The following is a 72,089-nucleotide window of genomic DNA, read 5'->3' on the forward strand; positions in this document are numbered from 1 at the left end:
AGTCAGCTGATAAAGGGGGTGCGGTGGTGGTCCTTAACACTCAGGATTACGAGACAGAAGTGCTCCGTCTATTGAATGTCCGTTCCAACTACAAACCTCTGAGTAAAGATCCGGTGGATCAATTGCTCGTAACCATAAGAGAAATGGTTAATAGAGCTAAAACCAATAAATGGATCTCGGTAAAGGAAGCGGAGTTCCTGGTAAATAACACCCCCAGGACTCCAGCTTTCTACATCTTACCAAAGATTCACAAGCCGACCCGCCCCCCGCCCGGCAGACCCATCGTGTCGGGGATACAATCTGTGTTGGAGCCTCTTTCACAGTTTGCAGATTACTTCTTGCGGGAGTCGGTGATTAACCAACTGTCCTTTATTAAGGACACCACCGATGTATTGAACATCATAGAAAAGACCCCGTATGACGTTAACAACCAGTTCCTTGTAACCATCGACATCGAGTCCTTGTACACGAGTATCCCCCAGGACGCGACGCTGGTGGCAGCAGCACGCGCACTGGGGGACCTCGAGTGGCCTTATGATGCGCCCCAATCATTCGTCATGGAATGTGTTGAGTTGGCACTCACAAGGAACTATTTTGGATACAAGGACCAGATCTACCTGCAAACCTCTGGAACATCGATGGGGGCGACAATGGCCCCCAGTCTGGCATGTATTTATGTAGGTAGATTTGAGGAGCACATCGTCTATCCTGATACCAACCCCTTCCAGCGGCATATTTGCCTCTGGAAGCGTTATATAGACGATGTGCTCTGTATCTGGGAGGGCACTGAAGAAGCCCTAGGGGAGTTTCTGAGTTGGCTCAATTCGCAGGACGAGAGCCTAAAATTCACATGGACCTACAGCCGCACTAGTGCGGTGTATTTGGACCTAGTCATTGAGACAGGGGTGGAGGGTGGTCTGAACACTAGAGTACATCAAAAGCCAACAGACAGGAATTCCCTTCTCCTGTACAATTCATATCACCCCAGAGCCCTCCGCGACAACCTCCCTGTGGGTCAATTCCTGAGGTATAGGAGGAACTGCTCCAGCACGAGTGGCTTCCTGGAGCAAGCACAAGATCTTACGACTAAACTCGTGCAGCGTAACTACCCCAGGAAAGTAGTGAAGAACGCTAGAAAAAGGGCTCTTAATACACCAAGGAGTGCCCTATTGGAACACGCAAGCAAAGAGAAAAGAGACTGCCTCCCGGTAGTGATGACGTTCGACCCCATGGCAACAAAAATCAGGCAGTCGATTAGGAAACACTGGGACCTACTATCCACAAAAGACTTCCACATGCCACCACCCAGATTTGCCTTTAAGAGAGCGACCAACCTTAAGGACAAACTAGTCCATACTCGTACTCCGGCACCACAGAAGAGAGAGTCTACTAATTTGCCCAAGGGACACTATCCCTGTGGGACATGTTCGGTTTGCCCTCTCACTAAAAAAAGCAATAGTGTGACCTTGAGTACGGGTAAAGTGTGGTTCTTCAACCACTTTAGCAACTGCAACACCACGAATGTGGTCTATAGACTGCTGTGTAGTTGTGGCCTCCAATACATTGGCCTCACCACGAGAAAAATCAAGGTGCGCATTCAGGAACACCTGAGTACGATCAAGGCGGGCAAACTGACCACGAAGTTGGTACAACACTGCCATAAAGAAAAACATGATTTCACATGGACTGTGCTAGAGGTAATAAAAGGCAACCCACAAAACATGGAAACAGTGTTGCTTAGCAAGGAAGCGAGATGGATTTACAGAGAACACACTGATAGCATAGGCCTGAACGAAATCCTCGAGTGGAATCGAGTGAAATAGGTCTCTGAGGGTTAGTTGAGAAGAAATACTGCTCCGTGCTCCTTGTTGACCAACTGTCACCTCCAAGGTAGCTGGTGTCTGCCCTAAATAACGTCTGGTTGGCTCTGTCATGAGGATACCTGCATGCTGATGGGCTATGGTAGGGGGTAATGATAGAGAACGGGACATCATCTATATCCTAACATTTATATCCTGTCTATGGCCATCCCATTTGTGGTGCAATTGTTATAACATATAAACAAGCCTTGGGGCGACCGGCGGTGTCCTTGACACAGCTCTCTGTATCGACTGGTAGTAACCAGGGAAGAATCCTGATTCAGTTGGTTTTGGAGAGATATCCCTGCCTGTGCCTGGCTCCCAGTTGAATTTTATGATGTTGGGCGCAGTTTATCTAATAATATTATTATTAATATCTGCTGAGGCAGTCAGAGTAATATGGACCATTTAATGTGCTTAGTAATGTGATAGGGCTGTGTCACTGTTGGTACAATAAATGGAAGCGGTGAACGGCCCCACTCTAAGATGGCGCTTCAGATTGTTGATTACTGCATGGAAACCTGGGAATCAAGTCATGTATACAGCTTTATGGGCAGATGCGTGCCGCGAGGGTCTACATAGATTTAAATAGCAATATGAACGTAATAACTAGTAAATAGTGCGCCCGAGGAGAGGGGCGGGCAGATAGTAAGGCAACCCGCGCTAGATTAAATCATTTCATAATGGCGCTAGCCTTCCACACGGTAGCGGCCTCGTGTGCGCATGCGTAGTTGAGCGCGTGACCGGACCTTGCCGGTAACCTTTAAAAACAGATGCAGGACATTACGCGGGGTTCCTGGGATGATATACGGTCCTGTTACCATTACGTACGGTGAGGAGTGGGTACTGGGTAATGGTTGATGGCGTTTGGAATAAACGAGCAGTCAGTTCGTGCAGCGGTATTGCACAGCTAGGGCTGAAGCTACATAGCAAGGCGCTTCATGTTTCCCTCGTGTGTGTGTTTTGATGCACTGTTCCCTATGAGCTGTGAAAGGATGATGATTGTGGCACGTTGCATGAGACTATGAAACTCCAAGCGAATTGCGCTTGGTGGGCATATTGCGCTGGCATGGTTACCATGGGCCCTCATTTAACTAATTCATTTTTCATTTTTTTCAAGGTGTTGATGTAAAACAAGTGTGAAATTAGTGCTGCTATGCATTTTCAGTGTAGAGGGTCTAAGTGTTTTACACTATTCTAATTGGCCTGCGCTTGGTGGCCACAACGCATAGTGTAGGCTGCCACGGGCCCCCAGTCCTCCAAAGCTTTTATACTAAAGATGAGGGAAATCAGCGCTGCTGTGCAGTTTCAGTGTATAGGGTCTGCGTGTTTCTTACCATCCTTTCTCATTTCCTATAGATTGACAGTGCAATCGATTTTACACGAGTCCAACTGTGACTTGGTCAGCCGGTATGAGTTGCCCATGCTGGCCTGGGGTAATTATAATGATTACAGTACAACTATATCATTATAAGGATATTTGCAACCATTACTCAAATGTGGAAACCTATGAATCCATATTGACCCTTGGGTATGTCTCTGGTTTTCATTTGTGTCTCGATCCAACAGTGTCCAGAAAGAATGTTCAAAAAATTGGTGCAGTGACCGAGTGTTGAATACCCTGATGAATCTGCCGAAATGTTTGGGGCAGTGAAACATGTCGGTATCAGGTACTGGTAGGCGATATTAAACTACCAACCTTTGTTTTAACTCTTCAGCTCACATTGAATCTAAGAATAAAGTTATTGAGTGGGTGTGGCTGTCGATTTTATGTCACTCTGTCTGTTATGAGTTAATGTTGTGATACTCTTTATTTTGCACCTGCACTTGCATTTCAGTTTATGTGTTGCATTCATTTTGTTTTTCGTTTGGATTGAAAGGCAACCGATGATGAGAAAGGGGCTTTGAGTTGGTAACATCTGCCAACATCCCCGAGGGTTGTTCGCCCGTGAGGTGCCTTTCTCTCCACCACACATTTTTTCCTTGTTAGGTTTATGCACATGTGGTGAAGTGTGGAATGATGTACTGCCAGTAAAGAAGGCAGACGTCCTTTGGACATTACTCTGGACACTGGTTGTATTGAGGCCTTAGTATTAAAAAATTTTTTGGAACAATAGATTAAGTGGGGAGAATTAGACATTAGAGGATTGACCACACTGCGACAGATAGCAGGGGTCCACTTCGGGATGTTAAAAATAAAATCCGAAGTGATGTTTTCTCATGTCTGCGAAATGTATTAATCACCCCAGGTATAGGGATCTTGTTGTTGTTTAACTGTTTTGAGTGGAGGGCGATCCCTTATATACCTTTCCAGATCCCTCTTGGCTCCTTTGTGTTATTGCTTGCTGAACATGAACATGCTGAGACGGAGAACATTAGTTGTTGAACAACCACGTCTTTGGCTCTTTCCTGAAGGTGAGCAGGGGGGAGATGGCTCTAAGATGTAGAGGGAGAGTATTTCAGAGCCTAGCCATGCTATTAACAAAGCTCCTTCCTCCCCAGTTCACTTTCCTAATTTTAGTAGTGGCAACCATTCTAACACCAGCCGAACTGAAGTTCCAGTTGGGGTGTACCAGTTAAAATGCTTCCATACAAATTCCGGTCCTGCCTTATGCAGTGCTTTGTGCACCATACAGAGCACTTTAAAATTGATTCGCTTCTGGACCGGGGCCAGTTTTCGAATACCTGAGGACATCAATTGGAATTTAGGAAGATTCAAAATCAATCTGGGTGCCGCTTTTAGACTTATTGAAGCTTTCTAATCAGTTTTTCTTGATGGTTCATTCTACAAGCCATTGCAGTAGTCAAGTTTTGAGAGGACTTATGCTGAGACCACAGTTTTCCTATCTATTGTTCCCTCTTTTTTCAAATCTGATAAATCTGGTTTTCAGGTAGGATTGCTGCTGATAATGCAAGGTGGTTTCTAATATTATTTGTGAAGCTGAATGACTAAAATATCCTCTTCCAGCTGCTTCTCTAGTTGTGGATAAGGCTTTTCATCATATACATTGGCAATATATGTTTCGCACTGGTTTGCTTTTGGCCAAAATGTATCTCCTTACTGAAATGACTATACTCCAAACCCTGAGCCAGCGTATTTGTCAATGTTTGTGAATCCTCTTACTTTGATTGACATTGAGGCACTGGATAAAGTTGTCCCCTCTCTGCTTTACTTTTTGTTTTATGCTTAGAACTATTCCTGGAAAGAATTTCCTGTAATCAAAAGATATCCGATTTTAAGCATGGTTCACAAGAAATTATGTTGCCAGCATAGGAGGATGACAATTTGATGTATTTATCCAAACCACCTACTTCTTTGCCCCCTGTTCAAAAGGACATGTGTTTGTATTCTAGCACTTCGGGATATAAACTTAATTTTACTAAAACTGAAATTGTGCCTATAAATTCTTTCTTTTATCTGCGTTTGTTTGCTACCTCCAATTTTGCATGGCGTCCCTCTACAACTAAACATCTTGGTGCCTGTTTTTTTCCCAATATTACAACAATGATCAATTATAATTCTGCAGTGTTGAAATCAAAGATACAAGTCTCATTTTCTGCTTGGTCTCCTTTATTTTTATTCTGGTGGGGTAGATTCAATAAGATCAAAATTATTATTCTGATATCTATTTTATGTGGTATTTCCATGTTACCTTTTAAAATTCTGAACTACTACAACTTGAGTACATTTTTATGACATTTTTATGGAAAAATAAATCCCCTTCTTGCTCTTACTAGGCTCAAATGTCCAGATATTGAAGATGGTGTTTGCTTACCTACTTTTACACTATAACACTTATCTTTTTGCATCAACACATGTATGCATTTGAATCATGATTTTCATGATAATTCAACACCCACTTGGATTGTTTTTTAAAGTTCACTTACTAATGATTTTTCTCTAAAATACTTTATTTTTTATGTATTATTGTACTTTTATTTTGAAATATCACAATTTAAAATGTTCACACTTTTTATTAAATAGAGTACTCTTTGATAAATTACATCCCTACCACTGTTTTAGATTTCATCTATATGGTATGGTAAGTTCATTAAGATTCATATTAAGGGCCTGATTACGATGTCAATCGGAAGGCCTCCAGATCAAATTTTAATTTCCTGGATCCGATTTGTAGCCCTTGTTTCTGACCGAATCGTAGACAGTTCCGAACGACCAAGTACTATGCGAAGATCGCGTACGTGTTGACCGAATCGTTTCTGGTACCCGATTCTATCTGCACGACTCATTCGTAGCCAAATCATGCCGCATAATGGAGCCGGATTCTGACCAAGTGGGTACGATAATCGATTCGGACAGCCGCATCAACTCTGTCTCAGCAAGATGAAAAGGCTGTCGGAATCATACTTCGGGGGGGCGTAGCAGGCCCTCTGTCACACGGGGCCCTCCAAATCTGTCATGGGAGGGATGCCCATGGGTCCCCCCGATCCAAGCATGCACAGTGTTGCGGGAACCATGGGGTGCCCACCACAGGGTGTACACTTTTGCCCGCCCACCCCATTTTGCTGTGGGAGCCTGTCCAGTATACAGGCTCCCATACAGTTCAATGGGAGTCCAAGCTAACCAAGTCTGTAATCATATGGATACATCCTAATCGCTCGTTCAGACTCCCAGAGTATGAATTACCCGGAAAGCCCTCCGGATCAGAGTAGTACGGAGGGTTTTTTCTAGCGAGATCGTAATCGGCCCCTAAGTTGTTTTATTTTCAGGCTTGGAAAAAAAGAGGTATTACATATATTCATCAATTAATGAATGAGAACAGCATTGCAACTTTAAATAGTTTACAGTCACAATGTCAATTGCCTGATTCCTTCTTTGATGATTATCATTTAATTTCTACCCCTCTCAAACAATTTTTCTCCAAGTCCCTTATGAATATTGATTCATTGTTACCACTAACCATTGTGCAACTTACAATACCATTTTGACTAGATTACTTTTCAAAGCTGCTTTTATCTACAGGGCTAAATTCATCTACACCTAAGAGTGCTTTGGAGCTTTATTGGGAAGAACATTTTATGTCTAATTTTTTAATCAAATTTGAGATAAAATATGGGTTAAACTATTTACAACTTCTAAAGTAGCACACATTACATAGTCACTATTTTCATTTATAATACATCTGTTGCTCTCCCAATAATGGTCCTAGATTCGATTCCTCTGCGTCTCCCCTGTGCTGGCCGTGTTCTAAACATAATGGTACATTAGTTCGCATGTTATACAATTGTTGTCAATTTAAAGCTGTTTTGACTACTGTTTGGTCTAAATGTTTTACAATTCTACGATTTAGGGGTCCATTAGGATGGCGGACGGACAAAGTCCATCCGCCATCCTTTCGGGGGCAGGTACCATCCTCCACAAGGGCGGAGGCACCGTGCCCCCAATTAGAATGCACCGCCACAGTGGCGGGTGCATCCCGCATTTTTAACATTGCGGCGGACGGTGCTTAAAGCACCGGCCGCCGCAATGTGAAAAATGCATGTTGTGCGTTTCACACCACAACATGACAGGCACCGCGCGGTGCCTGCCATGTTGTGCTGTGAAATGCAGGGGGGTACCATAGGTACCCCCCACACCCCGCTTCACCCTGCAGGCGCCCAAAGCAGGAACCGTATGCCTTTTCGTGACGGCATTGCTGCCATGGAAAGGCATTCCCATCAGGCCATCCAAATATGGCTGGCGGTGTCTGATAGACACCGCCACCATATCAGGTCTTCCCCTCCTCCATGGTCCCGCTGCCATTGTAATATGGTGGCGGGAAAAAAGGTGGCGGACGGGCAAGGATGGCGGACGGATCACCACCGCCATCATACGCCATCCTACTGGACCCCTTAATTTTATTCTCTCACTTGTTAATATTCTCTTAAATTCCTTATCAACTGATATTTTCTTCAAATATGTTCTTAGATCTTTTTATAGCACTTGCTTGCTTTTATAATCATACTTTCACACTGGAATGATTTCTCTAAATGTTCAATTCTTACTTAGTGGAATTTTGTATGTGATGAACATAGAATATATACTGTGTCTTCTTTTACTCTACAACAAAAGGTTAAATCTGACATTTTGTTTACCTTTCACTAACTGCACACAACAAGGTCTTAATCTGTTTCTCCTGTATGTCTATTCTCTTTCCTTTGTTTCCCATTATCACTATCTTGTTTATTTTCTTTATTTCAATTCTGTTTTCTTTTCTCATTTTCGTTTTTTGCATTTCTTCCAATATTTTACTCTTCTTTTTGTCTGCAATCTTTTGAATATGTATTCAATTATTTGATTGTAACTCTGTTTATCACGTAACTCTGGATTATATCAGCTTCAAAAAGCTCATTAAAATAGCTTCCACTGTAATCCAGTTCTAAAGATTACTGCATGATTACTGCATCTTTGAGTTCTACAACTAAGGGGCTGATACATATTTTGGCAAGCTACATATTTCTCTGACAGGGAGATGGAATAAATTAGTCTGTTGCCCTAACGAAGGTGCTGCCTACCAAATTTAAAAATGACAACCAAACTTGTGGTCATTTCTAATTCATTATTTTTGATGGCAGAATCTGTCAGTGCAGTTTACAGTTTGATGCACAGCTGCAGCAACATGACGAAGCCATGCACAAAACCATTTGTTTAAAAAAAACAAAATCCTGATGCAAGCTGAGCATTTCGCAGTTTTCACTGCTCCTTACCACCAGGGTTTTCCTGGTGTTGACGGGGAGTGAAAACAGACCTCTAATTCTGCTCATCTAAATTACGTGGGCTGAATTAGAGGTCTGCCTCTGAAAGCCCTTACTCCATGGGGCCATCAGAAGGTTGTAATCATGGTGGAAATGAAGTAGTCTTGCCATGATTAAACCCAATTCCCTCCTGCATATACATTTGGCAGTCATACTACAGTCTTGGTGGTATAGATACTTTGTTGCCATTGTGACTTAGCATCTATACCACCAAGATTTAAATCAGGCCTTAAGTCCTTACCAAGATAATCAACACAATTTTCTATATGTGCCTCACACCTTTCAATAGCTTCCTTCAAACAAACTGATTCAGTGTCCAACATTATTGACTTCAGTTTCTACTAAGACATTCAAACCTTGTCTTCTGTCATGAACATTGATACCCTCTTCTAATATCTAAAGAATAAAGAATAAAACAATCCTAGCCCAAATGATACTGTCTGCTACAGGCCTGAAGCAAGCATGACGATTCCAAACAATATCTTGAAAGAATGTATCTTCATTCAATCCAATCTTTAGCATAGAAGTCATATCATCATTATTGACAACCAAGATAGTTCACAGCCCTACAGAGGCACTGAATAACCCCAAATTTGAGTCTATGATCACTTCATGACAGTTTGCGAATTCGGTAATTATAGCTTTTGGGTGTGTTAAGCATCAAATCCTACTTGTCAGGCTCTCTAACATGTCTGGAAGCAAAAAAAATGCCCGGTGATTATTTCCAGTTCTATTGACAGACACTCAATACCACCAGATTGGGATGTTTATTTTCTTGTTTCCCTCAGCAATATCAACCTCAAAAAGATTTTGTGGTTGCACAGCTATTGCTACATGTTTACCTCTGACGGACTTAACTAGATGTGTTCAGTTTGATTAAACGTATGCACACAATACATGATGAATTGCCTCAACTCTGTTAATGTTTGGATCCTACATAATTAGCTTTTCTCATGCAGATATTTGATTTCTCATGAAAGACATTGCCCATCTGCTTCCCAACCAAGGCATTACTGTTTGAAAGTCTGAAATGTCATTACAAAATGTAGGAGTACATTTTTGAGGAGCGCCTCTGACCAACAAATCAAAAGGGTAGAGATCATGATCCCCAAGCATTATGGGCGCGATCCACAAATTTAAACTGAGACAAAAGTCTAACTTTATGGCTTTTGGTATTCACAAAGAGCATTTACTACTCATGAATGCCCTTTGTGAATACCAAAAGTTGAAGTTTATGACTTTTGGTATTCACAAAGGGCATTTACGAGTAGTAAATGCCCTTTGTGCATACCGAAAGGCAAAAAGTTAGACTTCGTTCTGATTTTACCTTTGTCAATCGGGCCCAATATCTTTAAGGTTTGCAAATACTTAAAGTAAAAAAAAAACGTTTTTTTCTCTACTTTCCTAGGTTCATTTCTGTCATTTAATCAGATGTTCCCCAGTCATACTTATTTTGCGCATTTTTGTCAACAATTGTTTACTTGTTCTGTCTGCTTCAGTTCCTATGGAAAACATAAACCTTCTCAAACTTGCTCATGCTCGGCCTAACACATATTGAGCCTCAAATCAATCTCAATCCACACAAAATTATTTTGAGATGACCTTTTGATACCTAACTCTGTATGAGAAGTGCAGAATCTTCCTTTCCAGTCAGCTGATCATGTGACTCTCTCACACAGGCCAGTGCATTTGATGTCAGGATAGAATGAAGGGGCAGGCTGTAGCTAGTTTTTTACTGTCAAAAGAAATGTGGTTTGAAATTGGGGATTGCATTTCTCTCAGATTCTCCTTAAAGGTCTTCATTGATGACAAAGATCAGTTCAAAGTGATGTTTTATAGAGAGCCAAACGTTTCCTAACACCAACTATAGGACATTCGGTCAGTGACATTCTGAGACTAGCAACAAAGTTCATGATATTTGAATTTCATGCAACACAGTGGAGAAAGCAAATTTACAGTGCAGTGTTACACTGATGGAGAAACAGTCCAATGTCATATGTACAAAGAGTCGCCTGCTGCTGGTGTCATATCCTGCACTAGTGCAAAAAGAGGCTCCATGGCGAGTAGAAAGCCACACATCATGAGATAGAGGGCCGGGTGCCCTGTACAGCATTGGATTTGTACTATATTATAGAAACTAACATTAGTTGTGTACTGTACACTGTAGCACAAATGCAATGTGTCGTTTTTTTTGTGTGAAATAAACACATGCCTTTTTTGGTAACACTTGCTTCAAGGAGACATTAGTTTTATCATCATTTTCTCTTCCTCATCTTGTTGCAGCACTTCCACCTGAGCAGTTGGTTGTCTTTTGACCGCTCATTTATTTTGTGCTTCTGCACTCGCTATGGTGTTAAGGTCAATAGGCCTTCATGTGCGTCCATGTTCCAGGGGTTCCCATCAAATACTGACCAGCCTTTCCTATGTGTAGCACCTTTTGACAGAAAGTTCATGTTACTGCCAGTGCACTTATTTTTTTTTATTCCACCTGCTTACAGCAAGCCTTTTTTCTTCTGTTGCTGCAAAAGTGCTTGGGAGCATAACAGCATCAAAATCTTCTGATGGTGAACCTTGCATAGGTGTGGCGGAGGATGCACTTGGTTTTTGTCTGTGGCCATGATGGCTTTGGATGCTTTCCTCTGCAAACTGTATCAATTAAACACCAACTTTTGTTAACAAAAATATTTGAGGTTGTTTGTAAAGGGTGTGTTTTTTTTTTAGTAGAGTCTGCTGAGTGACAAATCAAATGACTGACCTCTTTTTGATTTTTTGGAACCTCCCATAGGTACCTGGATACTCTAGCGGGACCCGTAGATTCAATAAGAAAGTCCAGCAGGAATGCATGGGTGATATTTCCTGTTCCAGGTCCCATGGAGTACAGCAGCAATTTATATTTTGGCATTTTAGTAGGCCTGGGAGGAGAAATTCACAGAGCCCAGATTTCGCAGAATTTGGGTACTCCGCGCTCCTTTTGTAATGCAGAATTCCAACTAAATTCCGCCAAAAGGCGCAGAGTGTCATTTTGTTTCTGATGGTATGTGCAAGAGTTCTTTTGCTGCATGCTGGTGACACTACAAGATTTACCAGCATCTAACGAATGCACATGAGATTTTGGCAACTGCTAATGCTACTTCTGGCCACGACGAAATCTACTCGAGAAGCAGCTAAATCTAATCGAAAAGGCATTTCATGTTCTACTCCAATGTTCTGTTCACGTTGTGTTTTAGTGCGAAAGTCTTTTTTAAATATTACATTTTTTTTTCAACAGGAAGGAAGTGCCACAGAGACTCCAACTTCCTGTTCCTGCCCAGCAGGCTCCTCCCAGTGCTTTGTCCAGCTCCTGGCAACTTTTCATTTGGTATTCACAAAGTGAAAGGGTTTTGTGCCTTCAGAATTTCACTTGAAATCTCAGGGTTGAGATAATCCCAGAAATGAGGGTGGTATTTTGTAAGACAGGGACCAAAAGTTGTTTGGGATAAATCCTTTTTATTTTATTTTATCAAACTGTAAATGAGAAGTGAGAACAGAGATAGCCGACACGTGTTTCGCCCTAAGGCTTGCTGGGCAAGGCTTTTACAAGGATAGAATCAAAAGATAGTTATGGGTAAGTGAAAGTGAGAGGTAACAAGAGCAGGGCAGAAGGAGGGGGGAGGGGAAGGGAGGAAGGAGGGGGAGGCCTGTGAGGATAGGTAGGTTAGAGTGATAATGACCAGGTGCCCGAAGGTGTAATATGTACAGAGAGGTGGTTGAAGTCCAATATGAATCCAAGACATATCAGCACCAGGTAGAGTGATAGTAGATGTGCCCATCAGCCAAGGGAAAGGTAAGTATAAAATTGGGAGAAACAAAGCAAAACAACATAGGTTCAACAGTAATCATGAACGGTGGTACAGATATGTATATAATGTCAGGTAGACCATATAAAAATACATACTGAGTCATATCCATATCTAAAGTAATCGGTAGATAAAAAACCTCTTAGGCATACAACTCATGATGAATCAAAGATGATCTAAAGCTAGTTACCGAATTCCAATATTCATGAGAGTCGCAATGGAGAAAGGGCAGGGCAACAGCAGAAATGATAAAGATAATCATATTAATAACGATTACCTATGTGACATCGGTTCTGGCTCAACAGTAAACAACCACTAAGTATTGTGCACAAGTCACTTTTCCAACTGCTGTATAGCCAAATAAAGCTCACATATTGCACATGTCATGGTACCGTTTCATAGCATTGTCCATACGATAATGCTCAACAATCACATATCACAAACCAGAAAAAATGCATAGGGAATTCGCTCACCAAATAAGTCACAGTAATATTATTCAGCTAGTTGTCCAGAGTTACAGGCTATTCGTCTGAGAAAGGAGAACCATGTGAAAAAGGAAGGATAAAAGAGCGACATAAGTTAAGGACACAGCATGCGTAAGGAAAAGATAACAGAGTTAAACGTCAGTAGGAAGGGTCTCCATTGGGGTAGAAGAGAGCGCAACTTCAAACACAAGGTAGGCAATTAGAGAGAACGAAAAGTGCAAAGTAAATGCCAAGTCAGATAAAACGTTCCGAAAATCAGGCAGAACATGGAAAAGCAGCATAAAATTAAATGTGGATACTGAGTCAACAAGCAGCCGCCAAAAATAGGGGGGGTCACAGGGCAATAAACCAGAGCATAGCGAGGGAATGCTAAAATGGAAAATAGCACGGTGATTAGGATTTGGGGAGACCGCCGGGGTTTGTGGGAGCCCAGATCAACATAATAGACACATGTTTAAGTGCTCAATAATCAGGAACTCGTCTGATGGTAGGGAGTAAAACCATTAAGGAGACGTTTCAGTCCAAGTTAGAAAAAGCATGCGGGCACAGCGGAGGGATCAGTAGGGAAAACATAATGAGCTGGCATAAAACAAAACAGGGCTTGAAAACTCACCACTAGAAGCCCAAGGATAAATCATACATCCGCAGTCTGACACAATTTTATGCAGCAGCTGTATGAAGTAGCCTCATAGGCAGTGACGGTCACATAACGTCAGTCATCAGGGAGGCTGTGGACGGACGAGGAGCGTCCGTAACCATGGTAACCACCTGAAAATGCAGGAAGAGAAGAAATACAGTCGTAGCTAGGATGTGTTAAAGAGGAAATAAATTCAAGAAATAGAAGGGGAAGACAAGAATTGGTACAAAGTGAAAATAGTTCTAATGAGAGAAAATGGACAAAGTAAAAACTAGCAGTGGGTCAGGACAAATCAACTGGGCCGTGAGCCAGGAGCTCGAGGAATTTGCATGACAGGTAGGATGAGGGAGATATGAGAACACAAAATACGGTATTAAAAATAAAACAAATATTGTACTCGATCTGATCCCAGGCTAAGTGGAATGAGATGTGGAGATTTAAGAGCACAGACAGGGGTACTGGAGACATGGCAAATCGTAATCTAATTCATAACCCAGGTACAGTAGAATGAGATAAGGCTGCCCTAGGACTGGGGTAGAGACACCCCTGGGTGGGCTGAGACAAGGAGAGAACTCATAAGGTATCGGTGCCTATAATAAAGTTCACTTTTCTTACAAAAAGCAAGCAAATGACCAGGTGAGAGGCATCGTAGGTGGAACTCGTTGATTGCACAACATGCCTTCACCGGAGGGACTTGAGAAGTCATGGTCCACGAAGAGAAAAGAGGTGTAAGTGAAATAGGCATAGCAAGAGGAAATTTAAAAAAAGGCAGTTGATAACGAATAGAGGTTTCTTCAGGAGCAAACAGACTCATATGAGTTCACAAAGCGGTAAGTCATGAATAGGTTTTTCGCTGCAAAAGGAAATGCAGAGTGAAAATGTCTCCTGGCTAGTTTTCTGCTAGATCATTTCAACAGCCAGTAATGCATTTCTGCATCATTGTTGAGTTTCATTTTGGATTAGGAGCTGGAAGGTTTACTCTCTTTGTCTGCTGCATATGTACCATTGGATTTAAGGAGTTTGTTTTTGAGATATCACAAGTAAGTTCAAAAACCCGTGTGAGACTTATATAAGAATGTTTTTATATTTTTATAAAGGGCATGCATCAGTATTTATTTGTACTTTTATTAAATTTTTTAAATGTATTGTGGTGGGCGTTCTACACTTTTAAGAAGGGGCCTAGTTATTTTTTGCATTTATTTTTCCTCCTTTGTGAAGGAAAAATATTGCACAGTTCAGTACATGTTTGTTAAGTTTGCAATGCTCATTTATTTTACTATGTGGCCTAGTCTGCCAATGGACTATACAGCCAGTAGGCCCAGTCCAGTAATAGTCATGGGTGCATGAAACAGCTGTTTATGTGGCATATGTTGTTTTAAAACTTCATATAGGGCTCGGATGGCACTGGACTGAATTAAAAATGTAGCGTTTTTTATTTCACTTTTTTCCTGCAAAAAGTGCACAGGTGCAGTAATATTTGATGCCTTGGGGGTATGTGTGCTGCAAAATTTGTATAGCTCAGTTCATTGTCGTTTTTGACATTGCTGAAGTGACGGTAATGTAGTGTTGTCTTCAGTGTTATCAATGCCTCCTTTGTCTGGCCAGTGTGTGTGTGTGTGTGTGTGTGTGTGTGTGTGTGTTTGCCATAGGCCACAATTTGTTTTTGTACTCAATGCCATGTGGCCAGGGGCCATTTTGTGCAGTAAGTGTCAATAAGCCTGCATGTGTTCTTTGTTTTCCATGCCTTCTTGCTTGTTGTTGTTTGACCATGTAGCTGGTAACCATTTTGTATAGCCTGCATGTGTTCTTTGTTGTGGCCATGCCTCCCTGCTTACTGTTGTTGTTTGACCATGTGGTTGGTGGCCATTTTGTGTAGTCAGCCAGCGTGCTTTTGCCATAGTCCTGCATGTGGTTTTTGATGTAGCCATGCCTCCTTGTTTGTTGTTGTTGTTTCACCATGTGACAAGTGGCCAGTTTGTGTAGCTGAGCCAGCCAGAAATGTCTGCATGTGTTCTTTGTTGCGCCATACTTTCTTGCTTACTGTTGTTGTTTGACCATGTGGTAGGTGGTCATTTTGAGTAGCCTGCCAGTGTGCATTTGTCATACACCTGCATGTGTTCTTAGTTGTGGCCATGCCTCCTTGCTCACTGTTTTTGGTTGATGGCCATTTTGTGCAGCAACCCCTTTTTTCCAGTTTTGAAAGCCATTTTCTAGGGTGATTGGTAGGAGAGGGCCAAGACTTTCTGTATTTGTTCATTTTTTAAAAAACTTTTCCTTGATATCAGTTTATTATTATGCTTGAGGATCATTGTAGTATTTGTATATTAATAGTGTTTTATATTATATGCAACTTTTGAATTTTTCACCCACACCTCCTTGCCTCCCACTGTTACACACCTAGTCAGGACATATAGTCACAGCATGGCTAATGTTCTTAAACAGGAGTGAACGACAACTGAACCGCCATGTGAACTCAACAGGGTGGTTTCACTGTTCCTTCAACTGCGCGACACATGGATTACAGATGAAGGGCAGTATACATGGGAATGATGACTACATTTCCCATGATTCCGCTGTTCACTTCGAACCCGGAAGAGGGACCTCATTGCGGGTTAGTGGCGCAAACAGAAAGTATTTAATTTGTAGTGTAGTTCCTATCTTCCCAATAGGCTCTGCGCATTGGAATAGTACCTACAGCAGTAAAGGCCTAGGCCAGACGTTAACTAGGTCTACTACTGTCGATACTAGACTTAATTTTTGGGTTTGCCAGCTAAGCTCAGAGTTCGCTAGAAACTTTCTCGAATGTTCAAGGAAGGATTAACTTCCCTGATTAGACAAGAAGGGATTTAGTTTCTGACAACCATAGAACATGACAACTTTGCTCTCCCCTAATCAAGAGTCAATCTCGAGAGTCGTGTGAGCACAAGGCAATTATTTTACTCAGTCAGTACGTGCATTCTTAGTCTCATCAGAATGTAGAGAAAAGGAAGAGACGGGCGTGTTCAATAAAAGGTGTTATTTATTGATCAGTCTCTTTTCTCGTACAAGAGAAATGGATCGATATTATTGCGATACTTATAGTTAAGTAAAGTGCATACATTAGAAGCAATAGTATAAAATAATACTGTAAAAACATTGATATGGTTTCTGAGCCATATGATGTTTAAAATGATTAAAATATATTTACATACACATATACATTTGACTAAACGTACTCAACTGGTGTTTCTAACTACGCCTACCCCGTGTACCTGACCTAAGTCTAATGCGTGGGCGGGAATAGAAAGTTACAGTTTAAGTTAAGTTTGTTTTTGCCAAGTGAATAACTAAAGAATTCTCTAGGAGGGGTTATTCAGTTCTGTACCTGGAATTTAGGATGAATGAGGAATGGTATCTCTTTCTCTGCTCTCGATATTCCAGGCTGCCTGCGAGGGCTACCCGGAAGCACCGGTGCTGGGTCTCTCGGCTTGAGATAGCAGCGCGTCTCTCAGCGCGTCAGGAAGGCGGGGCTGCTGCCTGCGGGGTCTGCTTCTGCTCTTGGCTTCGGCAAGGGTGGCTGCTCCGTCTTGTCACCACGCGTGTGTTTGCATAGGGCAAGGTCGGCAATATTTATACCTTAAAGGTGCCGGGATTGACGTAAGGGTGGACATAGGTACGTCAATAAAGATGTCATACGACTTGCTCGTTAGCACATTCTTTACTAAAGTTCTCTGTGAAATCAAAACAATGGCCGCACGGATTATTCAGGTTGTCATAGGTTTGATTTGTTATGAGAACGTCGTATGCCTTATCAGGGGCTGGAGGAATATCGCTTGTCTAATTAGATCTCAAGCGTTATGACCTAATCAGATAACACGTTCCTGTGCCGTAGTGTGACTGCGTCAGATAACGGTATCTGCATCATGGGGGATTTCTTGCCTCATGGGCTGACTGTTAGTTAACTAGCTAGTAAGTTTAACCAGAATAGGGTCAGGAATAGGGGGATCGATTCAGAACCTATAGAAATACACGACACCCACTCCACGCTAACTATGGTCATATCTACTAATCTATGCATAGTATAACATAGTACAACATACTATAGAGTATAGTGTATACCTTACCACCCCAAAATACATAAATGCATTTTGAAATTTTCAAATATACTGAAAAATTGCAGTCATATATATTGTATGCACTTAAGCTATGAATTAAATGCAAAAGTAAACACGCATTGTTATGCATTATTGCTTGTTGGTATATGAGAAATACACATGAAATGGCTCTTAATATGGCTATACAGAAAAAGTCGAAACCATTTCATCACATAAAATATATTGTGAACATACCAGTGGGCAGCTAAAGTCTATATAAAGTCTATAAAGAATCTAAAAAAATAGAAATCTTAGTTCTCTAGGAATAGTTTCTTACTTTAAGCAGAAGATCAGTGTCCCGGGAAAAAATATATAGAAAAATATTTTAGGGGCTTGCCGAAAAAAGTTGCTGTCCGTGAACTGGATTGTAATTGTTCATGTGGCTTTATTTTTAAAGTTGAAGGCCGAATTCAGGGAACGCCGTGTGCGAGTTTACTCAAAAGTCTCTATTTCTGTTCCGGAGAGAACATCATATCATTCAGGCTTTCGAAAAAACTGTCAACAGCTTCATGGGAAAGTTCCACTAAGTCGGAAATAGGGGTAACCATGCATTCATGCGCATGATTGTCTCCATTGACATTCTGATTTGCATTGCTGACAGAAGGTCGTACCTGTTCGATGCTGCTTTCATCTTGAACTTCACTACTCTTCAATCGCAGTGGTGAAGATTCCAGGAATGCCGTCATCAGAATTGGCAGCCTTTGAGGGCAGCACAGTGCGTGAACCTTGGTAGGAACCAACAGTGTATCTGCATCCACTGGCGCATCCGATTGTAGCGTCAGACAGGTGTCTAACACGCATTCTTCTCCGCATAGCAGACACCTTAGTACAGGTAAAACACACCTTTGCCACATTGGTCGAAATGATAGAAACCAAGTCATGTTTAGGTCTCTAAGCCGGGAGAGTCCCAGGATTTTTGATATCCGGTCCCGGTATCCAATGGCTAGGATCGTATCTTCCATTGTCGTGAGATTTTGTTCTGTGACATGGGTTGCCATAACGAAAAATAAGGACTAGGAATAGGATTCCTGCAATTAGTCCTAGGATCAGGGGAAGTCCGCCAAAAATCGAATGGACGAAATCTGGAAAAATACCCAGTATGGCTTTGAATGGTGTTAATGCCATCGAAAATACTGTCTTAAATACCTTTGAGACCCCTGTGGTATCAGAAATATTTAAGATTTCGCTCAGGATTTCCGCGAAATGTACGGGGGAATTGGTTGATAATAATGTATGTATCTCTGCAGTCGTCCTTGCGACTTGTAGATCATACGTTTCTTTAGATGACGTGAGCCTTGTAGGCGTCTGAAGAAGCACTGTTTTCATTCTGCTTAAAGTGTCTATTCGAATAGAAGTAATTTTCAGACCGGGCCATGCCCTTGCCTCCCTGTCTGGAAAGGAGCTGGGGAACAAAGAACGTCCACAGCACTTGACCTTCGCCGTCGTAGTGACGAGATAAGGAGTCCCGGGCATAAGACTACAGCATCTGCGGTCTACAATAAGAATGTAACTCCCATTATAGAGTCTTTGAAAGAATGGTTCTATTTCAGTTGCAGGTGCGCCTTGCTGGTGACATGAAAGGTTGTATGAATTCCCTTCACAGGCTCCGTGCAAACTAATACCGTTACACAGAAGCGTGCCGCTCAGTAACATAGCACAATTGTTGCCACTAAGAAACACTTTCTGTCCTTTGTTACTGACACATGCATGTGAATAGGGCAGGTTCCAAGTTGTTTTAAGGTACCCTTTTCCCAATTTCTCGTACATGCCAGCCTGTATATATTTTTGGCAGTATTGAAACCTGAAGGTTGAGATTGGAATATTTATGATTCCGTGTATTATCCATTCACTGACAGGTCGTTCTGACATTGTCATTGGTAATCTTTCTAGTTTTTCAATGCTCAAGATTGTATAATCAGCACCCTTCTGCGCCATACCGATTTGTCTATCAGTAAGGTTAAAGATTTGGAATAGTGACGTTGTGTTGATTAAACGCCAAGGCACATAGCCTGAACGCAGATTTTGTAACGTCCAGCCAAGCTGTACAATAGAACGCAATTGTGACTGACCATGTTGTAATAATAGTAAGTCTTGCGATAATATATCGATTGCTGAAGACACAATGCTGTCCAATGAAAAAATTCTGGAGGACAGAGTCATTAACCCATTGTCCACTACAGAAAGTGATTTTTCCAAATTAATACGGTCAATTTCCCGTATTCTTTCTGCTGTCTCAATTTGAGTAACCTTCCAGGCCTCATTGTATGCTGCATATACAGAGGCTGCTATGAAACGCTTATGACGCTGTTTGCGTGGTCCCAGTATGAAATCACGCAAGTCAGCACCATTAGTAAGTAAAGTTAGGTGTTGCTTAATTTCAGGCAGTGTGGAAGTTTGTAGCCATTGAAGGCATAATTTGCCCACACTGTAGGTTGTTATTATCCCTGGGTGATGTCGTTGGGGATATCTAGGGTCTGGCCTGGTCATTTTGAAACCCTGTGTTTTATTCAGGAATCTATCTTGACAGTTATTTGTATCTGTGGGCCAGATCAACCATTGTTTCCAATCAGGATGTGTTCTGTTTTGGTTAAGTATATGGTTTATGTCTATTCCTTCATCTGTATCAGAGTTATTGCTAAACATTGTTGGCTTTGGAATAGATAGGTTATTTAAATCTTTGATTTTGGCTAGGCCAAGACAGGTGGTTTGTTGGACGGTGTCATTTAAAAATATCATTTGTTCTGGGATCATGCAGGCTCTAAACAAAGCTTCTATACCCTGTACTTGCCATTCTTTTGTACCCCAAACACTTTTCAAATCAACATTTTTGTCCCAATAATCAAATCCAAAAGTATTCATTTTTTCAAAGAAAGAATCCGAATATATCAATTTTGTGTTGGTTATCATGGTTTTCATCCCTGTCTTGTTTGACAATTTGTAATAAAATGTTTCAGCATTAGTTATGTTAAAACCTGAAAAATATGAATATTTGTCATATACGGTTCTAGAGCTCCCTTTTGGAGGTGTAGCACAATGTTCCCATTGATTATAACTTAAAACATTTCTAGGTTGTGCAGATTTATGCAAGAAATGGTTACCATAGTGGTTATAGCAATACATACTATCATAATTTGTAGAACCCTGCAAATAATCATGTTTTGTAAATTTAGCAGACATTACTAAGTCAGACATCATATTGTTAATACTTTCAAAGTCCCAATCATCAGCAAATGAGTTTGGTTTTGCAAAGTCACTCAAAGAGATCTTGATTTGGTGTGGATATTTCAGGACCTCGACCGGACCATAAATTTCATAGTCAGTGTTGTCCCAGGCTACCCCACCAGGTATTGGAATTGTTGTGAAGTTCGCTGAAGAAAGTTCTGAAGAAAGTTCTCGTTTCTCGACGTGTGAAGATGTGTGTGGTTTGAGGACCAAGTTGATGTTCTGACTTGCTGTGTCCATTTTAGCATATTTTCCCTCAATGAAGCGTCCCAAAGTAAATACCATGATGAGCCAAAGTATGAGGATAAATGCACCAAAACCCACCCAAAATTCAATCCATGGAGAAATCAGATATGTTTCTTTTAGTTGTTTCAAAAGTTCCTTCGCTTTGTCTTTAAAGGATTTTGATGATGGCTGTGTCTTTTGTTCGCTGAAACCGTCAGAGGAATCATCGAAGTTGATGAAGTAACCGGATGCAGTTCTGTCAATTGTTCCAATTGGTTCAGGATTTTTGTTTCTTGCATTTTCACTTGGTACTTCTGTATAGATTGGTGTGTCTCTACTAAATGTCTTTATTTGGGTTTTCAGAGGTCTAAGTTCTATTGCATTGTTGCATAGTCCTTGTTGTTCTTCTGTAGGCGTTTCGAATGTGATGAGCCTCTTTGATAGGACCTCTGTACTGGTAGCAAACCTTGGTGTTCTGCTACTTATTGGGAGTCCACTTGGCCTACTGTTTGTTATCGGCCACATGTTGTGGTTTTACCAGGTCGATGGATACAACTCGGTTCTCCTTTTTTCCAGCAAGTGGCGGTAGTACAACTGATCTTGTCCCGTTGACAGACAAGACAGGAACTGCTTTTCTGTAAGAAGGCCCAAATTCCTTCTTTACCGCGATCTTTTCCCTGACTAGATCCCCGACTTTTGGAATCCAGACAGGTCTTGCTGGGACAGGTGGTGATTCTTCAGTGGTTGTTGGCTGTTGTTTCAACTGTATGTTGCTCAGGTCTTTTCTTGTTTTGTTTAAGTCCTGCAAAATAGCCAAACGGTCTTTGACATCAAAGGTTTTTTCTATTACCACTGAAGTCTGACTATCAAGGTCAGAGATCAACATCCTAGTTCCGAATAATAATTCGTACGGACTGAATCCCTTCAGAGAATTTCTTGGCAAGTTATTTAGACTACGTTGGACACTTATTAGATGTTTGACCCACCCAGCTCCCGAACCTAATATCCTTTTTATTATAGATTGCTTTCTGTCTTGGTTTTTTCTTTACACCATCCCATACCCTCAGGAAGGAAGTGAGAAGATTCCCGCTGGGCTGTGCTCATTTGGCCATTCTTTCCCCGCCCAGGCTGGATTGCCTGAGAAAAAGAAAAAAATGGTCGAACGTAGCATGCTCTTAGCGTATATGCCATTTAGACTCGCAAATCTTGTATAACAGTCCGGACGTCAGCCGAGTGCTGTGGATCTACATTATAAGTGGGAACTAGCCTGTATATGTTAATCGCAAGCCATTCTTTTTAGTGGAGATGTTATCTGCCTTGATACGACGAGGTATTAAACTGCTTCTCTCCCCACTGCGATCTCTGTTGCAGTTTGGGCAGTTTTTTACAAACATGGTGTAGTACAGGCTCATGCCTGGCCACCAGTAACGTGATTGTAATTCTTCCAGAGAATCTTTTAATTTAAGGTGTCTGTGACCCTCGCCCATGTGTGCGTCTGCGATTAACAAGTTTCTCCTGTCCATGTTTGGAATCACTCTATCCCCCACTCCAGGGATTCGAGCAAAAGGGACGGAGTTTGCATCGATTATGTATGTGTAATTGAGTGGATAGTTGATCGGTAACGCCGAGCAGTCGCCTTTTGATGACGTTTTCACCGCCAGCAATGTTTCACCGTCAATGTATTTTAATGTACGCTTTTTTCGATCTACGGGAGCCGATTTAGTGGCTGCCGCTGCGGCTGTCTCAGCCAATGAATTCCCTACAACGTGAACGCCATCACGTTGATGACTCAGTGAGTGAGTCACGTGAGTCTTTGGTAGTTCTTTCTTCAAAAGAGCTATTTGTTCCCAGAGAAGTCTCTGCTTTATTGGTGCATCTGTGTCATCTTTGTAACCGTTCTGAATCCATGTCTGCAAATCCTTGTTATATGCTTTGACGCAGAAATATGAATCTGACACTATAAGCGTCGGGAATTCGTGATCCGCATTATCTAGCGCCATTTTCAAAGCTAATATTTCAGTTTGCAGTTCTGAATTAATTTCTACTGAGTGTGATTTTGTTAATAGAGGTCTTAGTTTACCTCCGTGCCACACTTCTTTTGTAATCTCACATGTGGGATTGTATGCATGTTCTCCCCAAACGGAGGGTTGAGCATGTCCGTCTGTATAGATTACACAGGCGTAATGTCTTAGAGGCAGAATGTCGATTGGCAGAGGATACGTTTTTTCATATTTTAGATTTTTCAATTCTTCTAGTTCTGGATCAAAGAAGTAGTATACTTTGTCCGTTGTGATTGAATTTACCCATTGCAACCAATCTGGATCCAATGTTGTTGTTGGTAAATTACACGGTGTTGTTAATGCCTCGAAGGCTGATTCAGCTGTTCTGACTGTGATATGTCGACCATCAGCTATGTCTTTTTCTCTAGCTATTGCGGTTTGAACTGCTTGAACCATTTTTCCTTTATTGCTGAATCTCTGTTCAGCTTTTGTGTACAAATGTGATTTGAATGCAATTGGTACCTTTTCTCCCTCATTAGAGGTCAGGTATGTGTATCCGCATTTCCCTGGGATGACTCGGATCACAAGGTTGCGTGTATTATCACGGGTTTCTAATTTTGTTTTAATTAGCATGTCTGTTTGTAAGGATCTCAAAATTTCTGTGTGAGTTTGAGTCCAACTGGATCTTTTAAAGTCTGGTTTAATTAGATCGTAAAGGGGCTTGACCCTTTCTGCGTAATTAGCAATGTAAGTTCTTCCGAAATTTAGGAAGCCTAGAATTGACTGTAGGTTTTTTAGTGTTTTAGGAGCTTGGATTACGGCACATTTCTCTAGGAAATTGTCTGCCAGGCTTTTGCCTTCACTTGATAATTCATATCCTAAGAATAGGACCGTCAGATGGGCAATTCTGGACTTTTTGAAGTTGAATTTGTAACCCTCTGCAGCGAAACCAAGTATTATGGTGTTCACTCTTTTCAAGTGAGTCTCCAAGTCATCATCTGTTAAGTAAATGTCATCGACATAAGATAATGCTTCATCATCATATTGTTGTAGTAATTCTGTTACTCTCGCTGAGAATACCCCCGGGCTATTCTTGTACCCCTGGGCTAACCGACAGAATTGTTTTTGAGTGCCATTTACTGAGAATGCAGTTAAATATCTGCTCTCTGGTGCTATGTTTTGACAAAAGAATCCGTTGGAGATGTCCAAGGTTGTTTTGTATTTTTTGCGCACTATGTTATTCATTAGTGCAGCACTGTGTGAGTTTTGCACTGCAAAGGTTTTGCAACATGTGTTAAGGTGTCGGTAATCCAAAACTAGACGGTACGAATTGTCTGGTTTGGAGACCGGAAACAAAGGATTGTTCATTTGTGAGGTGCAAGTTTCAATCACCCCTTGGTATTCTAGCTGATCTAGTATTTCATTTACTTGTTTTTTAGCTTCTTGCTTAATTGGGTACTGCCTTTGTGCAGTTGGTTGTGATTTTAGCTGGACTTTGTGAGGAGGAGAATCCTCATCCCATCCTACGTGATTTTTATATAAAGCAGGTGCTAAGGCCACTGCCCACTTTCTAGCAAGTGTGTATTTTTTATGAATCGGTATTTGATTCGAGAAGGCTGGCATAATTACTTCTTCGCCATGAGGGCACTCCCTGACAAACTCCGGTGGCCAGTCTTTTTCAGCTAGAAGGATGTCATAGCCCTTGGATAGGTTATCCCAAAATAGTCCCCTTATTTTCCTAGTCTTATCTCCCTCTATACGTAATGTTATCTCGTATATTTTGTGGGGCTTGCTAACTCTGGTATCTGCAGTTTCCACTTGAAGGTATTCATTCGTGTCCACTGTCTCCAGATGATTCATAAGGACTTTGCGAGCTATGCTCACCTCTGCTGCGCTGTCTAGCATTGTCTGAGCCCACTCTCCGTTTTTCAGTTGTATCCTCAGTATTCTCGGCATTGTTAACTACCTTGATACTGGCTACCTTCTTTTTTGGAAATTGTGATTTCTTTTTCAGTTGAGCAGGTTCCTTGTCTTTGGACTTGGCGTGCTCTTCTGATCGTCCTCTTCTTTCCGATTTCTGCGAGGAATTCTGAAAAGATTGAGAGGGACGTGTATCAATGTCTTGATATCTATCAGGTTTTTTAATATTATCCCTATTTCTAAGGTTATATCTATTCCCAGAGGGTTCACTCTGAGGTGACCTTTGTCTCGGGTTTGGAGATTTCTCTCTTCGCCTAGGAGACCTTCCTCTGGACTGGAATTTCTTTTCTTTAGGATTGGATTGTTTGTTCCCATCCCAGTTCTTTTTTGGTGAATTATTATTATTATTAAAAAACATTTTTTCTGGACTTGTAGCCAGTTGCGGTTTTACTGGTATTCCACCTAGACTATCTCTGCCTAGTTCTTCATAGGATTTTTCTATGATTCTGGCAATTTCAGCTGGTTGGTCTGCTATATCTGTCTCTTTTAACCTCTGGCGGATCGCCACGTTTGCTGCTTCACCCTTTATGTTGGCTAGTAATATAGCCGAGACCTGCTTGAAGTCTTTCAGTAATTTCATACCAAGAGTTAAAGCAGGTTCTGGACCATATTCATCTTGAATTTGTTTTAGCACATCTGGTATTACCGAAATGGATGGAACACCGTGCGTTTTTGTGTATATGGAAGCAAAGACTGTACCCCAAGTGTCACAGTCCTCAATGTGTGGTGCGATTCCCATTGGGAGACATATAGTCAGAATCCTGTGTTTCTCTAGCGGGGTGGTGTCAGGAAACACCGCCTCTATTTGGGTGATTTTCTGTGCCAACCAGAATGGTATCTGTTCCCTTTTAGCTGGAACCTTACCTAGGCAGGATTGGATGTTCTGTGGTGTAATTTTATTTGTGTTCCCCTGGTGAGAGGTCAGCTGTGGTAGTTTAATCGCTGGCTGAATTGTAGAAGTCCGCATTACATACTGAACTAATTGTCTGTGAATTTTTATTAGTTGTTTTAGCTGTATTAATAGCTCTGGTGCAGTCATCTCGTCGATGTCTGGATGTGGTGTGTATCCGGCTAAGACCGGTCACGTTGCTCCTGGTCTTCCTAAAGGACCGAGCCTTGTAATGTGATTATTATGTTTTAGGGCGCCATCAAATAAGAGCAAATGCTCTTGGAATTTGAGTGGTACTTCCACCTCCTCGAAAGGAGTGTAAGTTTCAGGAGGTTCCTCTACTTTGTAATAGTGGAAGTACTTTGTTACAGCATTTGCTGCTGGAAAATGTATCCATGTATAGTATACCTCTGTCTGCCGATATTCGTGTGCCTCAATTACGAATATGACTGTGCCACCTCTAGGTGTCAGTCCATTTTCTATAAGTTTTAAGGTTATAGATCTCCTTTTGGCGACCTGGATGAGTATTATATCCTGGTCTGCTGCTTGCATTGTAGCATCAGCATCTGCTATTTCAGTAGCTAATCTAATTGCCTCTCTTTTTCCATCACTGTCTCCCATTTTACTGACAGGATGGTATTATTTTTATTTGCAGATCAGGTTTCTTTATGGAAACAGAGATTAGATGCACAATATTCTGGAACTGTTTTATCCTTCAACGTTGACTAGACCAAGAACCGTACATAGGAGTTCCCTCCTGCGAGGTTTTGGAGGATATAATAACCTTTCACCCACTCCAGACGTCTTTGGAGTATTCGGGAAAAGGGGTCTGAGTGAGAAAGCACGACTGAGTTACTCTAAATGTCTTACGTTAGTTTTATCGCCCTTTCCAAACGCGTTGGGCGCCATGTAGTGTAGTTCCTATCTTCCCAATAGGCTCTGCGCATTGGAATAGTACCTACAGCAGTAAAGGCCTAGGCCAGACGTTAACTAGGTCTACTACTGTCGATACTAGACTTAATTTTTGGGTTTGCCAGCTAAGCTCAGAGTTCGCTAGAAACTTTCTCGAATGTTCAAGGAAGGATTAACTTCCCTGATTAGACAAGAAGGGATTTAGTTTCTGACAACCATAGAACATGACAACTTTGCTCTCCCCTAATCAAGAGTCAATCTCGAGAGTCGTGTGAGCACAAGGCAATTATTTTACTCAGTCAGTACGTGCATTCTTAGTCTCATCAGAATGTAGAGAAAAGGAAGAGACGGGCGTGTTCAATAAAAGGTGTTATTTATTGATCAGTCTCTTTTCTCGTACAAGAGAACTGGATCGATATTATTGCGATACTTATAGTTAAGTAAAGTGCATACATTAGAAGCAATAGTATAAAATAATACTGTAAAAACATTGATATGGTTTCTGAGCCATATGATGTTTAAAATGATTAAAATATATTTACATACACATATACATTTGACTAAACGTACTCAACTGGTGTTTCTAACTACGCCTACCCCGTGTACCTGACCTAAGTCTAATGCGTGGGCGGGAATAGAAAGTTACAGTTTAAGTTAAGTTTGTTTTTGCCAAGTGAATAACTAAAGAATTCTCTAGGAGGGGTTATTCAGTTCTGTACCTGGAATTTAGGATGAATGAGGAATGGTATCTCTTTCTCTGCTCTCGATATTCCAGGCTGCCTGCGAGGGCTACCCGGAAGCGCCGGTGCTGGGTCTCTCGGCTTGAGATAGCAGCGCGTCTCTCAGCGCGTCAGGAAGGAGGGGCTGCTGCCTGCGGGGTCTGCTTCTGCTCTTGGCTTCGGCAAGGGTGGCTGCTCCGTCTTGTCACCACGCGTGTGTTTGCATAGGGCAAGGTCGGCAATATTTATACCTTAAAGGTGCCGGGATTGACGTAAGGGTGGACATAGGTACGTCAATAAAGATGTCATACGACTTGCTCGTTAGCACATTCTTTACTAAAGTTCTCTGTGAAATCAAAACAATGGCCGCACGGATTATTCAGGTTGTCATAGGTTTGATTTGTTATGAGAACGTCGTATGCCTTATCAGGGGCTGGAGGAATATCGCTTGTCTAATTAGATCTCAAGCGTTATGACCTAATCAGATAACACGTTCCTGTGCCGTAGTGTGACTGCGTCAGATAACGGTATCTGCATCATGGGGGATTTCTTGCCTCATGGGCTGACTGTTAGTTAACTAGCTAGTAAGTTTAACCAGAATAGGGTCAGGAATAGGGGGATCGATTCAGAACCTATAGAAATACACGACAAATTGGCCCCCGGCATTGAGGCGGCGCAGATTAATAATGTTACGAGGTGCTTGGATATGCTGCAGAAGTTCGTTGAATATCGTTCCCCAGTACCATAAGGTTGCTTGCACCACATTCTAATTCGTTTTGGTGTTAGCAACTCTGAAGAGTGAGTGGAACCTCCTGTTAACTGAGTGGTTGTCTGGAGTGCTAGTTTGTTTACCCAGGTGGAGAATGCCACCATCTCCGCGGGCGCTTAGATGACACTGCGTTACAATGCGTATTTGTTGTTCTGAGGGTTATTTGATCAGGTGCTATTGAGCGGTTATCAGCTAAGTGGTTCAAAGGATATTCTGGTATCACTGGAGGGGATAGGATTGCCTCATTTTGGACGGAGTACATTGGATTCAATGGAGACAATGGTCATTACAGTGCAATCAGTGCAACTAATTGGCTATGAGACATGTCATTCAACAAATGGTGTCAGTCCACAACTACTTGGTGATTAAGGACTAATCCAAGGGGTATGATGGAATACCCATCATCTTCTTATGTTTACGTCCATGGCTCCTAGGCCTACGAGATGGTAGCTTGCTTGTGTTTAATCCTCATTTTTCTTTGCCATTATTTGAACAGGGGTTATTGTGAGTCCTATCAAGTAAAGGTTCACTCCCTGTGATGCAAGGCATATTCCTCAACTGTTCCCTGAAAGAAATAATGAGAGCATAATCTTGAGATAATGGACGTGCATTGCCTATATTGATCTCTTTTTGTTGTTACGGTTGACTGAGGTATTCCTCCCAAGTTATAAACCATGTGTTACTGATGAGTGAGTGGTATTATATATACAATGTGTTATGTTTATCCACCAGAAGAAGGGCTCAGTTTCAAGTGATAAACACAAAGGTTTTCTTATTGTTTACAGGTACATACCATCCTTCATGATCTGTTTTGCACAGGTAGAAAAGACTACACATAATGATAGCATTTTGTTTATATTTCAGGTCTAGTTCCCCGCTGTTCCCTCCTTTTCCTTCCCTCGCTTGATCACCTTAAAATTCTGGTTTATTATGACAAGCTGAATTGAGTCCTTCAAGAGGTGACCTATTGAGCATCGGACCGACCCCGAGGAAGAACCTATACCAATACACCCACAGGGTTTCTTATAGTCCCCCAGTATCCCCCTAGTACACAGCAATATATATTTTTTTATTTATTATTGTATTTTACTTTTTTTAATGAATTTAAAAAAATTGAAACTTACATTCTTTTCATATTAACTTTTTTTTAAAAACATGTGTTCTATTTTCTTTTGTCATTTTCCCACTATGTATCCATTACCTGCCTGCTATATTTGCACTGCCACACACCAGCATTCATTTTTTAATAAATATTATTCCATTTCCCCTGGACCCCTTGCCTGCCAAAGGTGCACACACGACATCAACATTCATTTTTTAAGGATTATTCCATCTCCCCCTGGACCACCTTTCCTACAAAAGGCAAACACCAGCATTCATTTTTTAAGTATTATTTGTTTTTCCCCTCCATCTCCCTGACTGCCACTGGTGTCTCCCTTAGATACACACAAAACAAACAGTTACATCTGTATGTTGTATAGTGATTGGAAATTAAATATTATGTTCTGGTGGTGTGGTTTGACTTTGGAATGGATACATTATTGTTGTAAAATATTTAGGATAATAATGATAACTTATACTGGGGCGCTGCTTTATGTCAAAGAGAGAGAGACCATGAGGGTTATGTCGGAATGCCACACCTCCGAGTAGCCAGGTGATTCCGGTCCCGCCCCCAGCAATGGAGAATTCGTTCTGACTTCGGTTGCAGAGTGCAGGGCTTGCTGTGATACTTCGAGAAAATCAGAGGAGTTTCTGAGGCTTCGGCAGGCTTCGGGGCATGTGTCTTTGCTGTTGAGCAGCTGTATTTGGTGAAGAAATGGATGCAATCTTTTGACTTTGTGGACTCTAGGCGGCAGTTTCTCTCCTCTGCTCGAATGTGTGAGCGTCTCCTGCTGCAGTGCCGGTGTCTCTCTGGCAGCTCCTGAGTCAGTGGCAAGTGAGAGGGAGAGAACGGAGAATAAGAGGCTGCAGGGGCTGCGGCAGCTTGGTTTATAAAACATATGCCCTGGAGTGAGGATAGCACTTATAAGGGGACAAGTGTATACCCCTGTTTGGATGAGACAGTGGCGACCAGCTCAGTAGTGAAGGTCAAGTGCTTTCTATTTGCACAGTGACCGCATGAAAGAGAAGAAATATTGGAAGGGCATTCAAAGATACTTTGTGCATTTTAAAGCAAAAGAGGTATAAGAGGCATAAGATTTATTCAGAGATTAGGCAAGATCCAGTGTGTTTCCATAGAGCTGAACTGCATTTTGGGATTTTGAGTCCGAAAGTTCAGTCGCCCTGAAAATGGGGAAAATACTCAATGCCCGCCCTCCTAAAGTTAAAACTCAGCGGCTTCTGTCTAAAGAAGTGAAGGAGGCGAAAGAGGCAGCTCGCCTAGCTGGAATAGGAAATGCTCCTCCCCTACATGGCCTGGATTCTACTTTCGAGAGCTCAGAAGGGGAGGATGGAAACTCCTCCACCGCAGGGGCCATTATGGAACAGTTAGTCCAGGTAGAAGGTACATTGGGGAAGGAGGGAGACATTATGAGTCCTCTTCCGAGGCTGCCAGAAGAAGGTGATCCTGCTTTACAAAAAGGAGCTTGTGCCTCAAAGGGGATTAAACAGTTTTCTTTGTTTATTAAAAAATCAATGCCTCCAACGTCCTCTCCGGGTTCTGGCCCGAGCGTTTCCAGTGTATCTAGCACTAAGGAGCATCCTGATGTTATAAGACCAATTACCGGGACTGATGTACCTGAAACAGAGGGCGAGGCCCTTAAACCGGATAAACCGGATAATGCTCAATGTCGCTAAATACTGTCCTTACAACTACTGACTCTGCTATTGACTTTGAACATCTATCAGGCCCGACTGTTTTACTAACTACCCAAAGCGGGGTGGTTGAAGCAAATTTGGCAGCCCCAGATGACGAACGAGCGTGTCATCAGGCAGAAGATTCTGTTAAGAGTCAAGATAGTGCTTCATCACCCCTAAGTAGAGCTCAGGGTAAGGTCATTGCCTCGCAACAGGGAGAATTGGGGCAAGGAATTTCAGCTCCAGTTGTTAATCTCGTAAGCCCTAGCCCTACCCCCAACTCTATTCTTAATTCCAACCAAAGTAGTGATTCAGGAGGGTATTTCCAAAAGGGTTTCAAAGATATGTTGAATTTGATTTTGGAGGAGGTTCGAGATTTAAAGAGAACTCAGAAAGCGGAGCTGGCCTCACTCAACCTACGCCTAGAGAAAATCGAAAGCACAATGGGGAGTCTTCCAGTTAAGCTTCAGGAGGCTGAAGAGAGGATATCAGCCTTGGAGGACCTGTTATCATCGGTCTTGCAGGAAGTCAAAGCAGTAGCCAAAAGCAATAATGCTCTGGAAAATAAAGTGGAGGAGTTGGAAAACCACTCCCGAAGATTGAATCTCCGCATAGTAGGTGTTCCAGAGAGATTGGAAGGGTCTCAAATGATGCAATGGATGAACACTTTTTTGAAACAAAAAGTCATCCCCGAATCCTAAGGCGATCTTACACTTACAAGGGCTCACCGTGTTCCGGCCCATCCATTCCCCAACTCTACACTTCCACGTACTATATTGGTGAACTTTTCTGACTTTCGTGTAAAGGAAACAATTCTAACCAAAGTGATTCAACAGCGACAATTTCCAGTGAATGAGACAACTAAGTGTTGAATTTTCTCAGACATGTCAGCAGCAGCAGCCCGTTGTTGGAAGGAGTTTGTGAAAATTCTTCACTTGTTCAAGGCAAATGGGGCGCAAGCTTCTTTTGCTCAGCAATCGAAGTTGAGAGTGTTGGTGAAGGGGAAATTTTTTATGTTCACCAATGTAGATGAAGCCCAGGAATTCTCAAAAGAGATATCTCAAGCTCCGAAGGGCTAAGGAAAAATTATATACATATTCTGTTTGATTACTCCTAAAAAAAGAAAAAAATTCTCTTTTTTGAATAGGGGGCTGAATAGATTGTTAGTGTGGACTTTTGAGGCCTTATAAAAAGTTACATTGCTGGGGGGGGGGGGCAGAATCATTAAGGTGTAAATACATGACACCCAAGTTTAATAAGGGGAGGGGAAAGTGGTGGGTATGGTGATGGGGGGAAAGTCCACTTTTTGGGGGGGTTGGGTACGGTATGAAAAATCGAAGCCAGTAGTTATTCAGATTTGTTTTGCTTATTTGCATCTTCTACCAAATGATTTTCGATACGATTGTAGGTTGTTAGAAATGTTAGCTTTGTTTGTTATATGGCTAATAGGCTAATGTTGAAAGTTGTTTCGTTCAATGTTAATGGTCTGATTAATCGTAGAAAGATGCGGGCAATTGAAATGTGGTTAAAAATTGAAGGTCCGGGAGTCATTCTACTACAAGAAACCCCCATTTCAATTGCGAAACTTCCAGAAATTTCGATGTTTCAATCTTGGGCAGCTTATAGGGGGTTTCCTCGTCCTCCGTCTCCCATAGAGGGACGGCCATATTTTTGAGTAAAAATCTGCATGCTGATTATGTAAATTCTGGTAAAGATCAACAGGGGCATTGGTGTTGGGTGACTTGTTCATTTAGAGAAAGACACAGACCATTGACTTTTGTAAGTTGTTATGCTCCTGTGGAAGACTGGCCTAAAGCATATGTGGAGCTGTGTCAATCGTTGATGCAGGTTCCCGGCGATAAAATAGATGGGGGGGATTTTAATATTTGAATGAATCTCTAATTAGACTCCTCAGCGCGGGGGAGAAAACAGACAAAATCTAAGTCTTTCAAGGTCCTGCAAAATTATGTGGCGATATTAGATCTGGGAGATACTTGGGAGCAGCATTCCCCTCAGAAGTTAAATATACATGTTGGTCAGGGCGGTTGCGTTCCTCATCTCGGATAGATTTTTTCTTGATTTCTCATTGCTTAAATTTCTCCCAGCAAAAATGTTGTTACAACGGACTTTCTGATCACGCAATGTTGGTGCTGGAAATTAATTTTGGTGAAGGGACAAAACTCCCTAAGCGTTGGATTTTAAATAAACAATATCTTAACGATGAGGATTGGGTGAAGTCAATTGGGTCCGAGATTAAAGAGTTCTTAGCCCAAAATATTCAGTCGGCAGCCATAAATATTGTTTGGGACTCACTCAAAGCTTTTGTTCGGGGTTTGATGATTGGAAAGGATGCTAAAACCTCAAAAAAAGCGAGATTAAATAAGGGAAGATTGGAAGATAATATCCAGGCACTCCACGAGGCATTTTTGTATAGTCCCACTGCCTTGATTAAAACTCAGCTTGATCAGGCCAAACAGGAGCTCATCTCCTTTTACTAAGTGAAACTATCTTTCAACAGAATTGTCAGAAAACCTATGAGGAGAGTAATTTCACGGGTAGGCTCCTGGCGTGGCAGGCCAGAGAGCAGGCAGTGGCAAATCATATTAAAGAATTAACTTGCCCCCTTACTGCCTTGAGCACAGAGGACCCAGTGAAAATTGGGGATATAATGCTTGATCACTATTCTTTGATCTATGGTAGGCTTCAGACGGTGGACGATCATTTATTAGAAACATTTCTTTATGATAATCCACCATCAACACTTCCAGAGACCGAGAAATTAGCTATGGCTAATCCGTCTTCGCTGGAAGAGTTGGAGGAAGTTTTCCGAAGTCTACCTAGTGGCAAAACCTGTGGCCCAGATGGCCTTCCGTCTGAATTTTATAAAGTTTTTTTTTTTCCCGATTTCCTTCTTCAATTGTTAAACGCTATGTTAGAGGGAGGGGTAGTTCCAGAATCTTTTAGACAGGGGGACTAAGGGGCACATGCATCAATATTGCTTTTTGCGATTCCTTAATTACGAAAAATTAGGAATCGCAATTAAGGAATTGCAAACTGCAATGCATCAAGAAATCGCAAAAAAAATAGCGGTTTCTTAAAATTCCTTAATTGCGATTCTCTAATTGAGAATCGCAATTAAGGAATACCTCCCCATTCATTCGTATGGGCCTAGAGGCCCATAGGAATGAAAGGGAAGACATTCTCAATTTGCAATTCTCCATTAGACAATCGCAAATTGAGAAGGCAAATTTCAAGGGTGCAGGGGTGTCCAATGGACACCCTGTTGCACCCCTGAAATCTGCCTATAAGTACATATTGCACACACACATGCCCCAAGGGCATGTGTGTGTGTGAAGTGGAACTTTGAAAAATGCACTTTAGTGCATTTTTCAAAGTTTTCGCAAGGTCAACTTCATGGTAATTTTCTCCCCTTATTAGCGAAATCACTAATTTTTTAAGTTTCATGCATTGCATTTAAGGAATGTCAATTTGAGATTCCTTAAATGCATTCGCAATTTAAGAAATCACAATTTTGCGATTTCTTAAATTGCAAAAAGTACAAAAATGATGATGCATCCCAAAAGTTGAAATAGCATTCGCAATTGGCCGAATTTTGCGATTCGCACCCTTTGCGAATGCACTTTACAATGATGCATGTGCCCCATAGTGAGTTTTGTAAAGAAGGGCAAGAATAGCAGGGATCCTAATTCCTATCGCCCGATAACATTGCTAAACTCAGACTATAAAACTGTTAAGAAACTTTTATCCCTTAGGTTCAATAAGTTTGCAGCAAATTTGATCCATTTGGATCAAAACGGTTTTATCACTGGAAGACAGTTGGCTACTAATACTCATTTCTTGACAGAGGCTTTGGATTATTTCGACACACAGAGGATGGTGCACAGACATAATATCGACTCCAAAATATCGTTTGGACAGAATATCGAGTCAAAAATATCGTTTGGACAAAATATCGACAGGACAGAATATAGACAGCCAAAATATCGTTTTTAAGGTAAGTGAAGTAATATCGACTGTAAATAATATAGAAAGTGAAAATATGTAAGTATATAATATAGATAGTTAAAAAATTCGTTTTTATTTTTATGGTTCAGGGTCAGTTTTGGGTTTTTGGGTAAAGGGGTATTTTTAGGGTTCAGGGTCAGTTTTGGGTTTTTGGGTAAAGGGGTATTTTTAGGGTTCATGGTCAGTTTTCAGTTTTTGGGTAAAGGGGTATTTTTAGGGTTCAGGGTCAGATTTCAGTTTTTGGGTAAAGGGGTATTTTTAGGGTTTAGGGTCAGTTTTCAGTTTTTGGGTAAAGGGGTATTTTTAGGGTTCAGGGTCAGTTTTGGGTTTTTGGGTAAAGGGGTATTTTTAGGGTTCAGGGTCAGTTTTCAGTTTTTGGGTATTATTTTATTATATTTTGTTACTATATATATATGTTTTAATAAATATGAAATAAAAAAATATTTATTTAACTTTCATTAATTATTTAATTATTATAAGTTAATTTAAGTAATTTTAAGTATATTTTAGTAATTAATTATTAATATTAATTTAATTTAACACTGTTTTTAGTAAATACGATATTTTTTACAACTATATTTTTGTAAACGATATTTTTAACTCGATATTTTTGTACTTACCTGTTTGTAGATAGAAACTCGATATTTTGACTGTCGATATTTTGTCAACAATATTTTTGATGGTCGATATTCTGTCCCTCGATATTATTTCAGTGATCCACAGAGGATACCAGCCTTAGTTCTATTATTAGATGCCGAAAAGGCTTTTGACCTCGTGGTTTGGGAGACACTGTTTACAATCTTGAAGCATTTCGGCATTCCACCTCAGATTATATGTTTGATCCATAATCTGTATGTCGGTGCGGTGGCCAACGTAGTTATTAATACGGCCGTGGCAGGGTCGTTAGTAATTAAACGAGGCACAAGGCAAGGGTGCCCTCTATCGCCAGTTCTGTTTTCTTTTTTTATCGAGCCTTTGGCGATAGCCATTCGGAACTGTGCCGAGATTTGTCCACCAATTCCATCAATGCCAAAATTAAAACTATACACAGATGACATCATGCTTATAATTACACCAAGAATTGAGGTTCAAGCAAAAGTCTTCGAGCTGTTTGAAGAATTCGAGGCCCTAGGTGGCTACCTTATTAACAAAGGGAAGACCGAAGTTTTGCAGTGTGGGAGGGTACCCTTACACTTGCACCCCGATATCCTTGCTTCTGTCAATATTAGTCCAAAAAGATATTTAGGGGTCTTGTTTTTCGGAATTTGTCAATGATCTATATCAATAACATGTTGCTCCTCTTCTTAAGAAGGTTTAGGGCTTGCTTGCCCGTTGGAGCATACTCCCTCTCTCTATTTTAGGACGAGTTGCCTTAATTAAAATGTCGGTTCTTCCATTATTTAATTTTCTTTTTTCTACTATACCATGCACTTTATCAGGTTCTTTTTCTTTCACAGGTGGAGTCTATGTTTACAGCCTTTATTTGGGCATAGAAAACACCCCGTATAGCACTTGGCACTTTATATGAAGATGTGGATCGGGGTGGGTTAGCTCTACCCAACCTCAGGGATTATTATTATGCGTATTTTGTACAATATTTATCTAGATTCAAGGTTTCGCAACATCCAAAGCTTTATTGTACATTTTTTATGAATTTACTGTGTCAAAATACTCAAATCCATTTCCCCTTGTTGATTTTTAGATCCCTGAAACTGGTTCGTTATAAGTGCCTTCTCTGGTTTTTAAAAAAACGACAGGCTTTGTACAAAAAGTATTCTATTCCGGCAATTAACTCAGCTACACTGCTAGACGAAATCCTTTCTTTGGTCGGGTAAGAGAACCTCTATATCTCGCATAAAAATGGGCAGTGGCTGGATTTAGTAGAGAGATGGGTTTTTTGAGAAATGGTAAATGGGTTACGGTAGCTGAATTGGTACAATTAATTCCGAATGATTTTATTTTGGCCAATTCTTACAGTACTTTATATAAATATCTTATAGAATTGGATGCCTCTCTTCTAATTGAGCAGAGCCAGTTGATAGATGAATTATTGGTGAGGGCATCAGATAAGAAACCAGGTGCTTGGAGGAAATATTTATCCTCAATCCAGGGAGAGGATCTTGAGCTAAAAGCCATTAAAAAATGGACGGATCATGAAAATTTAGAAATGTCATCCTATACTTGGTCAACTATTAATAAACTTCATTTTAGTACATTGAGGGGGGCGAATTTGCGTGGAATGTTATTTTTTAGCAAATGGTTATTATATCGAACTCCCCATTCTTTATCTAAAATATATCCTAACCAGTCCCCCCAATGCTTTCGTTGCATAAACCATCCATTAGTCAATTGGTCTCATATTATGCTGAGTTGTCCCCAAATTCATAAGTTTTGGGTAGACCTATTTGGCGTTTTGAGACAGGTATGCAACAGCCAACTGATAGTGAACGAAAAATTAGTGCTCTGGGGATTTGACCCTGACCTTTCTTTCAAAGATCCAATGAATAAATGTTTATATATAGCAATGGCAGTAGCCAGGTCACTCCTATTGCAAAAATGGCAAACAAACTTGATTCCCTCGGTCTTGGAATGGGGTCATGAAATGAAACTGGTGAAGAATAGTGAACGCAGTTTTGCACTTCGGAGGGGAAGTATTAAGAAATTTGACAAAATTTGGGGCAGGTATTTTGTTTAATTGTAGAGGGGGGAATTCTTTTTTTAAGATTTAAGATGGATTCCATAGATTGGGTTGTGTTATGAATTTTTACGTGATTCTGATTGTGCTAATGCATTTTATTGATCCTTGTGGTTTGTATTATGAATGCATTATTTCTGTTTTAGGAATTGGTGGAATGTTGATGCAATGTTTATATATTTTTGATGAAAATTTCTGGCTTCAATAAAAAGTTTATAAAAAAAAATAATGATAACTTAAGTAACCACATTAAATGATATTGTCTTTGTCTGTACTATTTCAAACTGCAACAATGCCATGTTTCCCAAAATGTTTTTCTTGTTCTTTGTTCTTGAGGTGCATAAGGTACTTCATCCACAGTACTGGCAGACAGTCATGTGATACCTCCAATTGCTTCTGCTTGTGCAGCTAAGTGCCACTGCCAACGAACAGCTTCAAGATAGCACCAAATAAAGGTGCTGCAAAGGAAGTGACTAGTGGGGAGGAGAAGAAAAAGCAGATTTCCACCACTGGTGTATCGACCAAAACCTTTTTTGGGGGTCATGTGCCTGCTGCACTGGCCTCTGGTGAGCAAACTTGGAGCAGCACTCCCACATCCATGGCACCATCCCAACCTAAGCCCAAGGCCAAATGTCTCTGTGAGCAGCCACTGCATTCGTGTCTACACTGACGAGCAGTGACATTGAATTGGATTTGTCTCTTTCACAAAGTAGTACCCAGTCATTGCAGGGAAGTTGACAACAACCTCAGCCAGCAATAGATCTTCCTGACCTAGGAGCAGAACCAGAGGTTGAACTTTCTGCTGAGTAAGAACCTTCTTTTTTAGAACCATTGACTTCCAGATCTCCAGAAAGAACAAGGAAGGGTATGCCACCATCTTCTCCAAGCGACTGAGTCCAAGACCTTCCAGGAGAGGCAAGGGAAAGGAAAATTCCTGAAAGTCTTAGATTAAGGAAGGAGGATGAGGATGTCGAGCCAGTCATCGTTGAAGCTGATCCAGAGGAAACCGACATTACTGATCCTATTCAAACTGCTCCAAGGGATGTGGCACTCCCACCAGCTTCCATATTTTCAAGGCCCCCGCTGAGACCTGCATCCACCACTACCTCAGTAGTACACACTGCAGGGAGGCAATCATCAACATACCTGCCTACCTCCAGTTCTCCGGGCAGTGACACCAGTGCTTTACTGAAAAAGTTCCCCTCCACTTTGGGGCTTCTATTTGATTAGCAGGCAGGAGGAGAACATTGCAATATGCTCCATTTGCTGCATGACTGTGAATTGAGGTAGGTCTGGCTCATAGTATGGTACAAGAGTCCAAAGGACCCATATGAAAAAACATCATGCAATCTGCTGGGAAGTGTACCTTAAGAAAAATGGTGGTGATGGTGAAGGTGGTAATAGAGGGAAATCAGCTCAGGTCATGGTGGAAGGTGAAGGTGAGAAGAAAAAAGACGGTGACATGTTTACACAAAGCAGCCCTGTCCACAGCAATGTGCCAGTATCACCCACCACAGCAACCTGACAATGGCACAAGAGTCAGATGGAGACACAGCAGCAGCATACAGTGACTGACCCAAGGCATACATTAAGTATACCACCTGCTGATTTATCTTCTCTCCGTAAATTGCCTACGTCAGTAGTAGTGGCACCAGAAAAGAAACAAAAAAACTAAAAAATCTAGACTAATAATATGGACATGTTTAGGCAGGAGGGGCTGTACAACAGGAAGATGGCTAAAATGTTGGTGTTGGTCCTCCTCCATTTTTCGAATTTGCAGTGGCCATCTGACCAATATGGAAGGGTCCCAGCAGGACCTATTTAGCTAGAGTTGCTATTCCAGTGCTCCACCATGATGTCCTGCAATTGGTTGGACAACCTTTGAAGCAGAGTGCTGTTTCCACTATCCACTTGACAATAGACATGTGGACCAGCTGTCAAGCCACTGCTTACATGTGTCTCAGTACATACTGGATCTCTTTTGTGGGGGTAGGGTAACTGCTAGGAACTCATGTCTCAGCACTGAAGAAACTTTTAAGGGCGTTCAGCGGCATGCAACCGTAGTCATGTTCGTCATGGAGAAATCCCATACAGCTGCAAACATCTTGAAATACTTTAACAGCAAGGTGTTTGAATGGCTGCAAAATTGTATTTGTTGCCACAGACATTGGCAGTAATATAGTAAAGGCCATGGCAGAAAGTAAACATTTCAGGGTCCTCTGTTTGGTACATGGCACCAACATCATTGTGTAGGACTTTTTCAAAAAAGAAGACCTAGTCAGCAACTTACTGGACAGCTGCAGAAGAATGTGCACTCATTTCAGCCATTCTTTTAAAGCCTGAAAGCAGTTGAGGATCATTCAATATGCTAATAGCGTACCAGTGAAATACCTTATACAGGAGGTGCCAACACTTTGAAACTCAACCTATTACATGTTACACCTTCTATTTGAGCAGTAGAAATCGATCACAGGAGTCTAAATGCAGCGTCACGCTTCCATCTCCCTCACTGGATCGGTGCTTCAGGGAGCGACTGCACAACACGGAAGGTCTGCTTGTGACACAGTGAGCTTCACTGCACATAGCTGCTGGAGGCGCAGGAGCTCGCTGCTCGTCTGACTGCATTCGCACTAATTGTACTGTTTTACCGGCACAACAGAAAGGCCAGACGGAAAAGCTAGAACGTTGCGATCCTTGGGATGGTGATGCGGGGAGGCAGAACAGTGAGGGGGCAAGGGTTGGCCGCCCTTGGGAGTAGCGGAGCACACACTGGAGGTGGCAGCCTCAGGACAACAATGGAGTGGTTCTGGCAGCAGTGGAGGAGGTAAAATAATGCGAAGGAACCGGTGAGATAAAGCGAGACCGCTGCCTGAAAAAACAAACTGTGACCAGGCCAGGGAGATACATAGAGGGGGGGCTTGCCCAGCCAACTGTTGCTTCAATGTTTGATAGTATGACAGTTTCTGGAACTACATTGGAGAAGGTTGAAATCCTAGATTTAGGGGGGACAAGACTCTAATAGAGGAAACCCTACAGTGGGAGGATGATGTGAGGGGAGAAACCGAGATTAGGACTAAGCATGAGCGTAAAATCCGTTCCGCTCGCGGATTTTGTGGATTTTCGGTAAATTCGCAATCCGCGAACTCTCACGAACTTACCGAAAATTCGTAAATCCGTGCGAAGCGGATTTTTTTGCTTGGTCGCACTTGCCAACTAGAATACTATACAATTTCGCGGGAGTAAACACTCGCGAAAACGTAGATGCGGTGGGCAGCGACAATTTTGCAATTGCGAGATTGCAAAATTTGCAATTTCGCACAAGAAATCCACCAGCAGGCAGCATAAACCTTGAAAATTATGATTTTTATTAGAATAACTCCTCAGGTTGACATTTGCCTGCACTTTTCGTTTGCAAGGAGTCCATTTTGGGGGGGGGGGGGTGGGAGGAAGGAAGTGCCCCACAGTCTCCAACTTCCTGTTCCTGTCCAGCAGGCTCCTCTCGGTGCTTTCTTCATGTGCTGGTCACATTGATTTGGATCTTGACCTGGAAGCACTCAGCAGGTGCAAAAGTTCAAACTCATCATTAGTAACCATTCCCTGTAGTGCTTCCTGAGGGGCCCCTCCAGAGTTCAGTTGCCTACTTGCAACTATTCTATGACCCTGCTCTGACCCTCACAGCAGGCTCAGAGAATAGCTACAAGTATACAACAAAGGTCCTGTTAAAAAAATTACACTGCAACAGAAAGCAATTACAGATAAGGAAGCAGGTGCCAGGTATCTTGACCTGGAAGGATTACTTTTTGTGGATGCTGCTGGATATTTGGATTTTTGCAAAACTGAAAGCACTCAACAGGTGCAAAAGTTCAATCTTATCATTAGTAACCATTCCCTGTAGTGCTTCCTGAGGGGCCCCTCCAGAGTTCAGTTGCCTACTTGCAACTATTCTATGACCCTGCTCTGACCCTCACAGCAGGCTCAGAGAAAGCAATTACAGATAAGGAAGCAGGTTCCAGCCAGGAAGTTCAAATTCAGTAACACATTAATCAGCCCCTAATTCATTTATGTCAGTTGAGGCAGGGCAGGTGTGCTTTTCCACCCATAATCTACAGTGATGAACTAGAGGGTGGCATGGGTGAGCCAGAGGGTGGCATGGGTGAGCCAGAGGGTGGCAGTGGTGAAACAGAGGGTGGCAGTGGTGAAACAGAGGGTGCTGTGATGAACCAGATGTAGAAACAACATGTTCACGACCGTTGCTACCCGAAAAGTAAGTTCGCGTTTGCGAACTGGTACAAAATCCTCGCGAACTGGCAGAAATCCTTGCGAACACAAAAAAAAAATCCGCAAATTCGCGAGAGTTCGCGGATTTTGCGGATTGCGAATCCGTAAATACGCAATTTCACGGATTGCCAATTCGCAAAATCCTCCCATGCTTAATTAGGACCCCTTTGACAGGGCCCGTAGGGACTCTCCCCCCTCCAACAAAATGCTGAACCGGCTGAAAAGAAAATTCCACAGCCAACACCCAAAGTCACTAAGTAGGCTGGCCACAGAGAGGAGTCTGTGATGGAGAAAACACGGGCAACGCCCCTCACAGCCGGAAACTCAAAAGAATTACGTGCGCAGGTCGGCACCTGCACTCCAGAAAATCACAGTGTAGAGAAATACTACTCACTGATGGAAGAGTCTGAGGCTTCAGAACATGAGGATGAGTCACAAAGCAGGGAGTCCTTCTCAGAGCACAGCTCTAGCTCCTCAACCAAATCAACACAAAAGAAAAAAACATCAAGGAATAAGAACAATATCAGTAAAGGGAGCCATACAAAACAACACGCGGACGCACCTAAAGTGGGACTGCTCCAATGCGATGATATGGCCCAAATGTAAGAAAGGGGACGAGACAACTGGAACTGAAGAACCTACTCTGCCGACCATTCTAACATCAATCAAGCAAATGCAGGAAGAGAACAGTAACAAAGGGCGCAGAGCCAGGGTGGCTTCCAAAAAGATACAAACAGGGATTTGCAAACTAAGCAAAACCTGTGGGGAGATTGCAGACCGCCTGACCACAGTCAAGACAAGGACAGAAGCCCTGGAAGCTTATGTAGAGACAATAAAGACACAAGGCATGGAGCAAGCTGCAGCTTTAATTGTTGCCATGACCAAATTGGAAGATTAAGAAAATCACCGAAGGAGAAATAACCTGCGCTTCTTAGAAATACAGAAAGGTCTGGAAGGAACCAATCCGAGAATGTATATTGTTAAACTCTTAAAAGACTGGGGGGCATATTACCAACGTTAAGCGATATTTATCGCTAACGATGCTTAGCAACAAATTTTTTAACGCTAAGCATCGTCAGAAATTATCGCAGATAAACCTTGCTATTATCAAGGTTTATCGCAAATGCGATAAATAACGGCCGCAATGCATGAATATCGCTGAAAAGTCAGCGATATTCATGCATTACCGAGCTAATGCTCTTAGCCATGTTATCCACCTCCCATTGGATAACATGGCTAAGAACTACTCAGGGCAGGTGTTAGTTTTTGGAGATAGCGATGTTAGCGACTGTTTCCAGTCGCTAACATCTTGGCACGCCCACTTTGCATGTCATTAGTGATAAATATCACTGACATGCAAAGTGGGGCCAAAGATGGTCGCTATCTCCTACTAGCTGTCGCTAACTGGTGTTAGCGAGAGCTAGATAATAGGGAGATAATTTTATCTCCGCTTTCTTGGCTTTTAAAGCCAAAAAAGCGGAGATAAACCCCCTTGATAATATGCCCCTCATTTCCTGACCAAACAAATTGGGATTAGGACATGAAAATACAGCGGGCCCATCGCTTTCCGCAATTCAGGAGAAAACAAACTCAGGAAGCCGGAGAGAAACCGAGAGCAATGCTGGTCTTCATTGGCAACTTTTTGCTGCATCAAATGATATTTGACAAGACCCGCCCTAATGCTCCGAAAGTCTGCAACGGGGTCCCTTTTTTTGTGCGTCCAGATTTCACACATGCAACAGTTGAAAGACATTGGCACTTAAGGCAGTTTTTCTCCACATTTCAAAATCTTGGAGCTGAGGTCTTCCTGCAAAATACGGCCAGACTTAAGATAAATCTAAGGGGCAGGACTCGCAGTTTCACCTTGGAAGTGCAAGCTCAGGAGTACCTACAAGAATTAAGGAGGGGGGGAAAAGTAAAGGGAAAAGACATCACATGCAATCAAGGACGGGAAAGGAAGAGGGGAAATTGGATAAAGCATATAGGCTATGAAATAGGACAGGGGACGCTCAAAAACTGTGCAGTCTGGAATAATTTAAGACTTTTTGGAGGGAGGGTGTTGGGGGCAGTGGGTCTGCCTGATTGCCTTTTTTCAAGGGGAGAGTCGGGGAAAGGGGGAGGGCGGCTCACACAAAAGGTGGAACAGGTAGGGAAGGTGGTGGGAAGGGTAAAAGTACCGAAAAAGGTAGCAGCTAGGCTTTATATCTCTGTAATCAAGAGAGGAGGAAAAGGGAAAGGAGAAGAAAGAGGAAAGGGAAAGAAAAGAGGGAGAGGAAGGGAGAGAGAGAAAAACATTAAACATCAGGGTAAAACAGATAAAACTTAGAAAATGGGGAGGACAGGTATAGCTACACTAAACATTTGTGGGCTAAATGATGTTACAAAAAGGGAAGTAGTGGCTCAAGGGTTGCAATTCCTGCAGGCTGACATTGTTTGCTTGCAAGAGACACATCTTGATGGGACACAAAAGGATGTGTTGAAACATCTTGGGTATACAGTGATAGGGACAACGACTCAGGGAACTCATACAAGAGGGGTTGCAATACTATCAAGAAAGAAATCAATCCAATTTGTCAAAGTCAGATCAAATGGGTTAGGCAGTTGGGTTATTGTAAATGGGAAAACACCAGACCTTCTGAATTTCACTCTATGTTCAATTTATGGCAGCAATGTTTATGATCCGTCCCTAGTGGAATGGTTAACCAATGAATTGGCACATTAGTCCCTTCCAATTATTCTGTGTGGAGATTTTAATATAAACCTTGAAGCCAAATGGGGACAGGTACAAAGATATGAAGGGCGAAAGCCAAGGGTATTTAAAGCACTATGTCATTTATGTCAGGTACACAGGTTGGTGGATGTATGGTTGGCCAAAAGACCCGAGGAATACAGAATTACTTTTTACTCCGCTCCTCACCAGAAACACGTTAGGCTGGACTATTTCTTAGTTTCCTCTTCACTACTGGGTAGATGTAAAATTTGTAGACATCCCAGAGTACTATCTGATCATTGCCTTCTGATATTACTGCTAGAGCATGATAGATCCACTAAGGAAATGTCAACATGGACTTTTGAGAGGGCCCTTTTACTTGATGAAGAATATATTGGTCAATTAAAGGAGTGGATCCCTGATTTCTTGCAAAGAAATAAGGGGACAGCTTCGCTGGGAGTAGTCTGGGACACATTAAAAGCAGAAGTGAGGGGCGAGACTATTCTATACTCAAGCATGAAAAGAAAGAAGGAAAGGGATCTGTGGAATATTTGTCTTCTGAAACTAGCCCAGGCTGAAGAAAAGCTAGTTGATGCCCTGAGACTAAATCAAGGGATGGAAAAAGCACAGGAAGATGTGGCTTTAGCAAAAGCGAAATTCCAAGGGGAACTATCAAGAAAAGCCAGAGACAAAGCACAAGCTCATCGGGAGGAGGTGTACGAATGGGGAGAGAAGGTGGGCCACTTACTAGCGGTCAAAACGAGGGTAGCGGTGACAAGCAGCAAAATTCTATCTATAAATGATCTTGAGCGAGGACCAGTAACAGAGGCTAATGACCTACGAGCAGCCATTTTTAGGTTTTACCAGGCATTATATTTGGAAGAGGCAGAGAGAGGGAGAGGGGAAGCAGAAAGCCAAATACGCCAATACCTGGATGCTTGTGAGATGGAGGTTTTGACACAAGAGGAAAAGGAAGCTCTGCAGGCTCCGATAATATGGGACGAAATAGAAGAGGAAATGTCAAACCTTCCTAGAGGGAAAGCAGGAGGGCCTGACCTAATCCCCATGGAATTTTACAGAGTTTTTAAAGAAGAACTTAAAGAAATTCTGGTATCGGTGTTTTTACAGACAGCATAAGGGGTGGCACCTCCAAAAACCTGGGCCCGGGCAAGAATTATAATCTTCCCCAAAAAAGATAAACCTCTTCAGGAGATGGGCTCCTATCAACCTATAATGTTGATTAATTAAGTCATTCAAATTTATTTTAAAATATTACCTACGTGACTTTTACATGTCATCAGTAAGATGGTATACAAGGGACAACACAATTTACACCCTGAAAGGGAACTATAGAGCATATCCAAAAAGTTATTTCCTTTTCGGTGTAAATCAAGTGACGGTAGACCTGATTGCGGCTATTTCTTTAGATGCTGAAAAGGTCTTCGATCGGGTCTCCTGGCTTTTTTATGGGCAACAATGCAAAAGAAGAGCAGTACAAGTCCTTTATTCAAACCCAGAAGCAAGTGTACTTATAAACGGTGAAATGACTCAACCCCGGAAAATCACAAGGGGAACATGGCAGGGGTGCTCTTGCTCACCCCTCTTGTTTGCCTTGTACATATATCCCTTTCTTAAACATCTTCAAATAGCACAGAACATTCTCCCGATAGTCTGCCACAACCACAAGAGCAAAGTTTTAGCCTACGCAGATGACGTGGTCATAGTATCACTGCAACCGGAACAAGATATGAGGGCAATAGAAGAGGAGGCAAGAAAATTTGGGACACTTTCGGAGAAAACCCAAATAGTTGTCAATGAATGTATTACTTATAATGATAGCTGGGTAGTAAAGAGGGCCAACTATCTGGAGGTTAAGATCACTTCGGATTTGGATCAAGTGGTTAAGGATACTTTGGAGAGCTGTGCGGTGGAAACAAAGAAAGCACTGAAAAAACTAGACCATTTACATTTAAACCTTATCAGTAGATCCAATATAATTACAATGATTTAATTTCCTAAACTGTTAGATTATATTAGAGCAATTCCATTGGCTTTTACAAATTTGTTGTTAAAAAATTTTGAAAACATTTTTTCACAATTTATTTTGTCTTAATCTTGGCCAAGAAGAGCTTTCAAACTGTTATCATTACATTACCCAGGGAGAGGGGGCTTAGCCCTACCTAATCTAAAGCTATATTGGTGGGCAACCTCAATCACACATTTTACCACACATTTGAGCATTGACCACAGTACAATGAAAGCTAAATTCTCCACCACTTGGGAACTTGTGATTGGCCATGATACCTGCGTCTGCCTTTGGCATCAATTAAGGTATGGATACTACATAAGAGTCTGATTTAAGACTTTATTAACAGCCTATAGAATTTGGGGTGCAATACGGTGCATAAATAGTTTAGTGAATTTAAATCATAACATCCCAGTATGGCAGAATAGGAATCTACCAGACATTTTCAATGATAGACACTTTAAATCCTAGTTTGAGGCTGGAATCATACAGATTGGTTGCTTTTACTCCCATGAGGGAATTAGATCTTATTCGGACTTGACCTCTAATTATGGCCTTACACACTCGGATTTCTTCAAGTACCTGCAGACTAGGGACTTTCTACAAAAAAATTGGTAAAAGATGGACCAGTCAGGGTGAAAGGAACTAGTGGATAGAATCACCCTGTCTATCCCCCCAGAATAGGGTCAGTCTATAAAATATTGAACAAGTAACCCAAATATGATATGGAAGTATGTTACAATAGATGGCAACAAAGATTAGAGATCACGGGGGTTACCTTTCAAAAGATTTTTCTAAGCACTGAAGTAATCTTAATACCAGCCAATCTGCAAGTCCAGTTTTACAATACTTATTTTGGATTGTACTATACCCCGAACAGAATAGCGAAGTGGAGTGAGGGAAAGGGAACCTATTGCCTGCACTGCTCCTTGCACAAGGCTGACATAATTCATATGTTTGTAACTTGTAACAAACTGGAACCCCTGATCAGGGATATAAAGGGGTTTTAAAAGGAGAAACTACACCTGAAGGTTGAGCTGGACGCGTCGGCAATCATGCTAGGAATATCGACCTTAACAGAAAAAAAGGATGGGTGTTCATAATTATAGTTTACAGGCAGTACATTGCCTCGGCCTGGTTAGATCCAATATCCCGTCATTTCAACAATGGGTGGCACGGCTGCTGGTCATATTTAATTTAGAAAATGCTATCTACAAGCATAGGGGCCTAAAGGCAAAAAGAAGGGGGCTTGAGATATGGAAGCCTGTAGCACATTGGGTGGAATAACTGTTATAGACCTGTATCCTATCTTTTTCTTGGTTTTTTTTTCTCTTCTTTTTCTTTTTTTTATGAAGTTTGAAATGTTGAAGAATTAATGTATAGTTCAATACACATTGGCACATGACTCTTGGCACTTTTCACGTTAGACCTGTTAATATTAGAATGAAAGATTGTTTGGAATTATGGAAGCAATAGAAGATTGGAATAATATATGGATACAAAATGGGCCGGGGGAGGGGGGAGCAAGAAAGAAAAAAAAAAGAAATCGATCAATCAGTATGTTATGCAAAGAGGGGATGCAAAGGGAAAAGAATGATCATTGAGATTGGCAAATGGGGCCTTGTCAAATGCCTAACAGAGATGTTCCTTCTTTTTGAGGTTTTCACACAGGAAGTCAGCAAGGAGTACTATACAATGGGCTGGGCTAAGCTATCCCATTGTCCTATCTGTGACTAGTCAAAAAACGTGTTTGAAAGGTTCACACTCAGAAGTAGGAACAAAAACAAAGATGTGCGTGAGTTTGTTGAGAGGTTAATTCTTCATAAAAATACTGCCCACTTTCATTCCTTTTTCAGAAGGGAATGTTTCACAATGCAAGATGGATTGTTGAGCGAGCCAGAATTCTGGAAGAAGGACGGCTGGAAATGAGAGCCCAATGAGAAGTTTTGGGGTGCCACCTTCAACTTCCATAGAGGGCAGTCCTATTATCTCACAGCAGCCAACACCAGCTTCAAGAACACCGGTAATGGCAACAACAGGAACACAAGAATCATCCCCACCCACTGCATTGGCTTGGTATCAAGTGGAAGAGCTTAAGTCCAATACAGAGACGAACACAAAAGAGGTTGTGCAAGTGTCAGCATTAACGACCATTGAAACGATGTTCCATGAGTATCAAGATAACCCAAAAGAGGTCTATTTGGATTAAATCAGCAGCCTCGAAATAAAGTATCTGGCTTCTCTGGTTGCCAAAGCGCTGGTTGAGCATGTGTTCAGTGCAGCTAACACAGTTGTAATAGTGAGAAGAAACAGTCTCTCACCTCGAAAGAGGCAAGACTGACCATGATCAAAATTAGCCAATACTTTATACCTCCAAATAACACTATTCCTGAAATACCACAGGAGGAGGAGGAGGGTGATTAGTCAGACTCGGGTCAATGGTATGTTAGCTGACCAACGTCTGAGAAAACCACCTTAGGTTAAGGACAAACTCTACTTCCCTGACTGAGTAGGCTAACATAGAACTTTTTTATCAGGGAACTGCTTTGCCAAAAATATGGATAAATCTAGTGGAACATTATATATTTTGCTTGTTTGTGTCTGACTGACTTATACAGCTCCAACATTTTAGGCACGTGTATGGCTGGATTAAAGTTGGACCAGTGTGCAGTAAATAAGTCTCTCCCCCATTCCCTTCAAGGACATTGGAGACAATGCCTTTCATTGTGCCATGGCTATCCTTTTTTTTATCCCCTAGCAGGACTGCCCTAGAACATTTGATTTTCAAGACTGCTCAATGTGTGTTGCTTGTATCAAAGAGGAGATCAAGTGTGTACCACAATACTTGGATTGGAAAAGATAACTATTGCACCAATAAGGGATATATTATTGAGTGATTGTGAGTGGTGATTGATGATTCATGTGATGGCAGACAGTGAGGGAGGGTATTCATTTAATTTGTAAGCTTGATTGTGATGATTTGTAATGTTTTGGACCTGTTGGGTGATCATTTTTCCTGAAGGTGAATTGGCCCTTACGCATTGTCACTTGCTGGGTCCACTAATTTCTTCTGGTTCTCAATCCTCAAACTACAGACCTGTCAATTTAGTTAAGAAATGTAAATCTACACAAAAAAATCCCTAAATGTTTCTCTTCTTGTGCATCAACAGTAGTTCACTGCAGTTCAAACTTTCTCATTTGGTTGATATGGACTTGGACTGATTTGTTACTCGCAGTCAGGCAAATGATGGAAGGACCCAGGGTGGGACTACTCAACAACAAACAATCAGAAGAAGGAACATATCAACTTCAGGGAACCCAACTTGATGATGACACTCGCTTCATCTATTCAGGTAAGAGAACTATGACGTGAAATTGATTGGTTTAGTTAGTAACTAACTTCTACAGAAGATGCTGTTTATCTAGGTTGTTGTAGACAATATAGCCAAAGGTAATCCCCCTTGTGGTCAATATAGTTAAAGAGGGTCATAGGACAGGGAATAAAAAACTGGTATACACTTTTTAAAGTAGATTTAAAAAGGTGTGCTGAAAGGCAGCTGTGCAAAGTAAAACACCAAGAAAATATTTGAGGCATAAATAAAGTAAAATAATTGCTTTCAATTTTTTAACAATAAAACCCAACTTTTCCAGCCACAAAAGGCACACCACTCTCCCCCAAAAAATCCCCCTGTTCCCAACCAATGTCCGAAGAGAAATTAACTGTCCAAAGTCCAGACCTGGGTCCAAACACCTTTTCTCACTGTCTCTACTCAATAAAAAAGTTGCTCCCACCAAAACAAAAACAAAAAAATGGCTTAGAGGAGGGAGTCCTCTATGTGGGTCCGGAGGTGGTCCAGGTTTTGCTTGATCCAGTCTACTCTTTCTTTAAGCCATGCCATATGCTGCAGGATAGGGCCCTGGAACGGGTGGCTTGAGCGAGAAGGGTGGCAGCATTTGTGGTAAATCGGCTACCTGACTGCTGTCGGTATCGCTGGTTGTGAGGTTGTCAGGAGGCTGGAAGCTGCAGCTGGCTGGTGGAACTGGGGCTTTGGGCAGCATCAGATGTTTCAGCCTCCTCCTTCTTCTCCAGTGCCACCAGCCAACAATACTCCAGCTGTATTGTCTCCGCTGCAGCAGGCTGCTATCTCCTGCCAGGTAGGTGCAGGTTGTGGATCAGCAGGAGTAGCTATTTCAAGAAAAAGGAAAAAGAACATTTTCAAACAATGCTTTGTGCAAACACTTGTTTAAAATGAAATAGTGGCACAGTAGCAGTACATTGATGGTCTCTTTGGGCCATTGGAATTTGTGATTAGGAGAGTCACATGGCTATTTTTAACCCACATATGCTTCACATAAATAGCACTGAATTGATGAAAATAATTAAGGCAGAACAACACTAGATTAAACAAAAAAGACTGATTTGTTTTTCTTTTAAAGGCTTTCCTAGTAAAAACTAAACAGATACTGTGTATGGAAAATTTGAATTTAATTACCTCTCATTAATGAGTACGTCATTATACACTATGGATTAAAAGTTGCTGTGCTAAATTAATGGAGGCATGCTAGCCGCTGCATTGGGTACTTTGCTGTTCTCTGCAGTCTGCAGCTGGGGCAGCTGCAATGGAAAATTACCTATCTTTAACGCAAATGGCCCTGGTCTTCTCCAAAAGCCTTTCAATTCTACCGTGACTCCAAAGAGACAAATGAATAATAGATAAGATACAATGTCACACATGTCACGCATTAAATGTTCATATGCTATCTGCAGTAAGTAGACAGTGGGAAAAATTATCCACTGCATTACAGGGAAAGGAACAGGATATATAGATTGTCTTTGGTACATTCGTTGCAAAGTATCCCATCTGCAAAACTTTAAATCAGGCACTTACCTGGCCTTATCCTCCCCCAAAAATTATTTCCAACAAATTAATTTGCTTGGCAGAAAGGAAAGGAGGGGAAACTTAACTTACTCTGCCGCAGGGTACATTGGAGTGATTAGACTGTGTAGGTAGAGCTTTTGCTATAGATTAGTGGGGTGTCACTGATCATCATCATGTGCTTAAGCTTTGGCTTATTCAGTCACAGTAGTTGATGAAAGTCAAAAGGGAAACATTTGAACAGTCATAAATCGGTCATAGAAATCATTAAATCTATGAAGCACTTCACATTGCTAGAACAATGTGGTACAATTCCGAGAATGAATGTTTTCAATTTTTTAGTAGGTTGGGACAGAACATAGGAAAGAATAGGAGTGTAGTACTGGGAGGTGACTGAGTGGGCACTGGAAGGGAAGGGATATACACCTTATTTTCAGTTAGCTATGCATTGAAATCTTTGTAAATGCCACAATACCTGTAGCAGGCTCACATTGCACAGCCATGACTATAGTGACAACTTGAGCCATGCTGCACTTAGATCATGGGTGGCAAAATGTCATAGGGAAAGAGGTTAGGAATGATGATGTGTGGGATACATATCTGCCTCATTTATCAAATTCAATGAGTCAAGGCAGTAGATAACAAATTTAAACATGCCCGCTATGACCACTATATTCATCCAAGCAATTATTAATTCATCCTTTCATTGCTCTATTTACTCTTTGTTAGTCACCATTTAGGCTTTTTACTTTCTTTCATCCAGTCTTTCACTAAAATTTTCAATCAATTCATCCATATATCTATCCATTCATTATCCACCTTTCAACCCTAATTTCACCCATCCATCCATTTATCCACCCATGCATCATTTCACTCATATACCATTTAATGCATTCTTTCTTTTAACCTTGCATCCTTCTTTCCCATTTTATTCAACCCTTCATTTTTAGCATTCCTTATGAGCTTTTGTCTGCTGAGCTGCAGATAGAAGAGGCCATAAGAACTCAACCACCGCTTTGACTGCTGAAGTGGGGGGTTCACGACTCAGTTATGATGCCTTAGCAGTGAGTATAATAGTAATTGTCTCTAAATCTTTATTTAGGCTAAGGACATTGACCATAGAAGCACATGCAGATGATGAATCAATCAATCAATCAATCAATCAATCATGCCATTTGTATAGCGCACTACTCACCCGGGAGGGTCTCAAGGCGCTTGGGGGGAGGGGTATGCTACTGCTCGAACAGCCAGGTCTTGAGTTGTTTCCTGAAGGCGAGATGGTCCTGGGTCAGCCGAAGGTGGATGGGGAGGGAGTTCCAAGTCTTGGCAGCCAGGTAAGAGAAGGATCTTCCTCCGGCGGTGGCTCTTCGGATGCGTGGTACGGCTGCGAGGGCGAGGCTGGTGGACCGTAGCTGGCGGGTGGGCGTGTAGAAGGTCAGGCGGTCGTTGAGGTACTTGGGGCCCAGGTCGTGGAGAGACTTGTGTGCGTGGGTGAGGAGCCGGAACGTGATCCTCTTGTCGACGGGGAGCCAGTGCAGGTTCCTCAGGTGGCTGGAGATGTGGCTGCGTCGGGGGACATCCAGGATGAGTCGGGCGGAGGCGTTCTGGATGCGCTGGAGTCTTTTCTGTAGCTTGGCTGTGGTTTCGGCGTAGAGGGCGTTTCCGTAGTCCAGTCGGCTGGTGACGAGTGCCTGGGTGACAGTCTTCCTGGTCTCGGTCGGGATCCAGCGGAAGATCTTGCGAAGCATACGCAGGGTGTTGAAGCACGATGAGGAGACGGCGTTGACTTGTCTGGTCATCGAAAGGGAGGGGTCCAGGATGAAGCCCAGGTTGCGTGCGTCGTCGGTTGGCTTGGGTGCGGTGCCCAGGGCTGGGAGCCACCAGGAGTCGTCCCAGGCGGAGGGCGAAGATCCCAGGATGAGGACTTCCGTCTTGTCCGAGTTCAGTTTCAGGCGGCTGTCCTTCATCCACTCGGCGACGTCTTTCATCCCTTCGTGTAGGCAGGTTCTGGCGGTGTCGGGGTCTCTGGTGAGGGAGAGGATCAGCTGGGTGTCGTCGGCGTAAGAGATGATGTTGAGGTTGTGCTGGCGTGTGATGGCTGCGAGAGGTTTAATGTAGATGTTGAAGAGGGTGGGGCTGAGTGAAGATCCTTGCGGGACGCCGCAGATGACTTCGGTGGCCTCGGAGCGAAACGGGGGGAGGCGGACTCTTTGTGTTCTTCCGGCGAGGAACGAGATGATCCACTCCAGTGCCTTCTCTTGGATACCGATGTTGCTGAGGCGCTGGACTAGGGTGCGGTGGCAGACCGTGTCGAACGCAGCGGAGAGGTCCAGGAGGATGAGGGCCACTGTTTCCCCCTTGTCAAGCAGGGTCCGGATGTCGTCAGTGGCTGCGATGAGGGCGGTCTCGGTGCTGTGGTTGGCTCTGAAGCCGGACTGTGAGGGGTCGAGGGATCCGTTCGTCTCGAGGAAGGCGGTCAGCTGTCTGTTGACGATCTTCTCGATGACTTTAGCAGGAAAAGGGAGGAGCGAGATGGGGCGGAAGTTTTTGAGATCGGTGGGGTCCGCTGTAGGTTTCTTCAGGAGGGCGCTGATCTCGGCGTGCTTCCAGCTCTCCGGGAAGGTGGCGGTGTTGAAGGAGGCGTTGATGATGTTCCGGAGTTGGGGTGCGATGGTGGAGTCGGCCTTGTTGAAGACGTGGTGTGGGCAGGGGTCGGTCGGTGATCCGGAGTGGATGGTGTTCATCGTGCGGGCTGTGTCTTCGGTTGTCACCGTGGTCCAGGTGTGAAGGGTGGCGGTGGGGGGCGTTGGTTCGACGGTTGGGTGCGTGGGTGGGGCACCGAAGCTGTTGTGGATGTCGGCGATCTTGCGGTGGAAGAACGAGGTGAGGGAGTCGCAGAGGTCTTGTGACGGAGTGATGTCGTTGGTGCCGGTGCTGGGGTTGGAGAACTCCTTGACGATAGTGAAGAGCTCTTTGCTGTCGTGGGCGTTGTTGTCCAGTCGTTCCTTCAGGGATTTCTTCTTGGTGGTGCGGATGAGCTGGTGGTGCTTGCGGGTAGCGTGTTTGAGGGCGGTCATGTTGTCGGTGGTCTGGTCGAGGAGCCAGGCTTTCTCGAGGGTGCGGCAGGTCTTCTTGGAGTCCTTGAGGTCGTTGGTGAACCAGGATGCCTTCTTGCTTCTGGGTCTGCTGGGAGGGTTCTTTAGTGGCGCGAGGTCATCGGCGCAGGCGGTCAGCCACTGTGTTAAGTTGCGGGCTGCTTCGTTGGGGTCCGTTGTGTTGGCGGGTGGGCTCTGGCTGAGGGAGGTGGTGAGCTGGTCTGCGGTGATCTTGCTCCAATTCCTGTGAGGTACCTGTTGCGGGTGGTGGTGAGTCATGGATCTTTTGAAGCTGAAGTGGACGCAGCTGTGGTCGGTCCAGTGGAGTCCGGTGGCGTGGCTGAAGGTGATGTACTTGCTGGAAGAGAAGACGGGATCAAGCGTGTGGCCGGCATAGTGGGTGGGGGTGTTGACCAGTTGCTTGAGTCCGAGGTTGGCGAGGTTTTCCAGCAGGGCGGTGGTGTTGCGGTCCTTGTTGTTCTCCAGGTGGAAGTTGAGGTCCCCGAGGAGGATGTAGTCAGTGGAGGGGAGGGCGTGCGGGCTGATGAAGTCTGTGATGTCTTCCCTGAATTGTGTGCGTGGTCCCAGGGGTCCGTAGACGAGGGTGCCACTGAGGGTCGTCTTAGGGTTGGTGTGAATCTGGAAGTGGAGATGTTCGGCTGCGGCGAAGGAGTCGTTGGCGTCGGTCGTGATGCGGATGGTGTTCCTGTGGACGATGGCGATGCCACCTCCGGTCTGGTTGATGCGGTCCCTCCTGATGATCTTGTACCCGTCCGGGATGGCGATGGCGATGTCGGGTGCAGAGGAGGCGTTCATCCAGGTTTCCGTGAGGAAGGCGACGTCCGGTGATGTAGCGTCGAGGAGGTTCCAGAGTTCCACGGCGTGTCTGTGGACGGAGCGGGTGTTGATCAGGATGCACTTGAGGTGGTTGCTGCTGGTGTTTGTCTTGGCGGGTGCGGGGCAGGTGAACTTGCAGGTGCAGCAGGTGAAGGGTCCGTGGGTGCGTCTCGGGGTGGCTCGGCAGCACGTGTGGGTCCGGCCGGCATTGAGTGCGTTGAGAGTGGCGGCGTCGTAGGTCAGTCGGGTCGTCTTGCCTCGGCATGGAGGGCCAGGGGTCCTGGCGCTGGGCTCGGGCCAGGCGCGGACGGGCGCAGACGGGCTTACCTTTGGCGCACCTTCGTCGCTCAATCGGCGCTCCCGCTGCGCGCGTCCGCTGCGCGGTCGCTCTGGGGGCGTCACATGAACAATAAACATAATAAGTACAAAGTTTAAGACTGCATTATTCAGCTAACAACACATTCCATAGCATCTTATAAGAAATAAGAAGGGTAAAATTGATTAAACATCTGTTAAAACATCAAAGACTTGCAAAGTGTGAAAGCAAACTTTAAAAACTAGCCCATTCTAAAACAAATGTCCTGGGAAGACAGTGACTGAAGATAATAAAGTATGACACCATATTTTTGATCTTCGCTTTCCGTAAAGCAGGAATAGGTAAACCCATTGAGAATTGCCCATTAAACCTGCAGAAAAACAAAAAGTGCAGTCAGGTTTGGTCTGAAATTAGGCCACAGTGACAGCGACAACTAGTAGAGGCATCATACTGGCCAAGAGGGAAACATAGTTTCCATCTCACAGAACCCAGGTGGAACCTTGTAAGCAGTGATTGTTCCCAATGATTATTAACCAACTCCAGATAGGGTTCAAGTTCAATACATGTTTTAATCAACATGTACTGTCTGTAAGAGTTTGAAGAGTATTAGGCCAAGTCCCTGGCCCTGGACCATTCCAGCAAGAAATGTTCCTTAATCCATGTCTTATAATCTTTCATGATAGTTGTAGGGACGATAAAAAGGCTGGGACGTCCAAGGCTATATAGGTTATTTTGAATATATTGAAACCATGGCAGTGAGAGTCAATGCGCACACTCCAAACAGTCTCCAATTAATGCTTTACAAACGGATGCCATGGCATTGGACCAGATCAAACACAAGTGTAATAGCAGGTTTAATCTTCAACATAATCTAGGCCAAGCTCCTCATGCACCAGGTTGTTTGCTATTGGTAGGAGGAACCGCTAAATTCTTGTGCAGCACACTGTTTTCTTCTAACTGCAGATTGTTTCAATTTGTACAACCCCAGATCTCAGCGCCATATGTTAAAACAGTGAAACATCTATGTTTATAGATCTCTAAGAGAGGGTGAATGGGCCTGTTCCCTATGATTTCAGGAACCTTGAAGATGGACCCAGTGGGATGAATGAACATGGAACGCATTTTTCGCCAGGCACACAGACCAGCTTAAGCTTGCTTCAAAGCTTGTTTCAAAAGTAATGCCTAGATAGGAAAAGAATTTAACATGCTCAACTTGATGTGGATAGTACAGATGTTCACATTCCTTGGGACACAAACCATTATAAACATCTTAGACCTATTAGTTTCCTGCTTAAGGTCCTCCCTAAAGTCAATGACACTTCAATGAGGATCTTCAGACCATTGGAAGTTCTGGCCAGTAGGACGGCGTTGTCAGCATGTAATAATGCAGGCCCCATACTACTCACACTTTTGGGGATGTCGGTACCTAATCCTGCTAGGACTCTCTCTAATTTGTTCATATACAGCAGAAAGAGGACTGGTGCCAGCACACACACCCCTGATGGACCCCTGTCTGTAGGCTCAGTGCATTCTCCATTTTTCACATACCTCAACTTGGCCTGGATATTCATGTGCAACCTCCACACTCATTTGGTTCATAAGGTCTCACAACTCGGATCTGTTAACACCATAGAAAGCGCTAAATAGGTTCATGAAAGTGAGATGAACAGCAATCCACTTTAGCAATTTATATTTACAAACTATGAGGTGGTGGTTGACACATTGTTCAATAGTCCCCAGGCCAGGGTGGAATACAAACTGAACCTCCACCAGGACGTTGGTCTCATGTAACAAAATTCCCAGCCTTTCTGAAATAATACGGGCCACTATATTCAAAGAGGAGTCTAAAAGAGGAATGGGCCTGTAGCAAGCTGCATCTTGTCTATTTCCTTTCTTGAAGACTGTAGAATTAGTCAATAAGCAAGCAATGTGACTTTCCACCATCCCTCTCTGCCAACGCTTTGTCTCCCCCCCAATTGCCTCTGCATCTGAACTGGTGGTCCATGCAGCTAGAAATAACATTCCACATTTTGAGACGCCAGATATGCCTCACCTTTTTATTTTGGTTTAACAATATACACCACAATACATTCCTCCATTTGGTTAGCAGAACCAATCTATCAAAAATATCACTGGATGGGAATGTCAGAAAAGCCTAGTAGTCAAGCCAATCAAAATCTTTTTGTAATGGAAGGGTAGAGCTATGGTGACTGTGTCTCTGAAGCGCAATGAGGGGGTGGAATAATGGTCAATGAAGGACATATGGTGTTGGTTGGCAAATGTAATGGTTCCTCATTGTTTCCTACGATGCTGCACTGTCATGGAAACTGGTGGTATAGTGTATAAATGAATTATAGCGCACCACTGGGGGAGTCCACCATGATCATGGCAATTCTCTTATTATTATTCTTTTAGCATGAACAGGAAAAAGAAAGCACTCTTAACAAACAGGCAAGGTGAATAATACTAGCTTACTTGGGCCTACAATATTCACAGGAGAGAGTAGAGTACCACAAATCTGTTCTCTTAATCTTACAGTACCACAAGATATATAGGGGAAAGGAAAAGCGTACTAACAGTGCAGAAAAAAACTACAGATTATTACAGACAGGAGGAAGCTGGCTACAAAACATGAAATATAGAAAAAAAGTATCATGCAGGGATAACAAGAATTTAAAAAAATATTCGATAGAGGAGATAAAAAAGAAGGAGACAGGATAAAAAATAAACAAGGCAAAATTGAAATGATTCCAATGGTGGGCAGAGGTACAAATGAGGGAAATAATAATAATAATAATAATAATAATAATAATAATAATATTAATAATAATAATAATAATAATAATAATAATAATAATAATAACAGGACCTGCTGGGATCATCAGCCACGGAATTGGTTGTGGCGTCCCATTTCCCTGACCCATCTCAGAAGGACTATCCCCCTTCTTGGCCTTGGGAGCTGGTGTAAGAAATAAAGAAGATTACAAAAATAGATTAGTGCTGGTACAGTTAATCTCACGAAAACATTTTGACAGGCAAATACAGTAACAATGTACTTTTCCAAATCAGAACACCTATAGTACTAGTATTGACTATCTAGTTGACCATCCTAATCGTAAGGCCTATTCCTCATTTCCTAAATCTAAACTACATTTGGAAGGAATACATTGCTACGAATGATCTTTGATTCTCATTATTATTTCTCAATCCCCTTAATGAGCCAACTCATTCTCCCTTTTTTCAATGCATAGATTTATACTACACGTCTCTGTGAGATTGCTTGGGACTGTTCGAGCTACATAAAGAAAGTCACAGAGAATGCTAACTCACGGATATCAGTATCTTAGTGACAGGATAAAGGAGTCTGTGTAAACTTAACTTACCTCTGCCTGTGAGAAGCATGCTATTTGAAAATATAATATTTGCATTGTAGACTATAAACAGAACAAATAATTACTCATCAAGCCTTGCAATCTTGATGCCTAGCAGGTGAGAAGGCCCTGCTCGCTGTCAAAAATGTCAGCCAAGCAGTGCGTCAAATGCTGCTGGGTTGCATGCCTTGAGTGTTGTGGCACACAGACCGGCAGAAACTCCTCCAATTCAGCCGACACTCCTGCAGCATGTACACACTCCCAGGCCTGCCGCCTACTGCCAGCTTGGCGGGGAGGTGGTGATGCAAAATAAAAAAGAAGTGCTGCCACCTCCAACTCTGAAAATATTGCACAGGGCTGCACCTCTTGGCGGCTCTAATGTCCACAGGGTGTGCAGCCAGCAGCCACATTGATGCTCCCTCTCTCTGCCTTCTCACATAGCAATGGCCCTGGATCAGGGAAAAAAGAGAAGAAATAGGAAAAGGAAGGGGAAGAACTAAGGAAGTAAAGGGAAAACCAAAAAAAGTCATAAAAAACACCAATAAATTTAAAGAAATTAAAATACACAGACACTATAGAGACACAAGGACACAATATAGGAAAAAGATGGGTGGATGAGTCGCAGAGGGGAGGATTGAAAAGGTTAAGAGTGGATTCAAAGCAGAAAGAGGGAGTATCCCAAGGACAAATAGCGTCCTCGTGAATTGGAGAAATGGAGAGAGATAGCACAGGAAAATGATTTTCCTTATTTAAGAAACCCCTCACTCACCAACCTAGTTGGTGACATGCTTCATCATAGGGGTCCACCCAAGTAGCCGAATGCCCCTCGTGTGTGCTTCAACACCTGAACTACAGTGGAGCTGGGTTTTTTTAACAGTGTGAAAAAAGTGTAAGTGAGTGGATTAAAAATGTCTTGATTGTACTCCCTACGTTTTTAATATGGAGCAGTAAGACAAGATTAAAACCAAGTGTGATACTTAAAATGGCTAGATTGACCAAAAGTATCATAGATAAGTGAGAGAAAATGTTGTCAACATGTTTCAACCTATCCGTGATAATACAAGGTTTTCGTCAGGACCAAATGTTAGAACCGGGAGGTGTGCACACGCTAAGGCGCCCCCGTCCCTGGATCAGCAATAAGCTAGACCATGTACTTACGGTGAGGCAACCTTACAGTTTTCTGTGAAGGGGAAAAAAAAGGTTTTCTGAAAGAGAAAGAGCAGAACATTACACACAGTTTTTTGCATTCCTACTGTGAATATGTTACTGCATCATGTAATTGTTCGGTCTCCATTATTATCAATGTGGATATTCTTCAGCACACACCATGCATGCCATATTATTGTGACATAGTTCTCATGCACTATATACATGATGCGTCCCTGTTTGGAGTATAAAGTACACTCCTATCTTTCATTACAATCCCACAGTCATTCATGGTTATAGGTGGGTGTCATGCAGCTCTCTTTGTTTAGAGCATCTTAAAATGTCGAGCGAGTGAGATTATGATCATGCACCACATGTACAGCTGTACTTTTGCTAATAGTGCCAAACAACATAGAGCGACAGACATTAAGAAGGAGGATCCAAGGTATTAAAAACTTACAGAAAACTATATTCAGTTTTGCCCCATGGAAATCGTGGGGGGACTGGTTATAGTTGCAATATGTGGGGTTTAAAGTTAAGAAAATCAAGCTACTAAATGTTACGCTACCTCCAAGAGAGAGAGGAAGAGATAGTGTCATGATGGATAAACATCGTTTACAATGCGGTGTTTACACCACACGAGGTTTACCACGCTGCCATTACAACGCAAGTCATTACTACGACTTGCGCTGGATGGCGCTCTTGGTTAAGGAACATTGTGATTTTCTTTTCCAACACCTTCCCATCTGTTACGTGGGCTGGAGTTGGAATAGAAAATTATAATAATCCTCAATCCGCGCCCTCCAACACAAGTCGCTGTAACGACTTGCGTTGTAAAATCCGCGATGAAAAGTACCGCGATCAAAATGATTGCGGTGTACTATCATACAACCTCATGGTGCCATGGTGTGCCTCCGCTACCCCCACCAAGTGTCAACCCCCAGTTTCTTGAGAAGATGCACGTTCAGTTAGAGAAACCTGCATTAGTCTTGCAGTACTTGTCTCCTACCAGAAGTGCAGGGGTGTTAGGGTACCCTGCCCCCTTATGTGCAAATTTTTTTGTTTCAATTTTGGACACAGTCACCAAATTCCGCTGTTGTGTAATGGTGGCTACAACATGTTTCTTCAGTTTGCAGCCAATGAATCAGATCACTCAGTCCCACAGGAACAGTACAAATTCTGCTGGATTTACAGGAAAAATCTCTCTTGACCAATTAGAATACTTTTGTATTTAGTTCAGCTGGTTTCCCGTTGGACTGATCGTCCAGCTATCACTATAATCTGAACGTTATCTATCCTCTCTTCTTTTCCTCTTATTTCTCCCTTTTCTCCTTTCTGTCTTCCCTATCGGATCCTTTCATTCTTTATTTTATTATTCATTGCATATGTTTTAATACTTCTTTTTGATATTATCTTGTTTCACATTTCGTATGACATATGTATTGTATCCATTCTAAAATGCTAATACAAATTTCTTTAAAAATTCTCAAAAAGGGCTAAACGGATTAACACCAAATCATAAAAGAACGCTTTCTGAGTGATGATCTAGCTTTCTGCTTAATTTGGTGTTTATCAGTTCAGATGTCTTTCTGTATCGCTTCCACAACTCCAATGGGAAATTGCATGGGAAAAAGACTCTTTGGGACCCCTCCCCCCCCTTTTATATGAACTTGGTATTCAGCACCAGAGATTGTTGATTACCTTCCAGCACACTCTTAATGTAATAGATGCCAACTCTTTTTCAGGGAGAACTTGAGAGAAAAATTAGCATTTTTAGGAAACCTAACAAGATCTAAAGATGGCCACGCTTATCCACATCCCCTTCACTGCCTGTTCCCCTGCCCGGTGACCTATTTATCGTCATTGCAGTAACTCTGGGTATCATTCAGCAGTGTAGCAAGGGGCAATGAGCTCCGAAGCAAGCAAGGTAGATGGGTCTCCCAAGAGATCTGATCTGCTGAAAAAGACAGCTGTTATGAGAGTGTAATAGGCTTGTCACATCCCTGGACCTCTGGCCACTGCACCTGCTGCACTATTCCTAGCTACAGCATTGATATCACCAAAGAGACTGAGCGCTCTAGTCCACCTCTCTGCCTTTTTAAACTGAGTTAGTTAACAAAACTATACCATATACACAAACGTCTCTGGCTTTGTTTATAAGAATATAGATGCCAGTCTGGCCATTTGATGCTGCTCTCAGCCCTCTGTGGCGGTTCGCTGATGCCGAAGAATTGGGAGCATTGGTACTAGGGGTCTCCATCCCTGGACAATGGGCTAGCACATGTCCGATGCCGATTCGTGATATTTTCTCATCATACCAAACAAAGAGGTTAATTACAATATAAATGGGGGTGGGGTCGCACACTACTCACACACCGGCGGTGTCGCCCCTAAGGACTCTGGTCAATGTAGTAAAGTGTTCGCGATGCATCATCTTTCGATCTTCTGCTATCTTCGCTGTCTTCGCCATCCCTGGACACGTGTTTCGGGGTATTACCCCTCATCAGCAGGGATAGGCCGTGTACTGGGGTTGCTGATGGCTGCCAATATCTGCCAGGTATAGTACCACTCAGGCGCGTAGGTGCGGGATCCCAGGCTCGTCAGCCCGCTGCTACAATATACTGGTGAATTCAAATCTTCTTTATGGGAGATCGTAACAGAATTTGACATTGTATCTACCCAATCCTCGATGACTTAGAAGTGTCTTTACCATATACTACCCCGTTATACGAAGGGGGCTCGAGGTATCTTCCCTCGTTTTGAAAGGACCTAACGGGGTTACAACATTTTAAGCCTTGAAAAAGTTGTCAACATGACAAAATATGTGTCGGCTGTCTGCTCCTTTGATCTATCTACTTGTCAATGAATCAACCAGCTATATATAAATACTGTCTATATATGGACTTTGTTGTGCTGTTCAACATTGGCTGTTTTGGAGTGTTATTCTAATTAAATTTAGATCTGCCACAGTGTCGGATCAAAACTACTTTATTTCTATGCTCTGAATTGTATATACATTTTTGATTTATATGTGAAATTAAGTTTCCATATGTTGACAAACACTATATGATGGCATAGTGTTTTATTCATCTGAGCACACTATGGCCCACATGCATCAATATCGGCTTTTGCGAGTTCTAAATTGCGAAAAATAACGATTCGCAATTTAGAAATCGTAAAAGCCAATGCATGAATATTTTCGAATTTTTTTTGCAATTCGGTAAAAATCGCTATTTTTACCGAAATGCATTAAAAATGCGATTTTTCAATTGCGAATTCACAATTCCCATTCATTCCTATGGGCCAAAATGCCCATAGGAATGAATGGGAATTGCGAATTCGCAATGTGCAATTGCAATTCATCAATGCATTTCAAGGGTGGAGAGGGGGGTCCAAATGACCCCCCCTGCACCCATGAAATGTACTTTTCAGTATAAGTTACATACACACATGTCCTAAGGACATGTGTGTCTGTAACTTAACAGTTTAAAAAATGCATTTTTGTGTATTTTTAAACAATTTTGCAAATTACCGCGAAGTTGAAAATCGTGGTAATTTGCACTTCCAATTTGTAAAATCGCAAATTTTTCTAAAATGATGCATAGCATTTAAGAAATCGCACAATTGTGATTTCTTATATGCTATCGCACTTTAAGAAATCGTAAAAAAGATACGACTTCTAAAATAACTTGATGCATCCCAAACAGCACTTTTGGAATCGCAAACGGCCGATTTTAAGGAATCGCACCGTTTGCGACTCCAAAAATGCTTGATGCATGTGGGCCTATATCCACTTGCATATTGTACCTACAAATTTAACAGAGGTGCTGACTTCTTGTTATTACCACTACCATCTTGTATTGTATTTTGACTGCACAGCATGTACTCTAACTCCCGAACACATGAAAACATTGTGGTGGCCTTCTCATTCGTGATTAAAAGTTAATCTTTTCTCTTAAACCGGATGTGTTAAACTATGTATCTGGTTGTGTAATTCTGCTTTACATGCACTGTTGCTGGATACAGCAGCTCGTCATAGTAGCCATTTTGTAATACAGCACCATCTGATGAAATCCTTCACTTACAACTGATTTACAATCCACTACCGACAAGGATTGTAGAACATATTGTAAAAGATGAAAATTCCATTCCTTCAAGTAATTGGTAATTTGCCTATAATTTTAGACTTTACAAAAGAAATACCAAAGGATATTATCCCTTGAAGAAATGGAAATATGTTTTGGGAATTGATTTTAATAATATGCATTAGAATGGAAATGCAAGTTCACGGTGCTAAGTGCAGGGGGACCAACGGTCATGTAGTCACATATTTGAAGTAATTAAAAAAACTAAGTGCATCACAGTAACTCGCCAAGAATACTGTATATTAGTGGATTAAACAACATTACCGTGTCTCTGACAACTTCTGCCAAAGCAGAATGGGGCACATGCATCATTCATACATTTTGCATTTCTTAATTTGCGAAAAATACCGAATCGCAAATTAAGAATTGCAAAATGGTATGCATCATTTTTTTGGCTTTTTATTTGGGAATCGGTAAAAATCGCAATTTTTACCGAATTCCAAAAGAGTAGCGAACTCCTAAGGGCATTTTCGCAATTCCCATTGATTCCTATGGGCCAAAAGGCCCATAGGAGTCAATGGGAAGGCATTTCCAAATTCGCAATTTGTTGATGCATTCCAAGGGTGCAGGGGGGGTCCAAAGGACCCCCCCCCCCCTGCACCCCTGAAATGCATTTGAAAGTGCATGTTTCACACACACATGTCCTAAGGACATGTGTGTCTGTAACATGACAGTGTAAAAAATGAATTTTTTTGCATTTTGAAACATTTTCGCAAATTACCACGAGGGTCAACCTCGTGGTAATTTGCACTTCCAATTTCAGAATTCGCATTTTTTTAAAAATTGATGCAATGCATTTAAGGAATCGCACAAATGCGATTCCTTAAATGCATTCGCATTTTTTAGAAATGCAAAAAAATGCGAATTCTGAAGAAGAGTTTGATGCATCCCAAAAACGTATTTAGGAAGTGCAAACGGCCGAATTTACCGATTCGCACCGTTTGCACTTCCTAAATAGGTTGATGCCTGTGCCCCAATGTGCTATTTGCACATTTGTGTTGCACATCTAAGCTAGGTGCTACGTATTACTGTACTCTGTAGGTGTTTGGTGTGATTGCACTCGTGTTTCAGACGGGATACCGCACTCATAGTTACTGTGTATTTTATTTTTTCTTTCTTTATGGGAAGAATATTTTCAGAGCCCGGCTGTTCCGGATCACACGGCTAAGTATTGACCTACATTTGCAGACAATCCTTCACAAAGGTAGCCTTTATCATAGTGACAGCAAATCTGTCCAGCAGCACCGCCGGAGCGAACGAGAGGGAGCCATCTATTTATATTCCAACGAGGACCGATGCGAACGGGTCATTCGCGCTCTCACACAAAGAATTCTGGGATCAGGTCATGGTAAAGTTAAAGAGTTTGACAAAAACTTACCAGAGTTCTTCCAAGCCTCCTGAAGATCTTAGGTCACCTCCTCTGACACCTCCATGTCACCCTCACTTTATCAGGGCTTACAGAGCTACAGAAATCAACTGATTGATTGAATGGACTGATTGATTGATTGATAGTCACCATGATACACAAACCATGCCTTTCGCCCTGGGGTTCCTAAGAATCCCAACAGAGAATTGAAATGATCAGTTTCCTACCCCTCTAGCGACTTACCATGGGGTGCATGTAACACTCAGCATTGACTCCTCAGTCACCTACCTCAAGGTTCAATTTTGGGACATGTATGTAACCTCCAGACTAACTCCTATAAGAGTATATACAGTGCTAGATGTATCATGCAACAGATGGATTGTAATGATTGAAAAGTAAAGATATCCACCTCAGTACCAGATTATTTCCATTTTATTTGTATATATATCTTTGTATTCTATATGTAATAAGTGATATGTTATATGTGTGTATTTGTTTGGTGCTTTATTAAGATGTTTTATGTGTATAGTACTAGGTACATGGTAATATTGTGGTGACGTTGTTGTCCGTCTTATATTGTCTGTGTATTTATTTTATTTCATGTGATGTTTTTATAACTGATTAGAATGATGAATTGGGTATTGAATATAATTACCCCTATTATAGATAGACCTAGTAATTATCGTTTTTGTATCATGATCAAATGATCATTTCTAAAAATATGTATTTACACATCTAAGAAAAGAAAATAAAAGCTAATCTAGAATACTACTTTTCCTGTTCATACATGACCTTTATTAATTATCTTTATATTAAAAAATAAAATTTAAGGTCGTCAATGGGTTTTTACATTACATTGTAAGTGGTTTCATTTACATATCCCTGTTTCTAGTGGTTGTTAATTCATTGTGGTATTGTTCTTGAATCTCGCATTAATGAGCCTCTTTTTCTCTCAGAAGGCATCCCATTCCCCAAGCCCCCCTTGCTCAGAATGCTCCTTCGGTATTTTCTCTGGCCTGGAAATAGCAATGAAGGCAAATATTGTCTCTGTCACTGTTTCCACTGTCACAAACCTTGGTCCAGAGTATTTTCTACTGAGCACAGTGCATGCCCACCAAAACGTTCGCCCTGTTGTTCCGGTCAATCCTCAGGTTTATCTATTCCCCACCTTTGCTTGAACAGGTCAATTTCCATGGCTATAAGTTAATGTAATATTCAAGTATATAAGTACTATATTATCAGGGGTTGTGAGATGCTGTATGGTGTTATGTTCTATTATATACTGACTTGTAGAGTTATGAATTTCAATGTTCTTATGAGTAATGTGGTTTGGTGTATTGTTCAATGGAGTCATATCTGAGATGTAAGGGATGGTGTATTGGTTGATGGGTTGCATGGCAAGCCTCAGTATTGTATGGGAGGGCATGAAGGATGGTTTCTGAATTGTGAGCTACGCTTTCACATCACTTGTGGATTATGGCATGTTATCCTATGCTCTCATGTACCATGTTGTTGAATTTTATGGTTAGGCACGGTGAAGCATGAAGAGTTGTGTTGGCTGATGTACAGAATTGTGTGACTTATTGTGAACGTACACCTAGCTTTACAAACATCAGACTTTAATTTTTATCAACCATGTTTTTTGACACTGTGTTTAAAATGTACTTGCTTACCCGTCGCGCGTTGCTGCGATCTCCGAAGAAAGGAAATTCAAGGAAACTGATAACATTCAATTTACATTGTGTCATTTTTATTGAAACTTATTCATTTTAATATGGAAAACATTTCAAAGTGTCGTTTTAATTCTATTTATTTTTTCGAGTGCTTGTGGATACACGATTTTTTGTTTTTCCTTCTGGTGCGTACATCAGTATTCGAAAGATTATGAGGGCCCGGGGGGGGCGATTTTTAAAACATTTTTATGCCAGAAACCTTCGCTGGAGTGTACTCAACAACTTCCCAAAGTTTCCTGGCGATCGGATGAATGCTGTTTTCATTCTATTTATTTATTCGAGTGCTTGTGGATACACGATTTTTAGTTTTTCCGTCTTGTGTGTACATCAGTATTCGAAAGATTATGAGGGCCCTGGGGGGCCGATATTTAAAGAAAATTTATTCCAGAAACCTTTGCGGGAGTGTACTCAACAACTTCCCAAAGTTTCCTGGCGATCGGATGAATGCTGTTTTAATTCTATTTATTTATTCGAGTGCTTGTGGATACATGATTTTTTGTTTTTCCGTCTTGTGCGTACATCAGTATTTGAAAGATTATGAGGGCCCTGGAGGCCCGATATTTTAAAAAATGTTATGCTAGAAACTTTTGCGGGAGTATACTCAACAACTTTCCAAAGTTTCATGGCGATCGGATGAATGGGGTTTTAATTCTATTTATTTATTCGAGTGCTTGTGGATACACGATTTGTTGCTTTTCCGTCTGGTGCATACATCAGTATTCGAAAGATTATGAGGGCTCTGGGGGGCCGATATTTTAAAAAATTTTATGCCAGAAACCCTTGCGGGAGTGTACTCAACAACTTTCCAAAGTTTCATGGCGATCGGATGAATGGTGTTTTAATTCTGTTTATTTATTCGAGTGCTTGTGGATAAACGCTTTGTTGCTTTTCCGTCTGGTGCGTACATCAGTATTCAAAAGATTATGAGGGCCCTGGTGGGCCGATATTAAAAAAAAATGTATGCCAGAAACCTTCGCGGGCGTGTACTCAACAACTTCCCAAAGTTTAATGGTGATCGGATGAATGGTGTAGTAATGCATAAAGGACAAACAGACAGACAGACAGACAGACATACATTCGTTTTTATTATATATACATAGATAGATTAGAATGCTATACTAAAATGTACAGGCCTTATCTTCTGTGAGAGCTGAAGCCTTGTTTTCATCTTAGCAATCATAAGACAGAAAGTTAAAATCCAGTTAGCTCCACAGAGAAGCCTCTACTGTGTATCTCTATTCAAAGTTCTTCCAACCATTTTCTCATGAAAACCCGGAGTACCTGCCTTAGTTAATGATATTTTAAGTTTTGTTCTTAACTATAATCACTCCTTTTATGTCTATGTGAAGAAAATGTATAAATGTAATGGGAATTTGAGATATGTTAGCACTATCTGCTCAATAACTTACTGAGGGCAAAGCTGCATTGGTTTGTTTTAGGGTAACTAACATAGTTTTTGTTAATAAACATATTCCAGACCTAGAGTAGGCTGAGGGAGTGATTTTATTTCACAATTAGGGCCCAGGAAACTGCCTATTCTCAGTTCTCTAGCCGAAAGGGGTCTGAACCAGACTCGACAAGACGACCCAAGTGCCGAGGGTAAGGTAGATATTCTCCATGGCAACTTATGTGGAGAGTGGTCCCGCACTTGATCTGCCGAATGGGACTAGACAGCATAAGTGTAGATAAAAACCTGTAATATTAAGGCAGAACATGATTGTTGTCCTGCTATTGTGTTTGATGTATGTGCAATGGCTTAACGAAACTTGAGGGGGCATCCCTGCAATCAGGCGCTCTGAGGCCATGGTACTATGCTCAGTGGCCCACCTGAAGCTTGGGGGCCCGAGCACTACGAGGGCTGCGGGCCTGTGTATGTGCTGCCTTGGAACAAACAAATGATGTATACTCGGTATGTGACCACTAGTAGACAGGGTGGGAAGGTAGGTAAAGAAGAATCCCTTGGAGAAAATGTGGGTGTCTTCCACTGTATAAAGGGAGCAGTCTGAAGGAAAGTGAAGAAAGGAGTACATAGGAAGGAATGTCAGGACCCTAACCACAGATTCTTTGATGATTAATATGAGTAGGCTCTTTGATTCAACTGCACGGGCTACTTTGCTAGCTTCTCTGAATGCAAAATTGAAGACAGGTCTGAAGCAAGAGGGTCAATGTGTGACAGTCAACATATTTTCCTTCCTCCCGCCACTAGATCAATTAGACAGAATTATCTGAGGAACCCTCCTTCCTGTGTTTCTGTTAATCTTCCACCATGGGATGAGCTAGAGGAACAAGGCAAGCAGACACCTTTTTGTTTTCCCAAGTGTGAATGTAGAATATGGATGGAGACTAATAAAAATAATCCCCCACAAAAGAGAAATCTGTTTACACTAACAATCAGGGATTAGTAGACCACACTACTCACCCATGAGGATCTTAAGTGCGCTGGGTGGAAGGGGGATTCGGGCAGCTCCAGTCATTCGAAGAGCCAGGTCTTGAGACTCTTCCAGAGTGTGTGCAGTGTAGGGCTTTGTCTGATGTTGAGAGGGAGATCGTTCCAGGTCTTGGCCGCGATGTAGGAGAAGTATCTGCCTCCTGTTTTGGCTCTGCGGATGCATGGAATTCAGTCAGGGCTAGGTCACCAGAGCGGAGGTTTCTCTTGGGGGCGCAGAAGGAGATTTGTTTGTTGAGGTATTGGGGTCCGGTGTTGTGGTGGGCTTTGTAGGCTTTGTGTGAGCAGTTTGAAGATTACTCTTTTTTCAACGGTGAGCCAGTGGAAGTCTCGTAGGTGCTGGGTGATGTGGTCTTGTTATGGGATGCTGAGGATGAGTCTGGCTGCGGCGTTCTGGATGGTCTGGAATTTGCGGAGTTGAGTTATGTATAATCAGTATGAAAAAAGCATGTGCTGGTTCTTCTAACAATAGTTGGGTCTCACTAGTGGGGACGGAAAAGTATCTATTCTGGAGAAGGGTACCTTTGATCTAGAAGGATTGACTAATTTAATAAATACAAAAATAAAGGATCCTAAGAAAAGCTTGGAGAGGAGAATGGCCAGCATTTCTTACTTGGTTTGAGGAATCAGACAAGCGGAACCTTGAGTCTTCGATCAGTGGAATGAATCAGATCCAGGAGAAACTCAAATAGCAAATTAGCCATTTGATTAACAAAGTTACGGCGTGTGTCCTCCCACTCTACCTCGGTCTTAAATATTACTCCAGATAGACATACCAAAAGGAACAGAAGGTCTCAAAAAGGAGAAAGATGTCTTGGACATCATTTGTTTGCCCAAACTAGCTGAAGAGGTTGATGAAGTGCCTGTGGCAGACATTTGAAATGGGACTGCTCTAGCTGATCCACCAGAAGAAGCACACAAGCAGTTAATGTACCAATAAGCACTGTGGCCTCACTAGCAGACAAAATCAGACAAGTGTCAGAGGACAGTATGCAATGCACAAGTCAAGAGACTGATTGTGCTGTCCCAGACATCAGTGAACCTTCCACCAGACCGGGAACAGAATCATACTGAGGAGTGATACAGCTTAAGGCATGCAGAAGCACATGTGGTGCGAGAATCAGAGCAAATTCAGTGATCAAGACTCCCCACCTTCTGGTGATGGTGAGAAAGAGGAGCCTCCCAAATCTCTTTTCCCTCTCAGAGAACACCCCTGGCCCAGAAGGAAAATAATCATGCATTTACCTGCGTCCCCATCAGACTTAATGTACGAAATTGGGTTTTTGATTGAGGGGGAAGAGCCTTCTCAAGCAAGAACCACAATCCCTGTCAGGGCGAACCACAAACCTCACTAAATTAACCTATACTTAACTCTCTGGTAGCTTGGCATAAAAACAGTCAGACTTAAAGTAGAGGCAACTTATTAAGTATTTATGCAGCGCACAAACAGTAATAAAGTAAAAACACAACACAAGAAAAATCACACCCTACTCTTGAAACACAGAGAAACGTGTATTCAATAAAATGATGCCAAAACTTAAATCCAATCAGTTCAGCTAGAGTCATCATTTTTTTAAGTTTCACTGAAAAATAGCTCAAAAAAGTTCAAAGCACCAACCACAGGCATGTAGTCCTTTGAGACTGGGGTAAAGTCAAACGTTTTGGCAGATTACGATGGAGTGCAGTTTGTATACATCAGGTGGATTGGGCCCAGTTTGGGCTACCTACTGACTTAGAAGAAATTATTAAAAGAAATGTCTGAGAAGGTCCAATTTAGCATGGCAAGGCAGATTCGAGCCGGGGAAAG

Source organism: Lissotriton helveticus, chromosome 5_1 (genome assembly GCF_964261635.1).
Source record: "Lissotriton helveticus chromosome 5_1, aLisHel1.1, whole genome shotgun sequence".
Classification (NCBI taxonomy): Eukaryota; Metazoa; Chordata; class Amphibia; order Caudata; family Salamandridae; genus Lissotriton; species Lissotriton helveticus.